We start from the raw sequence: 72,089 nt of genomic DNA on the forward strand, positions 1-72,089 counted from the left end.
AAATCTGATTTGGAGTGGTGAAACAGTGCTACTGTACTTCTGAATACCTTTTCGATTACTTTATAACTGAGCATATTCTTTCAGCTTCATGTACAGTTCTGATGCAGTCTCCCAGTTCTCTGGCTTCTGTAGGTCATTGCGCTCCATAGCAAAGTCCAAGTACTCTTGCATGTTTTGGTCCCCACATGGAGCTATTGACAGGCTTGTCTCAGGAACAGCATCCAATTCTGCCTGTTCAATCTCAAATCCACAGTCCCTGGAGCCAAATCTATGTTAAATAGAAGATATAGTATTTATTTACATTTAAGATAAAAACACAAAGAAGTATCAATCCATCACCAATGTATTACCTGTGTGGCAAGTAGTACAGTTCATTGGGCACTCCTCCTGGACATGATGCTGTTCTGGAAGGGCGAATCCTGTGACTGTTCCACAGTCTCACACACTCATCCAAGTCCTTCTGAATAACATCAACGAAGCAGAATCTCAGAAGGCACTGATGCTCGTGACTCCCGTTGAAGTATCCAGCATCTCGGAGGTCTGCAAATAGCTCCATCCAGAACTGAGACCTATAGAAATTGATATATTTTCAAGTGAATTATTAAGCAATATACAACAATTCTACAAATTACATTAAAAGGTTACCAGTAAAATCAACAACAAATCATTGAGTGTCTATTTCATAATTTATTTGCTTCACAACCTACGTCCCCTCAGGGGCCGCTGTTCAATCCAAAACCCACGCTTAGATGTTCACAGTTTCTAACTTTATTTCTGCCAAAAAGAAGTTCTAAAGAAAGGCCTTGTATAGTCTGGGTCATAGACTACAGGCTATATATTATATCTATTATAATAAAAACTGATACACTTTAGCTAAGCAAATGTTGTTTGTCTGACAGGGTTGGCAAGTAATAGAAAATAATGATAAACACTTACCTTCCCTTTCTTAATATGGACCACCAGGACTCAATGCGCTGATTAGTCATGGATGTGCCATACATGTGGCTGGACGCTCCAGAGTAGTAGTCATGGTGATGGTGACGTAGGGTACACTGAATTGCAGCCATAATTCCGTTCTCCGTGCCACAATCAGTCCGCAGCCTCATGGGGATGACACCGAGGGTTCGCACACATTTGAGGAAATATTGAGCGATAACTCTTGGGTTATTGTTTGTTGGACCACATTCAAGCCATAGTACTTTACGTGAAAATCCATCTATGCATCCTGAAAGGGCCACACCGAATGGCTTAAGTTTGTCATAACCGTCAGCATGCCACATATAGTTCGGTCCCATTGAGTGGTAGGTTCTCCTTATAAACCTTCTGCGAGATCTCCTCTCGCAGCCTCGAGGGTTAAGCTCCCGGAGCAAATTCATAACATCATCTCTCTTCACTCGAAGACTGTACTTTTGTTTTAGTGCCTGCCACATTGTTCGGTATCCAAACAATTGTCCAGGTCCACGAAGTTCCAACCTGATGGCGTTAATTACAGCGATTTGAGAGGAATAACCCTTTCTGCGGTAAAACCCGGCTTGATTCAGTTTGCTTTTAAGAGTCCGCAAACTGATTTTTACACCGTGAAAGGTGGACAAAATGTCCACGATTACAGCATACGAGTGACCTTCATTAAAATATTGCACGCAATGATGCAAGATATCTGGTCCTTCTGTCTGACCCGTGTCCTTTAAACACTCCAGAGATCCTCCACACGAAAGGCAAAACCGTGTCACTTGTTCCAGGTTGTTTCCACAAAACGGACAAAACATGTTTACCGAACGTAAACACACCATAGACTGTATATGAAACACACTCGTACCTTCGGTCTTTCCGCCAAAACAAATTTAAATTTGAGCCAATCACGTCACGTCCTATGGTTACGTCACGTCACGTCACGTCACTTCCGGTTTAATTCTGGTTTGTAAATGTGTTTCGGGAAATGTTAATGTGTTTCGGGAAATGTTAAAGTGTTTCGGGAAATGTTAAAGTGTTTTGCATTTTGTTAATTTGTTTTTGTTAATGTTAAATTGTTTTATCCTTGGTAAAAGTGTTTTTGCTAATGTAATTTTGTTTTATAAAATGTAAATTTGTCTCAAGCTTTGTTAAAGTGTTTCACACTTTGTAATTGTCCATTGCACTTCCCAGCCACCGTATGTATGACCTATTCTCATCCGAGAAATGACATTTTCCTCCCTTCTTTTAAACCCCACCTTCCTTCCATCCCCCACATATATTTGAATTTTATAAAGATGTCTTCCTGTATCACTAAGGTCCCAATGATCTTGCCATGTTGTTTGTGCATATTTCTGTATGAATGTTTTAACCTCCGCTTTGCTGAGTGGAACTTCTATGTCTATGTTCATACTTCTGAGTGTTTGTTTGGCCAGGATATCCACCTGTTCATTACCCTCCACACCAACATGAGCAGCAACCCAGATGAAACGAGTTGCTATGCCTTTGATTTGCATTTTATATAAAAATAGAAATATTTCGTTTATTATGTCCATTCTAGATGAAGATCTGCCTGATCGTATACTCGATAATGCTGAAAAGCTGTCGGATGCAATTACACTATTATGTATTTCTTTCTCCTCCAGCCATTTCAATGACAACACCAATGCCAACAACTCTGTGGTGCATACTGACACATGGTCTGTTATCCTTTTCTTTATATGTGAATTACTCACTGTACTCACAATAAACTGCTACGATACGTGTTTCCAGCTACCATTTTTTATTGACATTTTTTTAAACATACAAAAGCTCGGTGAGGATACCATCAACTTATCAACATAAGTGCAAGCAACACGTTCTCACTCCCAACCCGTCACATGTTGACGGTCGGTCAGGGCCCCTCCCCGTCACTATACGGACAGGGTACCCCTTGAGAGTCACTTTTCAACGGGCAGGGCTTCCCAGACCTTCATAGACCTCCCATAGCGTTGATAATAGATGCCATGAGAACGCTCCCCGACGGTCGGTTGTTATTGTCAATATTAATATAATAATACATTATTTTTTAATAGTCACACTCGATTTCGGCAATTGTCTTGTTGCCCCAGCTGGTCGACACCTCTTTTAGCAGAAACAAAGACTACATTAATGTATTAAATCGATGTTAATCCATGTGTGTGGTTGTGGAATTAATGGATGTGCCGTTGTGCGATTGCATTGGCAACGCAATAATTCTTCAACTACAACCCTAATTATATTTTAAAACATTTTAGAAGGCCTCACAAAATACTTTAATGTAAATGTAAATGTGAAGGGATTTGTGTAATGTGGTGATTAACATTATTCACCCACGGATCTATGGGTTGGGGTATTGTTCCACACGGACATTTTAGTTAACCGGACTTCCTGTTGATGTGAAATCCGAAAATATTTTTTAAAAATAAAATAATACTTTATTCCGAGTTTGCTTGCTTTTCTCTATGGAGGTCATCACATAACGGCATTGTAATACACGTTTCGGCTGCATTAAATATTTCATATCTGCCTAATTTCGCTATTTATAGAGCCCTGATGAGAAGACCTCTAGACAAACAGGAAGAGCTGCCGCTGAAACTGAATTTGTGACGTGGATCATAAATATATCAGCAATTAAACAAAATCTTCAATTTCTCTTTACACAATACGTTTCCCGTGCAGTATCAATACTAATTTGGCTGACTTTTATATTTGATCCAATCGGTATATTGGTAGGCCTATATCAGGGGTCGGCAACAGGCGGACCGCGGTCCGGGTCCGGACCCAGACGCCGACCTATACGGACCCGGACCTATAATCAATACATTAATAGGGGATTTACATTTTTGATGGGGCAATTCTATTTTAACGGCCGCCAGCAGGGGGCGAAAGAGACGAGTGAGCGAAGCAGGGAGATAAACACAGAAGAAGAGATGAGAGTGCGGGAGACAGGGGCCGTTTCTCAATCGCGAGGAAACTGGCTTCCAAGCCAATATTTCAAGGATACTACGTCATCGAGTGCCGTCGAAGGACTGTTTCAATCTCCAGCATACTTGGAATTCCACCGAGGCCGTGTCCTTGGTTTGGGGGTAATTTCGAGGCTGCACATGGGTAGACTTCGCGTCCTTAAAATCCCCACAATGCTTTGCGCACGGACCAATTTCAAAAACCCTTGCGGAGAATGGCTGAACCGACGCAGACAAATGTAAATGTAAATATATAGTGGCGTAGAACATGTGTTGGTAAATATATTACTTTGTTGCATTTGTTATCACCAAAAATGTGTTCCGTGAAAGTAAAGCAAGTTCATAATTAGATAGACATCGTGAGGTATTTATTTTCGGTACAGTTTATGTTGAAACCATTAGAGAGAGTGGCACACTTGTTAGCCTGTTCCATTCTTCTTCGTTTTCCGAAGCCGTGGCTTGGAAGTATACTTGCTTCGTTTCTGAAGGAAGTGACTTGGAAGTACGCGACTACCAAGCCAGCATCCTCGAGATTGAGAAACGGCCAGTGAGTGAAGAGAAGAGTTAGATACAGTGAGAGAAGAGGAAAGTTAGTCAAGAGAAGAGTTAGCGATACAGTGAGACAAGACGGCGGCAGACAGGGAGAGGAGACTGAGTGAAGAGCAGCGATAAAGGGAGAGAAGCGGAGAGGAGAGTGAACAGGTGTGTTAGCGGCAGACAGGGAGAGACACATATTCACACATGGCGCTCTCTAAGAAGAGGAAAGTGGACAGTGAGAACAGAGCTTTTAACCCTGAGTGGACTCATTCATCTTCATCCTGCCCACTGGGAGCACAGAACCAGTGTGTCTCATCTGTTCAGAGACCGTGGCGCTCATTAAAAGTGCCAACGTGAAACGCCACAATGAGACCAAACATAAAGTGTTTGACCAAACATTCCCTCTCAACTCAGAACTGAGGTCACAAAAAATAAGCAGTCTGAGAGCCCAATATGATCAGTCCACCAGGATCCTGACCCATTCATTCACTGCCCAACAACGTGCTAATGAATGTTCCCTCATAGTGGCTTGGATTTTGGGTCAAAACAAAAAACCATTTACTGATGGAGAGGTTGTCAAGGAGTGCATGAGTGCAGTAGCTCAAACCTTGCTTGAAGAAGAGCTTTGTGAACAAATTAAGCAAATACCTTTGTCAGCATCATCAGCCACAAAGAGGAGTGAAGTATTAACCCAGGATGTGCTAACCCAGCTGGATGAAGCCCTTCATAAGGCACCCTGTGTAAGCTTAGCTGTAGATGAGTCCACTGATGTTTCTGACAATGCTCAGCTGTTAATTTATGTAAGGTTCTTCAACAAAGACAAGAAAGTGTTCTGTGAAGACATGTTAGGTGTAACTCCCCTTCAGACCAGTACAAGAGGAGAGGACATCTACCTCGCCATTAAGGAGATGTTAACGAAGCGAGGAATAGAGCCAAAACAAGTGGTTTCAATAACCACAGATGGAGCCCCTGCCATGATAGGGAGAGAGAAAGGAGCTGTGTCAAGAATGAAAGAGGATAATCCTGAGCTCATCTCTTACCATTGCATCATCCATCAATCTGTCCTGTGCTTCTCCCTGTCAGATGAGCGAGCAGAGGTGATGAACACAATGATGACAATTATCAATTTTCTCAGGGCGTCCTCTTCCTATCAGCATCGCATGCTCAGGGAATTCCTCAGAGAAGTTGATGCAAACGCTGATGATCTTTTGCTGCACAACAATGTGAGATGGCTCAGCAAAGGCAGGGTGTTGGAGCACTTTTGGTCCATCAGAAGGGAAGTAGCAGCTTTCTTGGCAGAGATGGGAAGTCAGAAGGCAACACAGTGTTCTCTCTTTTTAGAAGATGTGAAAAAGATGGATAATGTGGCCTTTTTGGTTGACATCACTTCACATCTGAATGAACTGAATTTGAAGCTACAGGGAAAGGACAATTCAATTTGTGAATTGATGACAGCTGTCCGCTCCTTTCAGAGGAAACTTGAAGTGTTCAAGGAAGATCTGCAGGGAGACTGTGAACACTTCCCAGCAGTGCAGGAACAGGTTCAGGGTCAGAGAAATGTGTCTTATTCTGTTGGCTTTGTAGATAAGCTGATTTTAAACTTCAGCAAACGTTTTGACAGCTTCAGCTTTGGACGGCAGCTCACCATGTTAATTCAGAACCCATTTCTTATCACAGATGTCAGGGAGTTCTCAAAGGAAGTCACACAGCACTTCAAGTGGGCAAATGCTGGGCCTCTCCAGATGCAACTGGTTGATCTCCAAGCAGACGTGGCCCTGAAAGAGCAATTTGGAAGAACTGACCCTGTCACTTTCTGGCTCAAAACAGTCTCTGAGACAGCTTTCCCAGGTCTGAGGAAAGTAGCTCTATATATATTCACCATGTTTGGCTCCACATACAGCTGCGAGGCAGCTTTCTCCACAATGAACATTATTAAAACAAAATATCGTTCCAGGCTAACCAATGAGAACCTGCATGTGTGTATGAGAACGGCGCTGACTCCCGTTCAAATCCAGTTTAGGACAGTCTGCCGTGGTTCCATCCCATTTCAAGTGCTGTTCGACGCTCGGCGTAACCCTCGGGGCACACTCAAACATCCAATCACAGAGCTTGAGGACTATCACGGGGTTTGTCAAGCGAAGCGGAGAGAATACTTACTTCCGGGTGTAATATTCTCTAAAGCAAATGAGCTGCTCCGACCCTCGGTCCTGACGGAAAGGTTGATAAACGCTGTGAGAATGGATCTGCGGAGAGCATTTCGCCTCGATCCCAACTTGCCTATTACCAACGTTCAGGGAGCTCAATGCAAGTCAATGGGACGCCCTGCCCGTTGAAAACTGACTCCTAAGTGTGAGTGTGACAGTTGTGCAATCTTACCTTAAAGCAGGAGAGGAGAGCGCAGATTTATTTTTAAGTTATCCCATTCCAAAAGGGTGGGATGATTTTATTAGAAGAAAATGGTCCACACTTTTACAGGGTTTTTACCTTCTCTCGTTAAAATATGACAATCATACAAAACATATCATGCTGTGGTTGATTACTAATATGAATCCTCAATTCAAAGTTTTACATTTCTTATTCTATTTTGTAAATCTCTCTTCAACTGTCCCTCTAAAGTTGTGACATTAAATTCAAACTTCAAATGGCCCACTTCAGTTGGTTTTAGTTGTCAAAACAAAACCAATTTGAGAGAACTTATCAGGGAAAATTCCGCTCCGGAATGCTTTTATGATCCACACAGGGACCAAAAACCAAAGACACCTTCTTCATACCCGAATATGTGGGAGAAGGTCATGACCTCTGGTGTGTAAGACGGGACATGTGCAGACATATTCTCCTATGGTATGGCCTAAACACATTTTAGGGCTCCAGTACTTTTCCATGAAATATGATGCATTTTCATTGTGGGTTGTACAAGAATATATTCGATTATATTAACCTTCGTTTTAATTATTCAACTTAATATGGAAACCTCAGCGGTGTGTACAGACAGAGTGATCGAAATACAGTTTCCCACAAATACAAAAACATGAAATCAAATATCCTTTAATAAGATTTTGAAATACACAGGAAAAAACTCCAAGATTTATGGATAATTCATGAGAAAAGCACTCGGATAGAAAGTCCGAAACATTTGAAATATTTGTAAAAGAAAATGTAAATAAAATGTCCAAAGAAAGTCATTCTTATTACAGGTTTTATAGTTTCATTTTTATATTCCACAAAGTATCTGCTTTGACCGTAGTCAGAGAAACTACTGAATACAGCAGGGCTATACTGGCCCATTGAGTTAGCCGGGTTGGATATCAAAATGTCTCTTTCTAAGTTAAAACGTTTTTTTGTCTTGTGTAACCATTAACCAATCAGCAACCAAGGTACAGTAGCAACCAGCTTGCAGGCCTGGCTCCAGGAGTTCTTGGAGAGAAGGACCGCTTCCTGCCGCAGGACTCAGAGTTCCTGAACATGGAGAAACAGCTTCAGTTATTATGCTCCAAATATCTGGATCAAAGTCACAGAAAGAATGTGTCTGCAGCTCAGAGAGTCCTGCTGGGAACCCAGAGATGTGGAGGACCCCAAAGTTTGATGATAGAAATGTAGAGTACGGGTCCCCAGCACATAGAAGCTGCCGGATGCTAACCTGCATATGTTGGGAGAGCTTTACAGATCAGGAGAGGAACTAAGTACATTTACTCAAGCACTGTACTTAAGTACCATTTTTTACTTGAGTATTTCCATGTTATGCTACTGTGTACTTCTACTCCACTCCAGTTCAGAGGTCAATGGTGTACTTTGACTCCACTACATGTCTTTAATCCCTTTAGTTACTTCTCAGATGTGGATGAATGATGTGAAATCTAATCAAGTGTTAAATCAGACTTTAGTTCCACCTGGAGTAAATCCACCAGCTACCCTGCAGTATACAAAGTCATTCAAACTAGCTGCACCTTTACCAGCTTTGAGAACACTTTCATGATCAATCATTATAAAACATATATCTATTATTCTGAAATGGACCAATCTGCACAACGACTACTTTTACTGTTTCTACTTTCACTATATTTTGATGAGAATACTTTTCTACTTTTACTTTCACCATAACCAATAAATACATTTATTCTGTGGTGAAACCTCAATAAACAAACTTCACACGGTACGACCTCTCACCTTTCTGTGTGTCTTCACTTCCTGTCACCTGAGAGGAGAAGGAGAGAGAGAGAGAATAATGATGATGATAAAACATGAAGAGAAACATCCAGAATGATGAAGAGAGAAAAACAAGAGTGTTGTTTTCCTCTGAGGTCATGCTCCATGAAAGAGTTTCATATCTTGATGAATGGAGCAGTGGCGGATTTAGGATTGTAGAAGATCCGGGGCTTAGCCCAGGAGTTGTTGGGGAAACGAATGTGCGTAGAGTTTTAAAGGATGCGGATAGTCTCACCTTGATTCTGGCGCATTGCTTATCGTTTTATAGATCTATTCTCATCCACCATCTTTGTTTGTGACGTAAAGAGTGTGAGAGTCACGTTTCTGAATCGGACACTCTGAGTGGCAGTCACAGCCAATCGGAGTCTGATTCAGAGGGTTGCCTGTCAGTTCCGTTGCCTGTCAGTTCCGTTGCTATGGTTCCGTTGCTATGGTTCCGTTGTTAAGTGTACTGAAACGAGAGCCGGTATAATTCCAAAACAATATAAAAATTGGAATACGTTATTTTAGTGTCTTAAAGGTAGACCGAGGTGTGAAGGGTTAACGTTACATCTTAGGATAATTTTTAGTCATGTTCTGTATACATACTAACATATAAGGGTATACTTAGTGTGGTTACTCCATGTTTACTAGCTATAACATTAACATTACATCACTGTTTTTCACTTCTTACTCAGTCAGCCAGACTGCAGATATCACCATTAGATTCACAAACCTGAAACATCATCCATTTCTTCACTGCTGGGGATGACATTGTTGTCAGCTGCTGATACTACTGCTGCTGCTGCAGCTTGTGGAGCCTTTTTCAATGAAAATAACTTTCTAATATCCATAACTTTATAGGCTATTAGCTTAAAACTCGTCAGGCACTAGCAGAGCCATATGGCGATGGGCACTAGGAAGGATCACTTCTTCTTCAGGGCCGGGAAGGTTACGCAGTATGCAGGCTACTGTCCCTCTGGTGGACTCTGGTACTGCACATTACTCCCGAGACGTTTTAAAAATATATATATATATATATTTTTTTTTTTGTATAAGTCAGAAAACATCCGGGGCTTGAGCCCAAATAGCCACCCCCTAGCGTCGCCACTGGAATGGAGGATATTCAGTACTCACAGGTCTTCTGGATCTTGGCTCTGATCGTCTCATTCTCTCTGATCCTGTAGGGATGAACACAACCCAACAGTTTTAGATCCAGTTTAAAATAAGTGTTTGTTCTTTGAGTCAGCTTCAGAGTCCTGACTGATCTCATGCTTTCCATCCCATCATATCTTCTCTGCAAACACTACGACTGACTGCTCTCAGCTGCATTACAGGAAGGAACCAGTCATTAGTCTAGAAACTAAAAACATCCCATCAAAACAGACTACCTTTTCCACTCTTCAGTCAAACCCCATTTGTCTGTGAGAGAGTTGATTACTAAATGTGGCTTTGCATTTCCAGCTGGCCTTCTATAGTTGATGAAAGAATGAGAGAGCCTGCAGTCAGTGGGTAACATCACTGATCTGTTGAGATTCCCAGAGAGAGAAACACCTCCCTGTGTTTAATACAATACTGCTGAACCAGCAGAGACCCCTTACTGACCTGAGGGTCTCCAGTCTGCAGTCTGGACTCTTCAGAAGATCTCTCAGCAGCTTCTCTCCTGAATCCTTCAGAGCGTTGTAACTCAGGTCCAGAACTCTCAGATGGATGTTGGACTTCAGAGCTGAGGCCAGAGCAGAACAGCTGGTCTTTGACAACCAGCAGTACCTCAGTCTGAATAAAGAAAACATGATGAGGATAAAAATCAGTTTATAATCCAGTCAGATGTTCAGGTCTGAAATGTGCAGCTCATCTTTACTGCGTCCTAATCAATGATCTTTCCCTGAATAACAGTGACCGTCATTCTGTTATTGAGGATCATCTTTATATCAGCCTTCTGTTTATTATCTGTGAAAACACATCTAAATGATTGGGAACTAGGGCTGCACGATTAATCGAATCGAAATCGCGATATCAGCTTGTGCGATTACATAACCGCAACAGGCTGTGATTTAACTACCGTATTTTCCGGACTATAAGTCGCACTTTTTTTCCTAGTTTGGCTGGTCCTGCGACTTATAGTCAGGAGCGACGTATATATGTTTTAAATGTCAATTCATGCTGACTGACATGAACCGTCTACAGCCACCAGAGGGCGCTCTAGGCTTGTGACAACTATATGCTGCCCCTGTACCACCGAAAAAAATAACATTAACATTAAAAGAAAAGAAAGACTGAACAAAATCGAAATGCCTCCAAAAAGAAAATCGTATGCTGCAGATTACAAACTGCAGGTTGTGAAATATGCATCCGAAAACGGCAATAGAGCAGCAGAGAGAAAGTTTGGAGTCAACGAGAAACTTGTGAGAGACTGGAGAAAAGCAGAGGTTGCTCTTGCCGCCATGAAAAAAACAAAAAAAGCGAATCGCGGGCTGAGGGCGAGATGGCCAGAGCTGGAGGAACGACTATATAGATGGGTTTTAGAGCAACGTGCTGCCGGGAGAGGCATGTCAACGGTGCATGTACGTCTCCACGCCCTGGCAGTTGCCAAAGACATGAATATAAACGACTTCAGAGGCGGGCCGTCCTGGTGTTACCGTTTCATGCAACGGAACCGGCTCTCTATCAGAGCACGGACAACTGTATGTCAGAAACTGCCAGCAGATTTTCAGGCCAAGATCGACAGTTTCCGTGAGTTTGTTGCAAAGCAGGTGACTGAACACAACGTGTCACCGGATCACATTATAAACATGGATGAAGTCCCCCTCACGTTTGACATCCCCATGGGCCGAAGTGTCGCAGAGAAAGGGCAGAAAAGTGTGAATATAGTGACAACTGGTCATGAGAAATCACACTTCACCGTGGTGCTTGCATGTTGTGGAGACGGATCGAAATTACCACCGATGGTCATTTTCAAGCGCAAAACCATGCCAAAAGACGACTTCCCCCCCACAATTGCCGTGGCCGTGAATGAGAAAGGATGGATGGATACAGAAATGATGAATGTTTGGCTTACAAAGTGCTACACTAAGCGTCCCGACGGCTTCTTTAAAACACGCAAAGCCCTGCTTGTGATGGACAGTATGCGAGCGCACATAACGCAACTGTTCAAAGATAAAATAAAAGCTTGCAACTCCATACCTGTCATCATCCCTGGAGGCTTAACAAAAGTACTCCAGCCACTCGACATCTCCGTGAACCGGAGCTTCAAGGCTGTCTTGCGTCGCCTGTGGGAGGAGTGGATGGTGGATGGAGAGCACAGCTTCACGGCAACGGGAAGGATGCGCCATGCAACTTTCCAGCAAGTCCTTGGATGGATCGACAAAGCATGGACTTCTGTGACAACCGAAACCATACTGTCCGGATTCAGAAAGGCTGGGATAACGGGAAATAATGCTGCGTCTGACGACAGCCCCGCAGAAGAGGAGACAGTGCTTCGTCTTCCTCCGGAGTTGGCGGAGTTGTTCCGCAGCGACACCGAGAATGAAGAATTCAATGGATTCAGTGAAGTGGAATGAGATCGGGAGCTTCGTTAACTTGCTTACCGAGACTTGGCTCGTCGTGTTAATTTAGCCTCTTTTTTTCAGCCTCCCAGCGATGTTCCTTATGCTATTGTGTAGCTGAATAACTGTACATATGTTACGTTAACATACCGGACATTCAGCCTGTTCTGTGTTAAATTAACTGAATAACTGTTTGTGTTAAATTACCGGTAACATACCGGACATTCAGCCTGTTCTGTGTTAAATTAACTGAATAACCGTTTGTGTTAAATTGTTAAGTGTGAAATAAATGTCTGAATAAATGCGAATTCATACTTTTTGACAAGAACTGTCTACAGCCGTGAGAGTGCGCTCTCGGCTTGTGACAACTATATGCTGCTCCTGTACCACTGAAAAAAACGAAGAAGAGAGCGGACGGTTCTTCCGGGTTAGCTGCTTGTTAGCCATCTGTTGTTAGCCGTCTTGTTAGCTTGTTAGCCGTCTGTTGTTAGCCCGCCGTCTTGTGTCCGGTGCGGCGCAGGGTCCACCCCTACCAGCCCAGCGGCCGAATGCTCAGTGGGTGCGTCCGAGATGCCCCGTCTGTCCCAGCAGTCCTCCGTCGGAGCGCGTCAAGGGGTAGAAGCATGCCACCCTAGCCCGACTCGCAGAGCCAGCCTCCAGGTAGAAGGTATGTGTTGCGTTAACATACCGGACCTGTGTAGTTAATAACTTCCCTTTCCAGTTTACCGTAAATGTCTGTTATTGGCTTGGATTTGAAAATAAATATCTGAATAAATACGACTTATAGTCCGGTGCGACCTATATACGTTTTTTTCCTCTTCACGACGCATTTATTGGCTGATGCGACTTATACTCAGGAGCGACTTATAGTCCGGAAAATACGGTAAATAATCAAATGTGCGTGGTGTAGAGCCGATGAATGGGAGTCGGAGGCGGTGTGTTTAATATGGAACTCCACACTTTATTTTCCATTTAACTACAAACACAAGAACGTGCTAGCTGCATGCTACTGTGAAGCTGGAATGCTAACAACAGGAAACCGGAACACCAAGTGTAGCACATCCCTCCCAAAGATGGTCGTACACTTGACTGATGATTTCTCATTTATTGAAACTCCAAAAATCAACGTAAGAGCTACACAAAGACACAAAACAACAAATACAGTTAAGCTTCATCCATATTAGCATCACTTTAGCAAACCATTAAACAAGTGAACCGCAAAGTTATAAGACAATATAAACGAATCAGGACACATGTTTATATCAGTTAACACTAACCTTGTGCCTCTTGCTAATACTTTAATGTAAACTCTTTATTTTGATATCGCCGTATTTAAATGTAGATATCTCCTTTAATGTCTGTACTTTATCTCCGTTCATCTCCGTCAAGTTTTTTTCTTTGGGAATAGTAGCTTCCTGTTAATAGCGCAAAGTCGCCTTCAAAATAAAAGCATATCTAAATAAAACAGGAAGTTGAGTTAAATTACACTTAAGAAATGTATACAATAGCAATGAAAGTAACAAAAACAATGCAATATCCTTTTCAGGTTCATTTGTTTGGGCATCCAGATGTCTTATTTAATGAACATGTGCATGTGTTCTTATATTTACTGGATAGTAGTGCAGAGAGTATGCAGAGAAAACCTTTATATTCAAAGAAGATATATTTTGGTATTTCTTTTATTTAGTCAATTTCTAAGTTATTTTCAAACAGTAGCCTACTACTCAGATATTGTTGTTGTTGTATTTGTTTACGATTCTTTGAGAAATACAGATCTCAAAATGATCATTTGTCTGTGCTCTTTCCTTTCCCTGACCAAGCACATATTACACTTTGTTCATTCAATCACAAATCACAATATTGTCCACAATAATCTCAATATGACTTTTTCACCAAATCGTGAAGCCCTATTGGGAACATAAACATTTCTATGTCACAAAGTCAACTTTATGTAAAACTAATATTAGTTCAGAGGACCTTCTTTATTCAGACCATTTACTAAAGAAAACATACATTTACTTTAACAACTAACAGTGGAAGAATAATAGTTTCTTTAGGAAACAATCAACTGTTATGACTGCAGACTACATTTAGAGAAATACAAATGTGATCAAACAACATTTACAAACGTATGGATGTTATATATATGTAGAAGAATAAGTTGAATAACTAATGAAACATGAGAGACCTCCAGCAGTAACAGAGAGTCAGTGAACTGACCTGAGAGTCTTCAGTCTGCAGTCTGGACTCTCCAGAAGATCTCTCAGCAGCTCCACTCCTGAATCCTGCAGAGCGTTCTGACTCAGGTCCAGATCTCTCAGATGGATGTTGGACTTCAGAGCTGAGGCCAGAACAGAACAGCTGATCTCTGACAAACTGCAGTCTCTCAGTCTGAATAAAGAAAACATGATGAGGATAAAAATCAGTTTATAATCCAGTCAGATGTTCAGGTCTGAAATGTGCAGCTCATCATTACTGCGTCCTAATCAATGATCTTTCCCTGAATAACAGTGACCGTCATTCTGTTATTGAGGATCATCTTTATATCAGCCTTCTGTTTATTATCTGTGAAAACACATCTAAATGATTGGGAACTAGGGCTGCACGATTAATCGAATCGAAATCGCGATATCAGCTTGTGCGATTACATAACCGCAACAAGCTGTGATTTAATTAAATAATGAAATGTGCGTGGTGTAGAGCCGATGAATGGGAGTCGGAGGCGGTGTGTTTAATATGGAACTCCACACTTTATTTTCCACTTAACTACACACACAAGAACGTGCTAGCTGCATGCTACTGTGAAGCTGGAATGCTAACAACAGGAAACCGGAACACCAAGTGTAGCACATCCCTCCCAAAGATGGTCGTACACTTGACTGATGATTTCTCATTTATTGAAAACTCCAACAATCAACGTAAGAGCTACACAAAGACACAAAACAACAAATACAGTTAAGCTTCATCCATATTAGCATCACTTTAGAAAACCATTAAACAAGTGAACCGTGAAGTTATAAAACAGTATAAACGAATCAGGACACATGTTTATATCAGTTAACACTAACCTTGTGCCTCTTGCTAATACTTTAATGTAAACTCTTTCTTTTGATATCGCCGTATTTAAATGTAGATATCTCCGTTAATGTCTGTACTTTATCTCCGTTCATCTCCGTCAAGTGTTTTTCTTTTGGAACAGTAGCTTCCTGTTAATAGGCAAAGTCGCCTTCAAAATAAAAGCATGTCTAAATAAAACAGGAAGTTGAGTTAAATTACACTTAAGAAATGTATACAATAGCAATGAAAGTAACAAAACAATGCAATATCCTTTTCAGGTTCATTGGTGGCCAAAAATAATGTTCCATCTGTAATATGCCGTTACTTTGGGTATCACTTTTATTTAACATATATGTTGTTCCAGTTGTAGAGGTTACACTAAATATGCCACATGTTGTTACTTGCTCTTTTCTCTGTTACATCCTCATTTCTTTGGGCATCCAGATGTTTTATTTAATGAACATGTGCATGTGTTCTTATATTTACTGGATAGTAGTGCAGAAAGTATGCAGAGAAAACCTTTATTTTCAAAGAACATATATTTTGGTATTTATTTTATTTTGTCAAATTCTAAGTTATTTTCAAACAGTAGCCTACTATGAAGGTAGATATGGTGCAAAATGCGAGAGCGTGTAAAACCTGATGTGAGCACTTGCAGAAAAAAATCTGAGTTTGATACATTTACACTTCTATAAAATATCCACGTAACTGGGAACCAAATTTGAAGTCACAGAAGAAAAAATAAAGTTTTGTAGCTTGTAGAAAAAAAATTAACTTAGTGATGAAATGTTCACTTGCAGAAAAATAAATATTTGTAAAATATATTTTCCATTACAACTGCAACTTGGTTATTACAACCTCTCAAATCAGTCATTAAAACTTGACGAATCTGCTCTGTGGCAGTATAAATCGACGAATCTGCGGTCTTGACTTTTGCTACACTTCTTGCGATGAATGTGTCGCAAAAGTAATTTTCACCTGTAGATGTGGGGGGAGGGAGGGGGGTTGGAGTGAAGGGGAGGAGCTATCAGAACGACGAGGCACGGGTCAGTCACACAGTCACAGCCATAGTCACATCGAACCGGATGACTGCGGGGCTAACGGTTCGTGTCGCTACCAGTCCGCTGACATGGCGCGTCAATCAACAGTAAGTTTTGCCCGTTACTTGCCCAGTATTACTTTGAATATTATTATTGTGATTGAGGATTAAATCCGCTTTGAAGTCCACCGTTTTATATCGTGCAGTTTAGCGGCAAAATAACGTCAGTTAGCCAGCTAACGCTAGCTTTGTTGAGTTTATGCTAGCTAAACAAGTAGTGGTTGTAATCTACAGCAGTAATTAATATATTATAGCCTACTGCTTTGGCACTAACGGTTGATAACCGTTTATGAAAATAAAACCAATTGAACTGTACTGAAATAATGAGAAGTTTTATAATTGTCTTGGGCTCCTGCTGTTTTTAAAGCCTTTGTAAATTATCCAACGCAACTCCGGTTCAAGCTCCGTGCTAGAGCTTTTCAGGTTCAGAACCGGTTCTTCGGTTTAGCTCCGGCTCTTTTCACACTGCCCAGATTCCGACTGGTGCTGCGTCATTGCGTCATCGTTTGCGTCATGACGTAACCGTTTGCGTGACTGCTTCATAAAGCCAAACGCGCGGAAACCCCTCACAGCTCACACTGACAAGAACAACAATGGCCGATTGTGCTCCAGCTTCCTCTGTACCTCTTCAGAAGACCAGATTCCCAGTAGGTAGCTGGTCTCTTCAGTGGACCACTGCTGCTTGTTAAGTTTCTCCATCGTTGTGTACAAACTGGATAAAACGTCGGCTTTTTGTTGTTGTTCAGGAGTTGACTCTCGTCAAGTTGTAATGACTGATTTGAGAGGTTGTAATAACCAAGTTGCAGTTGTAATGGAAAATATATTTTACAAATATGTATTTTTCTGCAAGTGAACATTTCATCACTAAGTTCATTTTTTTTCTACAAGCTACAAAACTTAATTTTTTTCTTCTGTGACTTCAAATTTGGTTCCCAGTTACGTGGATATTTTACACAAGTGTAAATGTATGCACACAAGGTCAGATTTCTTTTCTGCAAGTGCTCACATCTGGTTTTACACGCTCTCGCGTTTTTTGCACCATATCTACCTTCATACCTACTACTCAGATATTGTTATTGTTGTATTTGTTTATTATTCTTTGAGAAACACAGATTTCAAAATGATCATGTGTCTGTGCTCTTTCCTTTCCCTGACCAAGCACATATTACACTTTGTTCATTCAATCACAAATCACAATATTGTCCACAATAATCTCAATATGACTTTTTCACCAAATCGTGAAGCCCTATTGGGAACATAAACATTTCTATGTCACAAAGTCAACTTTATGTAAAACTAATATTAGTTCAGAGGACCTTCTTTATTCAGACCATTTACTAAAGAAAACATACATTTACTTTAACAACTAACAGTGGAAGAATAATAGTTTCTTTAGGAAACAATAAACTGTTATGACTGCAGACTACATCTAGAGAAATACAAATGTGAACAAAACAACATTTACAAACGTATGGATGTTATATATATGTAGAAGAATAAGTTGAATAACTAATGAAACATGTGAGACCTCCAGCAGTAACAGAGAGTCAGTGAACTGACCTGAGAGTCTCCAGTCTGCAGTCTGGACTCTCCAGAAGATCTCTCAGCAGCTCCACTCCTGAATCCTTCAGATCGTTCTGACTCAGGTCCAGATCTCTCAGATGGATGTTGGACTTCAGAGCTGAGGCCAGAGCAGAACAGCTGATCTCTGACAACCTGCAGCCCCACAAACTGAATAAAGAAAACATGATGTGACTTTAGAAAACAAAGTTCCTGTTTGAAATAACTCCAGGTTTAATAATCTGTTCAGAGTTAAACAGGGTTTTAATGTCAGAGATGATTTAGAAACAATCCACTGATAATCTGGATCTTTCACTTTGATCAGATGTTTAACAACTCCTTCATCTCCCTCACAGCTCATCAGTACTGACAGCATCTCCACTGACTCATGGAGCACAGGGTGAGTCTGTGGAAGCTCAAACTCTCTCCCTCACACATTCACCTTCTCTCTGTTACTCTGATCAATATTCAGTCATTAGCAAACATGGAAGAAATAACAATTAAAATGTATTTGTTCAAATTCAGAAAATCATAAACACAAACAGATCTGTATGAACTGCAGTCAGTGAACTGACCTGAGAGCCTCCAGTCTGCAGTTTGGACTCTTTAGTCCAGAACTCAGCAGCTCCACTCCTGAATCCTTCAGAGTGTTGAGAGCCAGGTCCAGATCTCTCAGATGGGAGGGGTCCGACTTCAGAGCTGAGGCCACGACTTCACATTCAGTCTCTGAGAGTCCACAGCCAGTAAGTCTATAATAACACATATATTACAACATGTGTTAAAACAAGAGGAAACATTATATTAACTTGAAGCATTTGATGAAAACATATTTGAAATGTTCTGATTGAGATTTGCTGTCAGTCCATTTTATATAATATATCATAATATATTATAGTAGAGTTGAATGAGCTCTCAGTCTGATCTGATCACATGTCTGTGCTCTTGCTGTCACTGACTGTTACCAAAATAAACAGAAATTAAAAGGTCCCCTAGTATACTGTTTTTCATCAATATATTATACACTGTAAAAAAAAGTCAGTTAAATTAACAGGGAAAAGCTGTAAAATCACGACATCAAAAAACTGTAAATAGAGAAACAATGAAGCAGTGTTTAATTTACAGTAATATTTCGTAAAGTACCTAACCAAACAAAAGTTTTAAATTCACATTAAGAATATGTTAAAATAATTATATTTAATTGTATAATTTACAGATTACTGTGGTTTGAACACAGAAAAACTGTAATACATAAAATAATACAATACAGTTAAAATTACAACATAACAGTGTTAAAATCATGTTTTTGTTTTGTCAGGTTTTTTTTTTTTATACGGAAAGAAACTGTATTACATTTTACAAATTCATACTTTACAAATAAGAATATGTACAATTACAGTACAATTATGTTAATATAAAGGGTGATTGCAGTTAACATTAATTATATTACTTCTGAGGTCTGGTGGCATTTTCAAAATGTGTACACATCATCTTAATTTAACCTTTTAAAAGTACTTCCATATAACATGATACCCATATTTTTCATAATAAACATTGCAGAAACATCTCACTCTCTCTATCCTAGAGCACTGTGTGAAGAGGTAATTTGGCCCTAAAGCTGAAAAGCTGAAGTCTACTTTTTGAGTCTTGTATTATTGTAATATCATATTTTATTATAATGTTATGCTTGCTGTGAAGCACTTCGGTAAACCCTCTGTTTTTAATATGTGCTATATAAATAAAGTGGATTGGATTGCCTTTTAAAATAAAATTGGGACAGCCTTCTCTCTCTCTTGTCTCTGTTGGCCTAGTAGAACAATAAGCAGCAGACTTGTACTTCTTTATAATTTCTACTGGATCTTAGATCTGCGCATGCGCAATACGGGTCGGGGATTGACCAACCGGCTCCCACTGCTCTGCTGTCTGTTAACGTTGTTAAGAGTGGTGGGGGCGGATCGACAGCTTGAGCAGCTGTCAACTCAACATTGTAAATAACCAACCAAAAACGATCGCTGGTCAGGGGCGGATCTAGACAAATATTCATTGGGTGGCAAGAGGGTGGCAGGAGAATTTGAGGGGTGGCATCCCCTGGCAGAAGTATATACTGATTTATTCGCAGTCAGATCCATCAATATTAACTTGGAAAGCCACAATATTAATATGTTAGCTCAATAACATTAGGTGACATTATTGTGGCACATCAGTAAAGCCTTAAATATAGATATATAGGGTGGCAGACATAATTTAATTAATTTTAACTGAACAATAACTGAATGAGTTTGTTTCACTCTTAGACCAGCAGGGGTACCAAATCTATGCAGACTGCTGCAATAAGTACATTAATTAACTGTCTCATCGATGTTTGTCTGAATGAATATGATACTATTAACAATCATATAATTCCTATCAGTTGTCAATCACTGTTATGATTCACATATTCATTTATTATTGAATAAATTATATATTTTGGAGGAGTTAATGATGAATGTTCCTCAAGATGCTTGCTCACCCTCCTTCAAATTTGAAAGACAAGTAATTATATCATGTATCAAAATTCAAAAGATTCAAAGGAACAGTTCAGCGCCCCACGACTTTACTGCAAACAGTCACAACCTTGACTTTACATCGGAAAGAACAAACATTAAAGAAGTGACTAACTGCATCAGTTAGGGTTAAAAAATGTGTATTCAGCTAAAACATATAAATTGTTGCAGTTATTATCCAGTGGAAATTCCTTACCTACTGGCCTAGTTAAATCAAAGTGGTTACTTTTTTTTGGCCGGGCAGTGAAGTTTTACACACCGTCTTATTTGACTTTCTCAGGACTTAAAACTGTTTTTTGGGGGCAGACCCCCACAAAGAAAAAAATATATTTACACACATACAAGGTCATTATCTTAACAGTTGTTTATGCTCATCGAGTCCGTGAGCATAGCATCAAGTTGGCATGCCTATAACGCCCCGTCTACAAAGCAGCTTTAAAAAAAAAAATGAAAATCTTGGAGCTGGGATTTTTTGCGAGCAACGCGACCAACAACCAATCACATGAATCTCCCGCCCCCGACATACAAAGCAAAAAACCCCGGTTCTTCTCCACTCAGAAAGGAGTATGACATTGTGTGCATTAATGTGATGCATATAGTCTATGATGTGGCAGAGGTAAAGTGTCAGCGGGAAGGGCTATGATGAACATGTATGAGATGAATGTCTATGGTGCTATTTTATGCTACATTCCATGCTGGCTAAAGATACTGTCTATGCTTGCTAGCAATGTTTAAACGAAGTAAACTGGATATAAAATCCCCAAACAGTCGAAAACCTACCAGTTTGACCCACTGTCTCTGCCCCCTCCCTCCATGCCTGGTTCCTCCGGTTTGTATCCCGGTAAATAGTTCTGGTCATAAAGAACCGGGTGATTTGCTACCGTGATTTCTCGTTTGGAATATGAGGAAATGAACTGCGGTCTGGCTCTCCCAGCTTACACGCGGTTTGATTGGCTAGCGCTTGAACTGTCAGATTTGCATAAACAGGATTTGATTGGCTGACGCTTCCAGCTCAGCTTCAAAAGTTGAACATTGCTCAACTTTTGAATCCTGGAAATCCTGAAAATCCTGGAAATCTTCGCTTTGCTTCCCCACAATGCAGTTCGGCGAAAAGCGAGGCAAAGTGACGTCACCCCCATTCAAAGTGAATGGGCAGAGAAACGTTGGAAGATTTTAAGCTGCTGTGACGTAATAATAATAACATAATAATAATAATAATAATAATAAATAATAATAATAAATATAAAATAATAATAAACTCCAACATATCTGTGAGGGAATAATTCTGTCTTTACTCCTAAATATTTAACCTTTCTGTGTGTTGACGTTTACGACCAACCCTAAGTCTGTTACAGTATCTGTCTTAAGGAATGGGAAGTCTCAGCTATTGTTGATATTACCAGTTTTTATGACCGGTCAAATCTCGGTCACAGAGCCTAAGAGTCAGATAAGTGATTCAGTGTCTCCAGGTGTTAACTCCCCAATATGTTGTTTACTCTCTGTAAAATAGTTAAAAGGTCTATCGAGAGAGAGGCTGATCAGAATTGACATGACAACCCACCCGTGCAGTGAGAACCTTTTGCTGCTGTGACTTGTGATATGAATTCTCCGGCCGTTGTCTTGTAATAAACATCATTGTTTGTAATCAAAGTTCCAACTCTCCTCGTGTCTCTCTGAGTCCTGACTCTCCATTGTTGCAGAGGTTTCCCTTACAATATCCAGAACTCTGCTGCTCGCCTCCTCACCCACACCCGCTCCCGAGACCACATCACTCCCATCCTCCAGAACCTCCACTGGCTCCCCGTCCGTCAAAGAATCGACTTCAAAGTCCTCCTCATAACTTACAAAGCCCTCAACAATCAGGCTCCCCCCCCCTACCTCACAGACCTGCTGCACCACCACACCCCTTCCCGCTGCCTCCGCTCATCAGAAGCCAACCTCCTATCCATCCCCACCCGCACCAATCACCGGACCTGGGGGGACAGAGCCTTCTCCGTCGCTGCCCCCTCCCTCTGGAACTCACTCCCACAACCCATCAGAGCCTGCACCGACCTCACCACCTTCAAAAAACGTACACAAACTCACCTCTTCAATCTGTCTTTTAATGTGTGATTGTTTTTGTATTATTTGAATTTAACTTTAACTATATATTTATTTGTTGTTCCTTTATTTTATTTTCTCTTCACTATATATGTAAAGCGTATTTGAGCACCTGTAAAAGCGCTAACAAATTAAATCTATTATTATTATTATTATTTACACCATAAAGGTGCACAGCTGATAGAAAGGGACACCTGGTGGTTAAAGCATGTTATTGAATTTCATTATTTTTATTATTAGATATTAATAGGATCCCTATAAAGTATATTCATTACTCGTTATTCTCTACTAATAGTTAATTAAAGACTGTATATAATGACTATTTTGCACATCCCTTTCAAGATTTCAAGATTTTCTAAGGTTTATTGACATATATACACAAACGGTGTAGTTATGCAATGAATGAAAAACTTGGGTCGCAGGTTCCTTAATAGTGCATTACAAGACCTCTCTCAGTGTGTATACCTCCAGCAATGTTAACTATGTTGAAGCACTTATTTTAACTGATATTATACATATGTATTATACTCTTATAGGATGTATATAGATATTTCATCTCCGGCCTTGTCAGGTATTGAACAATCAATAAATAAAGAACACATAATTATTAAATATAAAACACAGAATTTGTGTGATTATACTAAATGATTTACAAATAAACACCACTGCATATTTACAACTGTTACACATGCTGATGTAACGCAAATGTTTCCAACTTGGGATCAATAAAGTATATCTTATCTTAAGATGATCGATGGCTACTGCCATATTTGCTAAATGTGCCTCTGAACCTTGACAAGTGCATGTTTCAGGCTTATCAATGAACAACAGGAGGGGTCACAGACATAAGAGCAGCTGTTAAATAAAGCTCTTCTGACCTTAGCTGGCATGTGGGTATATATTAATGCTGCCCATTATGGGCACAAGCAATTTTCACCCATATATTAATTATATGTTTTAAATTTGAGTGTTTCCTATCCACGAAACCTCCAGGGATGTACACAGTTTAATACTGGCAACTTCTTATTATGGGAAATACAAAAACGTCTTTTTAAACTACAATTCCCAGTAGAGACATGACATAGAGAGTATATTGCAAAACACACAATAGCCAGCATGTGTAGTTCTGGGGACGGGGTGGGGGAGGGGGGGACGGGGTGGACCCGTTCAAATCCAGTTTTGGACAGTCTGCCGCGGTTCCATCCCATTTCAAGTGCTGTTCGACGCTCGGCGTAACCCTCGGGGCACACTCAAACATCCAATCACAGAGCTTGAGGACTATCACAGGGTTTGTCAAGCGAAGCGGAGAGAATACTTACTTCTGTTAGGAATTAAAATCAATGTTTTGATAGCATAATGTAGCTTAAACATACCGTCAGTTTAAATGCTATTTTATTCTGGAAAAAAACAGAAGTTCTCAATACCAAGCTTTTATTCTGAAAATCCTTCATCTCCGGTTAGCATTTAGCATGTGGCTAATATACCATTTCTTATAGAGGTGAATTTAGCAGCGAAAGGACATGGAGTGATGCACACCGAAACCTACTGATTTAACACTACAACTAATTGAACCAAGTATTTTTTAGAGTGTTTATTTCAGCGTTTGAAATGTATTTAGATGAAAAGTCATGAAAGAGTTTAGGAGGAGAAGAGGCGTGTCTAGTTATACAATGAATGTAAAATGTCGGAATCCTCCGTTTAACGCAATATCGGACACAGAAGAACGAGGGGGGAAGTCCCCTACGTCACTACAGCTCCCAGAGAGGAGGAGCGAACAGCCAGCAAGCGGGAAGGATGAATGCTTGTGGACTCTCTTGAACTCGGCCGAGCACTGCGAGAGGAAGCTGCAGCCTTTCTCTCCTCTCTGAACAATATTCTGCTTATAACATTACCGCGCTACTTTTAATTAAAGTACCCATTTGAACCTTCTCAGAGACTCAATTAATCTCCTTTTTAAAGCTTCTCTCCTGTACGCGAGAATAACGAACACAGTTAACACTTCCGGGTGTAATATTCTGGAAAGCAAATGAGCTGCTCCGACCCTCGGTTCTGACGGACTCCAACTTGTGTTTATTAATCAAACAAATAAATAAACACAAGGATAATTATGTGTTATTGTTGAGCAGTGGTTGCGTTTCGTCATTTTGACGGACAGGATCGTAACATTTCCGTCATAATCCATTATTACCCGTCATTTTATTTTTCATGTTTTAATGATGAGATGAGACATATTTAATTTGTATGTTTGGGTACTGAGCAGCAAATGTTTATTCATTCATTTTTTTTAATGATTCATACAGAACTTTTAAGGGCATGGAGAAGAAAAAAAGATGAACAGAGACACCGAACATGAATGATTTATTTTTTCCTGCACTGACAGCACAGCAGAGGGGGGCAGAGGCTGCTAAAAACACTGCGACCATTGGGCCTAAACAGGCAAATATGAACAATGCCATCGTTTTAAATGAGACAATTACAATCAAAATATGAACAAAACATTTACAAGAACAACTCAATTAACCTGCTGTAGCCTGAATGCTGATTTCTGCATCGTCGTGCACCCTCGGACAAATCCGTTACTCATCTTAGCTTTTCTACAGATGTTGCAGAACATTTTGCCATCTTCCCTCCTCAGCCACTTAAACTCTTGCTCCCACTGAACTTGGTGCTCCCGCTTGAACTCCTTGCCACTCGCTTGCCCCTCTGCCGCTGGCTTAACGTTGTCAGTTTTAGTCTCACTGGCTTGTCCTTCATCCTCCACCGCATCAATCCCTCTTTTTTCACATCGTTTATCCACACCATCACAATTACTGGGCTTATTAAAAAAGCTTCGGACGATCAGATGCCGTGACATTTTGTGATTGCTAAAGCCGGTTAAACAACAAGGTAATCAACGAGGTCAAAAACAAGACTAGACAATAGATACTTAATATACACACACTCGCCACCAACTGGACAGGGGTGTGAATGACTACATAATAGTTACAGACTACAGTAGAGTACAGTAGAGCGCCCTCAGTCGACCTGGCCACTAAGGATGTAATATAATGTGGGCCGCTGGTGGAGATTTTGTGTGTGGTTTAGAAAAGAATACAACATTAGAAGGAAAAAACGATGAAACAATACAGATTTCAGTATTCTGAGCACCTACTCTCCACATAACTGATGGCAACAAAAGTCCTACATTATTCAATTAAAATAAAGAAGTAAACACAATAAGTGTGGCTTGATATTGAGTAAGAAAAAGGTTGATAAACGCTGTGAGAATGGATCTGCGGAGAGCATTCGCTCGCGATCTCAAGTTGTCTATTGCCAACGTTCAGGGAGCTCTATGCAAGTCTATGGGACGCCCTGCCCATTGAAAACTGACTCTCGAGGGGTACCCTGACCGTAATAGAGTGACGGGGAGGGGCCCTGAACGACCGTCAACATGTGACGGTTGGGAATGTGAGAACGTGTTGCTTGGAGAGACCGAAGAGAGCCAGCAGGAGAAAAAGGAAAAACTGAGGGTGATGTCTGCACCTGTCCGCCGTAACCTTCGTTCCCTCTCCCCCTCTACCTTTGCCTCATCGGTGCTCTCAGCCCTCCCTTCCTCTGACTCGTTCCAACTCCTGCCTCCAAACACTGCTGCAGAAACTCTCGTCTCTACTCTCTCATCCTCTCTGGACTCTCTCTGTCCTCTCACATCTCGGCAGGCTCGTCAGTCCCCTCCTGCTCCCTGGCTAAATGACGCACTGCGTGCTAAAAGAACCATCCTTCGGGCAGTAGAGCGGAAATGGTGGAAATCCAAACACCATGACGACCTCCTAACCTATCAGGCTCTCCTCTCCTCCACCTTTACTCACCGCTGGGTCACCAGACCCCCCGTCCACCCACACACTGACCTCCTTCTCCCCTCTCTCTCCAAGTGAGTTTCTTACCCTCATTACCTCTGCCCGTCCTACCACCTGTCCTCTGGACCCTATCCCCTCAAACCTCCTTCAAACTATCGCTCCTGATATTCTACCGTTTCTCACCCATTTCATCAGCACTTCTCTAACTTCTGGTCACTTTCCAAACAGTCTCAAGGAGGCAAAAGTAAACCCTCTCCTAAAGAAACCCACTCTCAACCCGTCTGATGTTATAAACTACAGGGCTGTCTCTCTCCTCCCGTTCCTGTCTAAAACACTTGAACGTGCTGTCTTTAAACAACTCTCCTGTTATCTCAATCAGAACAACCTTCTGGATCCGCACCAGTCTGGTTTCAAGGCAGGTCACTCAACAGAAACTGCCCTCCTTGCTGTCACTGAGGAACTGCACACTGCTAAAGCAGCCTCCCTCTCCTCTGTCATCATCCTTCTTGACCTGTCTGCTGCATTCGACACGGTGAACCATCAGATCCTCCTTCGCACTCTAAAAAAACTTGGAGTTTCAGGCTCTGCACTTTCCCTCCTCATCTCATACCTCAAAGACCATGCCTACAGGGTAACTTGGAGAGGGTCTGAGTCCGACCCTTGTCAATTAACTACAGGGGTCCCTCAGGTCTCTGTTCTTGGTCCCCTCCTCTTCTCCTTGTACACAACTCTCTCGGATCAGTCATTAGCCCGCATGGTTTTTTATATCACTACTACGCTGACGACACCCAAATAATTCTGTCCTTTCCCCGCTCAGAGACACAGGTCGTCGCACGCATCTCTGCTTGTCTAGCTGACATCTCTCGGTGGATGTCTGCTCACCACCTCAAGCTCAACCTTGACAAGACTGAACTGCTTTTCCTTCCAGGAAAAGATTGTCCCACTCTTGACCTAACAATCAACATCGGCACCTCTGTTGTTTCCCCGACTCAGACTGCAAGGAATCTGGGAAACTGTCCTTCACTGCAAACATCGCTGCAACAACCCGCTGCTGCAGAGACACTCTTTACAACATCAGGAGGATACGTCCCCAGCTGACCCAGAAAGCCAGGCAGGTTCTGGTCCAGGCTTTCGTCATCTCACGCCTAGACTACTGCAACTCCCTCCTGGCTGGCCTACCTGCATGTGCCATCCGATCTCTGCAGCTCATCCAGAATGCAGCGGCTCGTCTGGTCTTCAACCTTCCTAAATGTTCCCACACCACGCCGCTCCTCCGCTCCCTTCACTGGCTTCCAGTAACTGCTAGAATCCACTTCAAAACAATGGTACTTGCGTACCATGCAGAGAATGGATCTGGCCCTTCCTACATCCAGGACATGGTTAAACCGTACACCCCAGCATGTGCACTCCGCTTTGCATCAGCCAAACAGCTCGCTGCACCCGCACTGCGAGGGGGACCCAAGTTCCCATCAGCAAAAACTCGTGGGTTTGCTGTTCTGGCTCCAAAATGGTGGAATGAGCTCCCCATTGAAATCAGGACAGCAGAAAGCTTACACATCTTCTTCAGACTGAAAACTCATCTCTTTGGACTCCACTTCCAGAGATAGAATTACTAACAAAGCACTTATATACTAATAAAGGGCTGGCTTATCTAAAGCCAGTTGAGTAGCACTTGAAATGTTTTAGCTCTATGAAACCTGATGTACTTATATGATTCTGTTTTCTTCAAGTTTGTATTTTGTCAGATGAACGCACTTATTGTAAGTCGCTTTGGATAAAAGCGTCAGTTAAATGCAATGTAATGTAATGTCTAAGCAAACTGATGCAAATCCAGAGGAGGTCAAACTTATAATGAAGTCAACGTTCTACACGCAGCGTAAACAAGTCAACCAGGGGGAAAATATAAAATCCCTCCCTCCTGTTCAGTGTCAGTTCGTCTTGTCTGTTGTCACGTAAGGTCTATGCTCTTGGAACTCTTTGGTTTTTGATTCCTCACTGCGTGAGCGTTTTCATTTTTGTTGATGTTTTGGAAAATAAAGTATCCAACAAATACTTTACCTCTGTCTCCCGGGTCTTGCATTTGGGTCCTACATACTACGTGCCTGAGATCGTAACAGAACGAACTGACCAAAAATGGACCCAGCAAGGCCAGGGTTCCGCACCCAACAGCCATGGTTCCGGCTCCAGCGCCGGACCCAGCAGCCATGGTACCGTGCTCCAGTACCATCCCACACAGCCATGGACCCGTGTTCCGGTTCCTTGCCCAGCAGTCATGGTTCCGGCCCCAGCAGCCATGGTCCCTGCTCCAGAACCGGCCCACAAGGCCATGGATCCGTGGACCAGTACCGGCCCACGCATCCATGCTTCCATACTCCATTACCTGGCTTACACAGCCAGGGTCCAGGCTTCCGCTCCGCGTCCAGCAGCTATGGTTCCGGCTCCAGTGCCGGCCCCAGCAGCCATGGTCCCTGCTTCAGCTCCGGACCTTACAGCCATGTTTCCGGCTCCAGAACCGGACCATACAGCCATGTTTCCGGCTCCAGTGCCGGCCCCAGCAGTCATGTTTCCAGCTCCAGAACTGGACCTTACAGCCATGGTCCCGGCTCCAGTGCCGGCCCCAGCAATCATGTTTCCGGCTCCAGAACTGGACCTTACAGCCATGTTTCCGGCTCCAGAACCGGACCTTACAGCCATGGTTCTGGCTTCAGTACCGGCCCCAGTACCCATGGTTCCGACTCCAGTTTCGGCTCCAGGACTGGCTTACCGGCCAACGCCAGCTCCCCGAGTCCTGTCGGCGTACCGACCAACGCCAGCTCCCCGAGTCCTGTCGACATACCGGCCGACTCCAGCACCTCGTCTCATGTTGGCTGTTCTGCCGACGCCAGCTCCCCGAGTCCTGTCGGCGTACCGGCCGACTCCAGCACCTCGTGTTCTGTTGGCGAACCAACCGTCTCAAGTCTCTTCTCAAGTACCCTCCCAAATCACCTCTCGAGTCCCCATTCAAGACACTTCTCAAGTATCCTCTCGAGTTCCCTCTCAAGTCACCTCTCAAGTCACCTATTGAGTCTCCTCTCGAGTTCCCTCTCGAGTCACCTCTCGAGTCCCCTCTCAAATCTCTTCTGAAGTCCCCTCTCGAGTCAACTCTTGAGTTCCCTCTCGAGTTCCCTCTCGAGTTCCCTCTCCAGTCACCTCTCAAGTTCTCTCTCAAGTCACCTCTCGAGTCTCCTCTCGAGTTCCCTCTCGAGTCCCCTCTCGAGTCACCTCTCGAGTCCCCTCTCAAGTCTCTTCTCCAGTCCCCTCTCGAGTCACCTCTCGAGTTCCCATTCAAGACACTTCTCAAGTCACCTCTCGAGTTCCCATTCAAGACACTTCTCAAGTCACCTCTCGAGTCCCCTCTTGAGTCACCTCCCGAGTCTCCTCTCGAGTTCCCCATCGAGTTTCCTCTCAAGTCTCCGTTCAAGTTCCCGCTCAAGATCCCTCTCAAGCCATCTCTCAAGTCAACTCTCAAGTTTCCTCTCGAGTCTCCACTCAAGTCCCTACTCTTGTGCCGTTGGAGGTTCTGCTGGGGGTCCTGCCAACCTTATTCCTTGTGCCGTTGGAGGCCCCGCCGACTACTCTTCTGCCGGGGGTCCTGCCAACCCTATGTCGTGTGCCATTGGAGGCCCCGCCGACTACTCTCCTGCCGGGGGTCCTGCCAGTCCTTTGTCCTGTGCCACTGGAGGGCCCGCTGACTACTATTCTGCCAGGGGTCCTGCCAACCTTATGTCTTGTGCCATTGGAGGCCACGCCGACTACTCTTCTGCCGGGGGTCCTGCCAACTCTATGTCCTGTTTCGTTGGAGGTCTCGACATCCCCTGTATTGCCGGGGGTCCTGCCAACTCCTTGTCCTCTTCCGTGGAGAATCTTGCCAACACCCGTTCCAACGGCTCCGGTTCCTGTCCGGTCAACACCGGCTCCTGCCCGGTCCCCTGAGAGCTGTGGTCTCCGCCCCTCCTCGAACTCTGCCTTGCCCACGGTCCGTCCGCCCGAGACCCCCTTTTTGAACTCTGGCTTGCCCCCGGGCCGTCCGCCCGAGTTCCCCTTTTTGAACTCTGCCTTGCCCCCGGGCCGTCCGCCCGAGAATCCATCCATGGTCTCTGCCTTGCCCCCGGGCCGTCCGCCCGAGACCCGTCCTCCGGACCCCCTCCACCCACCCTGCTGGACTTTGTTTTTTGGGACGTCTGGAATCCGTCCCTTGAGGGGGGGGTTCTGTCACACCCCCAGGTTTATGTCACGGGTTTTAGTGTTGTCTGTCTAGGTTTGGGTGTTTGCTGTCATATTTTTCCTCATGGTTTATTGTCTGGTCCTTTTCCCTGTGTTTTTCATGTCTGTCGTTAGTCTCCCTGGTGTGTCTAATTCCCTGATTGTTTTCACCTGTTACTCCTCGTGTGTCTCCTGTACCCATCAGTGTCAGCCCCGCCCCTGATTGTTCCCACCTGTGCCTTGTTACCCTGTGTTTAAATTCCCCTGTCTCCCAGTGTTCAGTGTCAGTTCGTCTTGTCTGTTGTCACGTAAGGTCTATGCTCTTGGTACTCTTTGGTTTTTGATTCCTCACTGCGTGAGCGTTTTCATTTTTGTTGATGTTTTGGAAAATAAAGTATCCAACAAATACTTTACCTCTGTCTCTCGGGTCTTCCATTTGGGTCCTACATACTACGTGCCTGAGATCGTAACATCGGAACCAGGTGAGGTTGCAGGCTAAGAGCTCAACTCAGTGAAAGCACTGCCTGCTGACCAATCAGAGCTCAGTGTGCGGAGTTTAAAGCGATCAAGTCCTATTACAGGAGAAAGGAAATACAGAAAAGCTGCTGTTGCAGGAAAGACGGCCGGCAAAAATCACCGACTGTGTGAACGTGAACATTAATGGAATATCACCTCCCATCTTCAGAGCAATCTGACTATTAGAACATTAGCCTTAAGAAAGCTTACTTAAATATCTGCCACAACATAAGTAACGGATCAGAGTAACATTAAGTACAGTCCGCGGCATATCACATCATAATGTATCATATATTTCCTTATCTGAGTCAGCTGAGCCGTATCTGGCCGTGCAACACTTACAGTGTCACATACTGTATGCAGAAGTATTATTTTAAGCAACACATTAAGTTGAGGAAACACTCGAGACAAATGTAATTAAAGTCAGATCGTGTCTTAGACGGGGCAGTGATATCATAAACCTGTTAATGTACCCATTCAAACACTTTTTCTTTTACCAGCTGTATTCACCTTGCAGGTGCAGCTATGTGGCTTTGATCATGGACACAGTGTTTAAGTCATGGATGTTTAAAGTTTAAGTTCTTCATATGTCTAATAGTAAAGTTGACTTTTCATTCAGGAAGTATGACGCTGCGCTGTTCGAATGCTCCAAATACCACCCCTTTCATGTGAACATTCCTTTTTAACACTGTTCTTTCAGATGTTCGAGTTGGTATTTTACTGTGTGCGCGGCATTTCACGGAGCATAGCTTCACAAAACATGGAGCGATTCATACCGGATATGTACAGCGTAGGTTACTGAAGGACGATGCTGTTCCTACTTTGTTTGGACCAGCGGGAGATTCGGGTACACAACCTGTAAGTATTCATTGTTGTTTGTGTATTTTTGATGTTTAAAACAAACAAGGTATATCTACCACGACTGTGTAAATGGGTAAACGTTTTTCTGGCTGCTAAGCCATTGACACAGTGCTAACAGGGCGAACTAAGTTGCTAGCGTTTCCATATATCAACTCCAATGTCAGCAGATGGCCTTACATGTATCTCATAGCAGGAGAATGTCTGCATTCACACACAACATACTCACAGACATATACTCCGGGTGATTTACCGTACTGTCAGTCGCGAAACGTAATTACATTATAGCTGGCGTTCCTAGCGTGTATGCTACCGAGCTAAACAACGGAGCTAGACATGAGTTTGAACAACTGAATTTCCCCACAGGGATTAATAAAGGTCCATCTTATCTTATACAGTGTGTATGTATGTATATTTACACATGATCATTTTGTACATTTATAAAAAATAAAGTTTGATGGAACTACTTGATAGCCTTTCTTCCCTGAATTATTTGCTCCTAGATAGCATATCATTCATATATAGCAAACCACTGTGTTAGACATTGGCGCAGCCTCTCTGGTGGTTGACTAATCAGGACAGAGGGGCCGAGCTGACCAATCGGAGCACACTGGGCTCACAGGGAGGGGGGGGGGTGGAGAGCTGCAACGAGCCGTTTAGTGGAGAAAATGAATACTGCTGAATACACATACTTTACAGAGATGCTGTATGCGAAACCAATGTGAGTTTGGAAAATTGCACAGTATTTTTCTATTCTAGTAGACCTCAACAATGGAATTATGATCAGTGGAAATGGCCATGACATGTGACCTTCAAGGAGAAAAAACATTTGCCCTCTCTCTATTTTTCTTTCTTTCTCTCGTCTTGGTTCCTTTCCCTCTCTTTCTCTAAATATTTTCTCTTTCAATTCCATTACAATGATCACATATGTCACATGTTGTCTATTCTACTGTTTGTAAAGTAGATATTACCAATATGTATGTTGAGAAATGACAGATGTTTTTGATCACTGCTTTGAGTACTAATACATTCTTGGAAAGGCAAGTTCTTGTTGGAATTTTTTCAACTTTAAATACAGTGGCTCTTTAGGTTTATCTAGCTTTGCATTTTCAATTTTAAGTGCTTAATATTCGTACCCTGGATTACATTCTTCACATTTCTGGTAATAGTCAAACATATATATGAAGGCAGTGTAGTTTAAATGAAATCTTTCAATCGGACTAATGTATAGGAAAAACATTTTTTTTTTCCACTGAGCAATAATCCTTACAGGCGGCTTTACACTATATATTTGAGATTGATATTCATAGAACAGTTTTTTGTGCATTTTAATTGTAATAAATACATTTAAATTGCAGTATTTAGATGTTGCTTTCACCGTAAAACTCGTCATTACTACGGCAAAATACACTAAATGATACACAACTTTTTATTACAATTTGCGGGAAAATTCAGTTAAATTACAGCATTATACTGATGCTTTTACAGTTATTTGTTTGGTATTTTTCTGTAAAATTAAATGGTATTCAATGTACAATAGACAACAACTGCATGTACATCTTACTGAAATAATCAGTTTAATAGCAACGTGATCATGCTAATTCAGCAGAAAAGGGCTGTTTAAATTAAAGTTTTAAACTGTAAAATGTACACGTTGTTTTGTAAAGTTGTTTACAGTTTACTGTATTTTTTACATCATTATTCTGGCAACCAAGCTGCCATGTTTTTACCGTAAAAACAAACCACGTTTTTTTTTTACAGTGTAGGTCTCAGATATACACAGAACCTGTCTCTGATTGGCTGAAACACCAAACAGATCATTGCAGCATTACCCATAATCCCCTCTGTTTCAGCCCTGTTTCCAAAGTGCTGATTCTTCTTACTTTTGATGAAAATAAGGAGCCCCTCCCCACGCCCCTCTGAGAGACATTTGGTTACAAAGAACTCAATGGTGCTCTCGGAGGAGATTCAGGTGATAAGGGGGGGAGGGGGGGGGGTACCTTGGTTGCTGATTGGCTAATGGTTACACAAGACAACACATCGTTATGACATCATAAAGTGGCCAAAATCTGATCAGCTCATTTTCAGACAGGTTTTTATAGAAAAAGAGACATGGAGAAGAGGGGACAAATGTTGATGTGGAAGAGACATTAAGAAGAGGGGACACATGTTGATGTAGAAGAGACATGGAGAAGAGGGGACACATGTTGATGTAGAAGAGACATGAAGAAGAGGGGACACATGTTGATGTAGAAGAGACATGGAGAAGAGGGGACACATGTTGATGTAGAAGAGACATGAAGAAGAGGGGACACATGTTGATAAAGAATAGACATGAAGAAGAGGGGACACATGTTGATGTAGAAGAGACATGAAGAAGAGGGGACACATGTTGATGTAGAAGAGACATGGAGAAGAGGGGACACATGTTGATGTAGAAGAGACATGAAGAAGAGGGGACACATGTTGATGTAGAAGAGACATGGAGAAGAGGGGACACATGTTGATGTAGAAGAGACATGAAGAAGAGGGGACACATGTTGATAAAGAATAGACATGAAGAAGAGGGGACACATGTTGATGTAGAAGAGACATGAAGAAGAGGGGACACATGTTGATGTAGAAGAGACATGGAGAAGAGGGGACACATGTTGATGTAGAAGAGACATGAAGAAGAGGGGACACATGTTGATGTAGAAGAGACATGGAGAAGAGGGGACACATGTTGATGTGGAAGAGACATGGAGAAGAGGGGACACATGTTGATGTAGAAGAGACATGAAGAAGAGGGGACACATGTTGATGTAGAAGAGACATGAAGAAGAGGGGACACATGTTGATGTAGAAGAGACATGGAGAAGAGGGGACAAATGTTGATGTGGAAGAGACATGAAGAAGAGGGGACACATGTTGATGTAGAAGAGACATGGAGAAGAGGGGACACATGTTGATGTAGAAGAGACATGAAGAAGAGGGGACACATGTTGATGTAGAAGAGACATGGAGAAGAGGGGACACATGTTGATGTAGAAGAGACATGAAGAAGAGGGGACACATGTTGATGTGGAAGAGACATGGAGAAGAGGGGACACGTGTTGATGTAGAAGAGACATGAAGAAGAGGGGACACATGTTGATGTAGAAGAGATGTGAAGAAGAGGATTTTGCACAAGAGGTGACCTTTAAATAAATCACGTGACAATATTAGAGATGTACATATTTAAATGTTAATTAATATTTGGATGTGAACCATGAATGTTTAATAATAATAATAATAACTAGAGAATGCAATTCCTGAAGAAATTGCTAGTGGGAATGCTTTATGCTGAAAAGCTGACGCTAAACTGCTATGCTGAAATGTAATGTGTAAGAAGAAAGTGAATCATTCAGATTAAAATGAAATGTGTAAGAAGAAAGTGAATAATTTAGATTTAAATGAAATGTGTAAGAAGAAAGTGAATAATTTAGATTGAAATGGTACATACAACACTGGGGTTTGAATGTGTGATGAGAGAAGAAAAGAAAGTGAAAAGGCTTGGAAAAGCAGCAGAATATTTGAACCACAAACTTCTGAACTAACTTGAGGGCGAAGGATCTGTCGCCATGGCAACGGCATTTGATGACACCTCACGCTTAGATGCGTTGATGGCTGCATTGTTACCAAGTCTGTGAAGTTTTGGGCTGTTTGGAGTATTTTCACTGAAGTTATGAGAAAACTGTGTTTCAAGGCGAGCATTGTGTTGCCATGGCAACGGCATTTGAAGAAATCTCAAAACTGTCCCGTAGATGTCTTCACGGCTGGACTGTTAGCACACTTGTGAAATTTGAGCACTTTTTGAACATTTGCATAGGAGTTATAGCGACATCATGTTTTATGGCGAGGGATGCGTTTCCGTGGAAACGGCATATGGTGAGATCTCAAATTTGGCGTAGAGCTATTGAGGCATGGACCGGTGATTTACAAGTGAAGATTGGGGGACGATTGGACCGTGTCCATTGGACTTATAGCGACATCATGTTTTATGGCGAGGGATACGTTTCCATGGAAACGGCATAGTGTGAGATCTCAGATTTGGCGTAGAGCTGTTGAGGCATGGACCGGTGATATACAAGTGAAGATTGGGGGACGATTGGACCGTGTCGATGGGACTTACAGCCACATCGTGTTTCATGGCGAGTGGTCCGTCGCCATGGCAACGGCATTTTGATGACACCCCATACTACGTTTAGATGCGTTGAAGGCTGCATCGTTACCAAACTTGTGAAGTTCTGGGCTGTTTGGAGTATTTTCACTGAAGTTATGAGAAAACCGTGTTTCAAGGCGAGCATTGTGTTGCCATGGCAACGACATTTGAAGAAATCTCAAACCTGTCCTGTAGATGTCTTCACGGCTGGACTGTTAGCACACTGCTATCTGAAGTCTGCTGCTCTGAGCATGTCAGTTGGAGTGATGACATCATCGTGTTCCATTGCACAGGTGTTTATAGTTGAGCTAACGAGGTGCCTAGACTTCAAAGGCTTCATTGTTCTGAATGAGAGGAATCTCTTACATGTAAGCGTTTTGTGGAAGAACTGTAACAGATATCTGTGAAATCTGAAAACGTGAAGCATGTCAAGGAAGTTGAGTATCTGAAGTGTAATTTTTGTGTACTTTCGGGTTAATAATATGGCCTTTTTGGCAGTTTAACTAAAGGTGTGCGGCTACTGCCGTGAGGAAATATCTGCCTGAAATTACAATGGGCTTTAATGGAGGAATGTTGAACGTTTTTGTCACTTCATGCCCTCAAAAGGCCTTTTGTTTGTGATGAATTATGGGATGTATCTCTGGAATTATGAAAGTTATGAATGAGAAAAGTAATAGCCATCGATTCCCGACCGAGCTGAACGTTTTGATGTTCGAACTGAGTTTCTGCGATGTTCAATGCGGGAAGAGAAGCGCGGCCAAATAAGTCGGCGGGATAATAAAAATTCATCCGTAGAAGAACAGTTAGTGGGAGTGCTGTTAACAGCATTCCCATTAAATTAATTACATTTTTATTGTAGCGCTTTTCCAGGTCCTCAAAAGCGCTTTACAAATACACATTACACATATCAGACATGTAACAGTCATTACTGTGGACAATACCCAGAGAAAAGTGTTTAGGCTTCTCTGAGCATCTGAACATGTGTTGCGAACACAAACACAATTAAATCTGCGAGCAGCGTTGAGCGGGTCTTCGACGCTCCGCAAGCTGTTGTCCGCACGTCGACGTCAGGCAGATGTCTCGAGGACTCGGCCGTTGGCAAACGTGGGAAGTTTCAGGCCGATCGGACAACGTACACAGGAGTTACAGCAGTATCACAAACATTGTGTTTGATGGGGAGTGATCTGTCGCCATGGCAACAGAATTTGATGACACCCCATAATACGCCTAGATGTGTTGAGGGCTGCATCGTTATCAAACCTGTGAGGTTTTGGGCCGTTTGGAGCAAGTTAACTGGAGTTATGAGAGAACCATGTTTCACGGCGACCATTTAGTTACCATAGCAACGACATTTGACGAAATATCAAAACTGACACATATATGTCTCGAGGGGTTGACCGTTAGCACACATGTGACATTTGAACACTTTTTGAACATTTAAACAGGAGTTTTAGCAATATCGTGCTTAACGGCGAGGGATGCGTTGCCATGGCAACAGCTTTTGAGGAAAACTCACTATTGTCACATTGAGGTGTTGAGGGCCGGACCATTAACTGTGATCTGAAGTCTGGTGCCGTTTGGACCATTTTCCATTGAGTTAAGACAACATTGGGTTTTATGCAGGGGGATGTGTTGCCATGGAAACGGCAAATGATGACATCCCATAATTGGCATAGAGCTGTTTAGGGCCTGACCATCACCCATCATATGAAGTCTGGTGGCATTTGGACAATTTTCCATTGAATTACGACAACATAGAGTTGTATGGCGAGGGATGCGTTGCCATGGAAACCGCATACGATGACATCCCATAATTGTCATAGAGCTGTTTAGGGCCTGAACATCACCCATCATATGAAGTCTGGTGGCATTTGGACGATTTTCCATTGAATTACGACAACATAGAGTTGTATGGCGAGGGATGCGTTGCCATGGAAACGGCATACGATGACATCCCATAATTGGCATAGAGCTGTTTAGGGCCTGACCATCACCCATCATATGAAGTCTGGTGCCGTTTGGACGATTTTCCATTGACTTAACAGAACATCGTGTTTTTTGGCGAGGGATTCGTTGCCATGGAAACGGCATACGATGAGATCTCAGATTTCATGTAGAGCTGTTGAGGCATTCACCGGTGATATAAAAGTGAAGATTGGGGGACGATGGGACCGTGTCCATTGGAGTTACAGCGACACCGTGTGTTATGGCGAGGGATCCGTTGCCATGGTAACGCCATATTAAGTAACATCGGATTTGACGTAGAGCTGTTCAGGGCCGCAGTGTTAATCATCATGTGAATTTTGGTGGCGTTCTGAGCATGTCAGTTTGAATTATGACATCATCGTGTTCCATGGCGAGGGATGGCCTAGCATCGAGCGAACGCGAACTTTGGCGCCAAATCACGGCTGCGCCGTGCGAAAGAAAAGAAGTTCCGTGATAACTTTAGATCGCCCATTTGTCGAGAAGCTACCCGACGAATTTGGAGTCGTACGGATAAAGTCCCTAGGAGGAGTTGGTTAAAGTGCGGAGGACGAAAAACGCGATAAATCGCGTTTTTCCAACGCCAAATTCAAAATGGCCGACTTGCTGTACGTTATTTTATACCCCTCCAAGATGCTTTTTTGCTCGTCTCCGCACCCTAGATATGCTTAGCGAGTTTCGTTGGTTTACGTGAAAGTTAAAGTAGGGGGAGTTAACGTTAAAAACGGAAGTGGGCGTGGTCTACGCAATTTTTTACGCAAAGTTCCGGTACCAATTACACATCGCTATTTTCACGACTTCTGATGCGCATGCGAAATTTGGTGAGTTTTCACATATGTTGCAGGGGTCAAAAGTGCGCGCAATGTATTCAAATAATAATCAGAAGAAGAATAATAATAATTAAAGCTGCGAGCAGCGTTGAGCGGGTCTTTGACGCTCCGCAGGCTGTTGTCCGCACGTCGACGTCAGGCAGATGTCTCGAGGACTCGGCCGTTGGCAAACGTGGGAAGTTTCAGGCCGATCGGACAACGTACACAGGAGTTACAGCAGTATCACAAACATTGTGTTTGATGGGGAGTGATCTGTCGCCATGGCAACGGAATTTGATGACACCCCATAATACGCCTAGATGTGTTGAGGGCTGCATCGTTATCAAACCTGTGAAGTTTTGGGCCGTTTGGAGCAAGTTAACTGGAGTTATGAGAGAACCGTGTTTCACGGCGACCATTTAGTTACCATAGCAACGACATTTGACGAAATCTCAAAACTGACACATATATGTCTCGAGGGGTTGACCGTTAGCACACATGTGAAATTTGAACACTTTTTGAACATTTAAACAGGAGTTTTAGCAATATCGTGCTTAACGGCGAGGGATGCATTGCCATGGCAACAGCTTTTGAGGAAAACTCACTATTGTCATATTCAGGTGTTGAGGGCCTGACCATCACCCATCATATGAAGTCTGGTGGCGTTTGGACGATTTTCCATGGAATTAAGAGAACATTGTGTTTTATGGCGAGGGATGCGTTGCCATGGCAACGGCATATGATGACATCCCCTAATTGACATAGAGCTGTTGAGGGCCTGACCATTAATGATAGTCTGAAGTCTGGTGCCGTTTGGACGATTTTCCATGGAGTTATGACAATACCGGGTATTTTGGCGAGGGATGCGTTGCCATGGCAACAGCTTTTGAGGAAAACTCACTATTTTCACAGTGAGGTGTTGAGGGCCGGACCATTAACTGTGATCTGAAGTCTGGTGCCGTTTGGACGATTTTCCATTGAATTAAGACAACATTGTGTTTTTTGGCGAGGGATGCGTTGCCATGGAAACCGCATATGATGACATCGCATAATTGGCGTAGAGCTGTTGAGGGCCGGACCATTAGCCATCATCTGAAGTCTGTTGCCGTTTGGACGATTTTCCATTGAGTTAAAACAACACCGTGTTTCATGGCGAGGGATCTGTCACCATGGCAACGGCATATGATGACACCCCATAATGGAGTTAGAGCTGTTCAGGGCCTGACCGTCACCCATCATATGAAGTCTGGTGCCGTTTGGACGATTTTCCATTGAGTTAACAGAACATCGGGTATTTTGGTGAGGGATGCGTTGCCATGGCAACAGCTTTTGAGGAAAAGTCACTATTGTCACATTGAGGTGTTGAGGGCCGGACCATTAACTGTGATCTGAAGTCTGGTGCCGTTTAGACCATTTTCCATTGAGTTAACACAACATCGTGTTTTTTGGCGAGGGATGCGTTGCCATAGAAACGGCATATGATGACATCGCATAATTGGCGTAGAGCTGTTGAGGGCCGGACCATTAGCCATCATCTGAAGTCTGTTGCCGTTTGGACGATTTTCCATTGAGTTAACACGCCAACGCCAAATTCAAAATGGCCGACTTGCTGTACGTTATTTTATACCCCTCCAAGAGGCTTTTTTGCTCGTTCCGGTACCAATTACACATCGCTATTTTCACGACTTGTGATGCGCATGCGAAATTTGGTGAGTTTTCACATATGTTGCGGGGGTCAAAAGTGCGCGCAATGTATTCAAATAATAATCAGAAGAAGAATAATAATAATAATTAAAGCTGCAAGCAGCGTTGAGCGGGTCTTCGACGTTCCGCAGGCTGTTGTCCGCACGTCGACGTGTCTAGGTGTCTGAAGGACTCGGCCGTTGGCAAACGTGGGAAGTTTCAGGCCGATCGGACAATGTATTTAGGAGTTACAGCAGTATCAGATACATTGTGTTTGATGGCGAGGGATCTGTCGCCATGGCAACGGAATTTGATGAAACCCCATAATACGCCTAGATGTGTTGAGCGCTGCATCGTTATCAGATCTGTGAAGTTTTGGGCCGTTTGGAGCATGTTAACTGGAGTTATGAGAAAACCGTGTTTCACGGAGACCATTTTCATAGCAACGAAATTTGACAAAATGTCAAAACTGACACATATATGTGTCGAGGGCTTGACAGTTAGCACACATGTAAAGTTTGAACAGTTTTCGACCATATACACAGGACTTATAGCAATATCGTGGTTAACGGCGAGGGGTGTGTTGCCATGGCAACAGCTTTTGGGGGAAACTCACTATTGTCATATTGAGGTGTTGAGGGACAAACCATTAGCCATCATCTAAAGTCTGGTGCCGTTTGGATGATTTTCCATTGAGTTAGGACAACACCATGTTTCATGGCGAGGGAAGTGTTGCCATGGAAACGGCATATGGTGAGATCTCAGATTTCACGTAGAGCTGTTGAGGCATTGACCGGTGATATAAAAGTTAAGACTGGGGGACGATGGGACCTTGTCCATTGGAGTTACGACAACACCAGGTTTATTGGCGGGGGACGCATTGCCATGGCAACGGCATATGAGGACATCCCATAATTGACATAGAGCTGTTGAGGGCCGGACCATTAATGATAGTCTGAAGTCTGGTGCCGTTTGGACGATTTTCCATTGAATTAGGACAACACCGTGTTTCATGGCGAGGGATCTGTTGCCATGGCAACGGCATATGATGACATCCCATAATTGGCATAGAGCTGTTGAGGGCCGGACCATTAATGATAGTCTGAAGTCTGGTGCAGTTTGGATGATTTTCCATTGAGTTACGTCAATACCGGGTTTTTTGGCGAGGGAAGTGTTGCCATGGAAACGGCATATGGTGAGATCTCGGATTTCACGTAGAGTTGTTGAGGCATTGACCGGTGATATAAAAGTTAAGTCTGGGGGACGATGGGACCTTGTCCATTGGAGTTACGACAACACCAGGTTTATTGGCGGGGGACGCATTGCCATGGCAACGGCATATGAGGACATCCCATAATTGACATAGAGCTGTTGAGGGCCGGACCATTAATGATAGTCTGAAGTCTGGTGCAGTTTGGACCATTGTCCATTGAGTTAGGACAACACCGTGTTTCATGGCGAGGGAACTGTCGCCATGGCAACGGCATATGAGGACATTCCATAATTGACATAGAGCTGTTGAGGGCCGGACCATTAATGATAGTCTGAAGTCTGGTGCCGTTTGGACGATTTTCCATTGACTTACAACAACATGGTATTTTATGGCGAAGGAAGCGTTGCCATGGAAACGGCATATGTTGACATCCCCTAATTGAGAGAGAGCTGTTGAGGGCCGGACCATTAATGATAGTCTGAAGTCTGGTGCCGTTTGGACGATTTTCCATTGAATTACAAAAAGACCAGGTATTTTGGCGAGGGAAGCGTTGCCATGCAAACGACAAATGGTGAGATTTCATATTTAACGTAGAGCTGTTGAGGCATGGACAGGTGATATAAAAGTGAAGATTGGGGGACGATGGGACCGTGTCCATTGGAGTTACAGCGACAACGTGTTTAATGGCGAAGGATCCGTTGCCATGGTAATGGCAAATGAAGTAACATCAGATTTGACCTAGAGCTGTTCAAGGCCGCAGTGTTAACCATCATGTGAAGTTTGGTGGCGTTCTGAGTATTTCAGTTGGCGTTATGCCATCATCGTGTTCCATGGCAAGGGACCGCCTAGCATCGAGCGAACGCGAACTTTGGCGCCAAATCACGGTCATGCCGTGCGAAAAACCAAAAAACTGCATGATAACAATTTGCCGCCCATGTCTCGCGATAATACCTGACGAATTTCGAGTGGTTCGGATAAAGTCCCGAACGCGATACAAAATTCGTACGGAGGACGAAAAACGCGATAAATCGCGTTTTTCCGACACCAAATTCAAAATGGCCGACTTCCTGTACGCCGACGCTCCGCAGGCTGTTGTCCGCACGTCGACGTGTCGCGAAAGGCGTCTCGAGGACTCGGCCGTAGGCAAACGTGGGAAGTTTCAGGCCGATCGGACGACGTACATAGGAGTCACAGCAGTATCACAAACATTGTGTTTGATGGCGAGTGATCTGTCGCCATGGCAACGGAATTTGATGACACCCCATAATACGCCTAAATGTGTTGAGGGCTGCATCGTTATCAAACCTGTGAAGTTTTGGGCCGTTTGGACCATTTTCCATTGAGTTAACACAACATTGGGTTTTATGGCGAGTGATCTGTCGCCATGGCAACGGAATTTGATCACACCCCATAATACGCCTAGATGTGTTGAGGGCCGGACCAGTAGCCATCATCTGAAGTCTGGTGCCGTTTGGACGATTTTCCATTGAGTTAACACAACATCGTGTTTTTTGGCGAGGGATGCGTTGCCATGGCAACGGCATATGATGACACCCCATAATTGACATAGAGCTGTTGAGGCATGAACCGGTGATATAAAAGTGAAGATTGGGGGACGATGGGACCCTGTCCATTGGAGTTACAGCGACACCGTGTTTGATGGCGAGGGATGCATTGCCATGGAAACGGCATATGATGACATCCCATAATGGACTTAGAGCTGTTGAGGGCCGGACCATTAATGATAGTCTGAAGTCTGGTGCCGTTTGGACGATTTTCCGTTGAGTTACGACAACACCGGGTTTTATGGCGAGGAATCTGTCGCCATGGAAACGGCATATGATGACATCCCATAATTGGCATAGAGCTGTTCAGGGCCGGACCATTAGCCATCATCTGAAGTCTGGTGCCGTTTGGACGATTTTCCATTGAGTTAACACAACATGGTGTTTTTTGGCGAGGGATGCGTTGCCATGGCAACGGCATATGATGACATCCCATAATTGGCATAGAGCTGTTGAGGGCCGGACCATTAATGATAGTCTGAAGTCTGGTGCCGTTTGGACGATTTTCCATTGAGTTAACACAACACCGGGTTTTATGGCGAGGGATCTGTCGCCATGGCAACGGCATATGATGACATCCCCTAATTGACTTAGAGCTGTTTAGGGCCTGACCATCACCCATCATATGAAGTCTGGTGCCGTTTGGACGATTTTCCATTGAGTTAACACAACATCGTGTTTTTTGGCGAGCGATGCGTTGCCATGGAAACGGCATACGGTGAGATCTGAGATTTCACGTAGAGCTGTTGAGGCATGAACCGGTGATATAAAAGTGAAGATTGGGGGACGATGGGACCGTGTCCATTGGAGTTACAGCGACACCGTGTTTTATGGCGAGGGATGCGTTGCCATGGTAACGCCATATTAAGTAACATGGGATTTGACGTAGAGCTGTTCAGGGCCGCAGTGTTAACCATCACGTGAAGTTTGGTGGCGTTCTGAGCATGTCAGTTTGAGTTATGACATCATGGTGTTCCATGGCGAGGGATGGCCTAGCATCGAGCGAACGCGAACTTTGGCGCCAAATCACGGCTACGCCGTGCGAAAGAAAAAAAGTTCCGTGATAACTTTAGATGGCCCATTTGTGGAGACGCTACCCGACGAATTTGGAGTTGTACGGATAAAGTCCCTAGGAGGAGTTCGTTAAAGTGCGGAGGACGAAAAACGCGATAAATCGCGTTTTTCCGACGCCAAATTATGGCGAGGGATCCGTTGCCATGGTAACGCCACATTAAGTAACATCGGATTTTACGTAGAGCTGTTCAGGGCCGCAGTGTTAACCATCACGTGAAGTTTGGTGGCGTTCTGAGCATGTCAGTTTGAGTTATGACATCATCGTGTTCCATGTTGAGGGATGGCCTAGCATCGAGCGAACGCGAACTTTGGCGCCAAATCACGGCTACGCCGTGCGAAAGAAAAAAATTTCCGTGATAACTTTAGATCGCCCATTTGTGGAGAAGCTACCCGAGGAATTTGGAGTGGTACGGATAAAGTCCCTAGGAGGAGTTCGTTAAAGTGCGAGGGACGAAAAACGCGATAAATCGCGTTTTTCCAACGCCAAATTCAAAATGGCGGACTTCCTGTACGTTATTTTATACCCCTCCAAGAGGCTTTTTTGCTCGTCTCCGCACCCTAGATATGCGTAGCGAGTTTCGTTCGTTTACGTGAAAGTTAAAGTGGGGGGAGTTAACGTTAAAAACGGAAGTGGGCGTGGCCTACGCAATTTTTGACGCAAAGTTCCGGAACCAATTACACATCGCAATTTTCACGACTTCTGACGCGCGTGCGAAATTTGGTGAGTTTTCACATATGTTGCGGGGGTCAAAAGTGCGCGCAATGTATTAAAATAATAATCAGAATAATAATAATCGCACCGATATCAATAATGTTCGGCCTAGGGTGGCCGAGGTCACATGGGCGCGAGCGTGTGTCTGTTTGATGATAAAGAAACTACTAGAAAGTAATAATAACATCTTTCTGTGATAACTGTAAGTCCTGCTGTGTGGTGTGATCACATGCTGAGGAACTTCTAGAGTCCTTCATGTGTTTGACATGTCTCCTCCATCACTCAATATGAAGAGAGGAACGCTTCAATTTAACTATTATTATAAATAAATAGAAGAACAGTGTTGGTTTATTTTGCTCTCAGTATTTAAACAGCAGAAATGTTATAGTGTTTATTTGAATAATTAAACTCCTGATTAGTTTATAAAGTGAATCACATCTGGACTTACTTGGCCTTCCTGCAGTTCCTCACAGCTGGAATCAGTCTTCGTTTCCCCTCCCGTGATGTTTTGAACTGATCCAGGTCCAACTCACCCAGAACCTCCTCTGACATCTGCAGCATGTAGGCCAGAGCAGAGCAGTGGATCACAGAGAGTTTTTTCCCTGATCTGTTCTCTGACTTCAGGAACTTTGTGATCTCCTGATGTACTGAGAGGTCCTTCATCTCTGTCAGACAGTGGAAGATGTTGATGCTCCTGTCAGGAGACATTTCATCACTGCTCATCTTCTTCAGGTTGTTGATGGCTCTCTGGATGTCTGTGCGACCCAGCGGGCCTTTGAAGAGTCTCTGGAAGGTTTCTGGACGCTTGTCTGTGCGACCCAGCAGGCCTCCTAACAGTCTCCGGTTGGACTCCAGAGAGAGGCCATGGAGAAAGCGGACAAACAGGTCCAGGTGGCCATTTTTACGACTGAGGGATTTCTTCATGGCTCCCTTTAGGAAGACATCCAGGGATGGGTAATCTTGATCTCTGTTTTTAATGTTCTCATAGGGCCAGTCTCCCTGCAGGAAGTCCTTCAGTACCTCTGTGTCTCTGTTGGTGTAACAGTGGAACATGTAGAATGCAGCCAGAAACTCCTGAATGCTCAGATGAACAAAGCAGTAGACGGTTTTCTGGAACATCACACTCTCTCTTTTGAAGATCTCTGTACAAAGTCCTGAGTGCACCGAGGCCTCGGTGACACCAAGACCACAGCGCTGCAGGTCTTCTTGGTAGAACATGATGTCTCCTTTCTCCAGATGTTCAAACGCCAGCCTCCCCAGCTTCAGAAGAACCTCCCTGTCAGCCTCCGTCAGCTGCTGTGAACTCGTCTCATGTCCCTCTTCATACTTCTGCTTCTTCCTCTTGGTCTGGACCAGCAGGAAGTGTGAGTACATGTCAGTGAGGGTCTGGGGTAGCTCTCCTCTCTGGTCTGTAGTCAACATGTGGTCCAGAACTGCAGCAGTGATCCAGCAGAAGACTGGGATCAGACACATGATGTGGAGGCTCCTGGAGCTCTTGATGTGAGAGATGATTCTGCTGGACAGGTCTTCATCACTCCATCTCCTCCTGAAGTACTCCTCCTTCTGGGCGTCAGTGAAGCCTCGTACTTCTGTCACCCTGTCCACACACTCAGGAGGGATCTGATTGGCCGCTGCAGGTCTGGAAGTTATCCAGACGAGAGCCGAGGGAAGCAGCTTCCCCCTGATGAGGTTTGTCAGCAGCACGTTGGCTGAGGACTGCTGAGAGACATCAGACACAACCTCATTGTTTCTGAAGTCCAGAGAAAGTCTGCTTTCATCCAGGCCGTCAAAGATGAGCAGCACTTTGCAGACAGCCAGCTGCTCTGCTGTGAGCTTCTGTAAGGTTGGATGGAAAACATGGAGCAGCCTGAGAAGACTGTACTGCTCACCTTTGATCAGGTTCAGCTCCCTGAAGGAGAGCGGGATCACCAGACTGACATCTTGGTTTCCCAAACCCTCGGCCCAGTCCAGAGTGAACTTCTGCACTGAGAAGCTTTTTCCAACTCCAGCGACTCCGTTGGTCAGGACCGCTCTGATGAGAGTCTGTTGGTCAGGTGAGGCTTTAAAGATGTCCTGGCACTTGATTGGAGTGTCATGGAGGGTCTCCTTCTTGGAAGCTGTCTCCAGCTGCCTCACCTCATGTTGGGTATTAACCTCTTCACTCAGGCCTTGTGTGATGTAGAGCTCAGTGAAGATGCTGTTGAGGAGGGTTTCACTTTGATCAGTTCCTTCAGTCACACGTTCACATCTCCTCCTCAGACTGAGCCTATGTTCATCTAGAACCTCCTGCAGACCACTATCTGCTGGAAGAGAAGGGAACAGGAGAGAATCAGGAAATGCTTTTGAGAATCTAACAATCAAACTAATAAAAACAGACTGAGTTGAAATGTTTTGGAAAGAGCTTAATGTCTCTGCTCTACAACAGAATACCTCATCCAGACCAAAGGAACCAGGAAGAGGAATAAGACGCTGCATGAGTTCGGCCTCTTACCTCGTACAGAGCTGCTCTGACTGGCTGTCTGCAGGCCAGCTCTGGTTCTGGATCTTTCTCCACACTGGGGACAGGAGGGGTCTCCTGATGGAGGTCTCTGCTCCCAGTATGAGGTGATGCACTGTCTGCAGAACCAGTGTCCACAGCTGGTAGAGACTGGATCCTTCAGGACGTCCTGACACAGAGCACAGCTGGACAGCTGCTCCTCCACAGGAACACCACTCTTCCTCTTCCCTCTGTGGAGATGAGCACATCCTTTATAGCACTTTAGGGGAGCTGATTATCACCAAAGGTACAACAAGGGGGAACATTCTAGTTTGATATTTAAAAAAAGGTCTAAACAATATACCTTTGTGATCAGGTAGATAGCTTACAATTCACATGTATTTGAGTACCCCTGGTGTAGAGTGTGAGGATGATTTCACTGGTAGATCATTTACTATTGTTGTAAAGTCAAACAGAGCCTGAGGCTCTAATAATGATAAAATAAATACAGATTACAATTAGTCAAAAAATAATATATATAAATACATATCAATAACAAAATAGATTAATTTTAAAGATAAATTAAATCATTAGCGTTACAAATATGTTCATTTAAATACAAATGACCCATTAATAGGGATAGAAATCGAGTGTGTAATGATCGCAGGCGGTCCTCCTCTGGCAAGCTGGGTGTAATCACACTAATCAGAAAGCCCCGGTGCCGCTACCTGAAGGAGTTAAATAGTTGGTGCGTGCGAGTCGGTGACACACTGAAGCGTGCAGACGGGAGGCATTCTACCAAGTCAGGACAGGCAGCCGGTAACACACTGAAGCGTGCAGACGGGAGGCATTCTACCAAGTCAGGACAGGCAGCCGGTAACACACTGAAGCGTGCAGACGGGAGGCATTCTACCAAGTCAGGACAGGCAGCCGGTAACACACTGAAGAGTGCAGACCATGGATGTATAATAACAACTATAGGTTACTTACGTAACCCCAGTTCTCAGAGTAACATAAAGTGAGATATCTCACTATGGGATGCGCCTCAGCGCGGAGCAAACAGAAGCCTCAATCTCATTACGCCAATCCTGACAGACCATGGATGTATAATAAGAACTGAATACAGCGTGGGAGGCGGGGCCTCATTCATTCCTATGAGAGTTGCTCAATGGCACATGGATGACAAAATGGCCCAACTTTTGAGAGAGTGAAACATCACAGATTACCCAGCAGGCCTGAGAAGTACCCGTATGTGCGCTCATAGAGCATGCACAACTTTAACCACGCCCCCCAAAAGGCTCGTTCACTAGTGCTGGGGGGAAACGATTCTGTTGAAAACGATTAATCGGGCGATTATTTTATCGATTAGTAGGCTACTCTAACGATTATTTTTCTGTCGTTCGATTAATAAAAAACATAATGTATCTCAAATAAATACCAAAAAATTCTTAATAATAGTTTTTTTTTTATTGCACAGCAAAATAAGAAATATAGAATACAATTATACAAAATAAAAAGGCCAGCCTCTTTACTCTTACAGTCTAACAAAAAATGTCTTCTGTACAAAATTACAAAAGATAACAAATGTAGTGCAAAAAACCAAATACTGTGCCGTGCACAGTACAGAAATTCATGACAACTGCGCACCAGCTGACGTGCAGCCCTGGCCTGGACATTGCTTGGCTCCGTTAGTTGACATACATTGATACTATAAGCTGACTAACGTTAGTCTAATGTTATGTTTGACTCGTAAACGACCACAACATGAGTTAGCTCTCTGTGCAGTTTGTTCGTTCCGGGTTAGTAGCGGCTAGATAGCGGTGTTCTGCAGACGTAAACTAGCTACCATTCCAGCCAACATTAAATGCTGACAAACATTACATTAAATTAAATTTAGCTGACGCTTTTATCCAAAGCAACTTACAATAAGTGCATTCGACCAGGAAGATACAACCTTGAAGAAAACAGAATCATATAAGTACATCAGGTTTCATAGAGCCAAACATTTCAAGTGTTACTCAACTGGCTTTAGATAAACCAGCCCTTTATTAGTGTATAAGTGCTTTGTTAGTAATTCTATCTCTGGAAGTGGAGTCTAAAGAGATGAGTTTTCAGTCTGAAGAAGATGTGTAAGCTTTCTGCTGTCCTGATTTCAATGGGGAGCTCATTCCACCATTTTGGAGCCAGGATAGCAAACCCACGTGTTTTTGCTGATGGGAACTTGGGTCCCCCTCGCAGTGCAGGTGCAGCGAGCTGTTTGGCCGATGCAGAGCGGAGTGCACGTGCTGGGGTGTACGGTTTAACCATGTCCTGGATGTAGGAAGGGCCAGATCCATTCGCAGCATGGTACGTAAGTACCAGTGTCTTGAAGTGGATTCTAGCAGTTACTGGAAGCCAGTGAATTGAGCGGAGGAGCGGCGTGGTGTGGGAGAATTTAGGAAGGTTGAAGACCAGACGAGCCGCTGCATTCTGGATGAGCTGCAGAGGTCGGATGGCACATGCAGGTAGACCAGCCAGGAGGGAGTTGCAGTAGTCTAGGCGTGAGATGACGAGGGCCTGGACCAGAACCTGCGCTGATTTCTGGGTCAGCTGGGGACGAACGTTAACTAACGCACAGCTGGCGCCGCTAGCTAGGTAGCTAACATTAACTATTAACCAACCAAGCACGAACAAACCGCACGGAGAGCTATAAGATAGTTAGCACTGCCGAAGTGCACAGAACTCAAGCTGCACAACACACTACACAAACGTGGAATTAATTTAGCCAAAGTTAGTACTTACTTATCATTGTTCCCTCCACGAGAGACAAGGGGGTGCCTCTGCTTTAAATGCTCCAACATCGCTGTTGTGCTAGTGTGGTATGCCAACTCCATTTATCAGAGCAAAGACTGCAAATAACAATGCCTTTGCGTTTTGGACTACATTTAAAGTATTCCATGCTTTTGAAGACCTAGGGCGAGATGTTTTTGTTTGGGGGCTTTTTGCAGGGCTTCGTGCGCAATCCTGTGAGGAGGAGGTGGTAGCCGTTTCAGTCTCCATAGTGTTTAAAGTGCGATTGCGAACTGCTTGTTGTTGTTTTGGGTGACCCACGTGTGTGTAGCGATTGTGGCGATGCGTCCACGAGGAAAATATGTCGTCGACGATACTTTGAAGTCGTTGCTACAGCACTATCGTTCACACATCAAGCACGTCAATTTGCGTACACGTAACAGCACCGCACGTTCTGGATTGTTATGATGGATTTGATATTAGCTAATAACGAGGCAGCCGCGGCAGTTAGCCGCAGCAGTTAGCCGCTAGCAGCTAGCGAGGCATTAGTAATTATGCTAATGTACACATCAATCGTTATGTACTTTTATATTACGCTGGTGTAACACGATCTAGTGATGGTTTTGTTCAGCATTCTCCTGTGCTCTGAAATAAAAATGTGGATAAGCATAAAACAACACTAAAATAAACACTACAATACAACTTGTTATTTGACACACACAAGCATGTTCATTTGTGTGTATAAATATACAACGCAGGCTATATACATATATAAGTATAATTAATACAACTGTTAATTTGATTAGAGCTTTGACACATATATCTTTATTTATATATGTATAAGTATGACGACTTCCTCGGGCGATATCATATGGTATAGCTAATTCATCGGTCAAAACGTGTTGTGCCCACATGCAAAGGTTGTAAACTCTGGCTTATCCCTGCGTGGTATTATAGTAAGAGCAAACAGCAACGTTCAACTCCTTTAATGGTATATTGCAAGTGCAGTAAGAAGCTATGGGACGTTAATCTACGTCAGTAATATTAACTTTAATGAATAAAAGACTTACATCATACAGCCCATGTAGTATAATATTTTACAAATAATGAATTACAGCAAACATGTGCAATATCTCCATTATTACAGCTCCGTGGGCTGGCAGTAAGGCGATATGGGTCCGTTCTTATTGTGTATCCATGGGTAAAGGTAAAACCATAGTAGTACTGAACACGTAACATGAACGTGCCGGGCGGCGCGGTCCCGTAGGTTAGATGCACGTTCCTAATGCAGAGGGAAATAACTCTCAGAATAACGTTATTAGCACATTTGTACAACTTGAGGAACAAATGTTTTTAATAAGGGCTATACAAGTGTTCACACTGGGTAGTTTATTTAGTTAAAAAAAAATTATTCAACGATTTACAGACCATTCTTTCCCCATGTAAGTCAATGGGAAAAAGTGTTTCCGGGACTGGCAACCAAACGGAAGTGTAGTACCGTCGTTTGGCCACCACGAATATTTTCATCTGAGTCCGGCGCACTTCCTGGGGGCTTGGTACAGACGGGAGGCATTCTACCAAGTCAGGACGGGCAGCCGGTAACACACTGAAGCGTACAGATGGGAGGCATTCTATCAAGTCAGGACAGGCAGCCGGTAACACACTGAAGCGTGCAGACGGGAGGCATTCTACCAAGTCAGGACAGGCAGCCGGTAACACACTGAAGCGTGCAGACGGGAGGCATTCTACCAAGTCAGGACAGGCAGCCGGTAACACACTGAAGCGTGCAGACGGGAGGCATTCTATCAAGTCAGGACAGGCAGCCGGTAACACACTGAAGAGTGCAGACGGGAGGCATTCTACCAAGTCAGGACAGGCAGCCGGTAACACACTGAAGCATGCAGACGGGAGGCATTCTACCAAGTCAGGACAGGCAGCCGGTAACACACTGAAGCATGCAGACGGGAGGCATTCTACCAAGTCAGGACAGGCAGCCGGTCAGACACTCAGATCCTTAGTGTTGTGTGAGGGGTCCGCAGAGCCACGGTGCGCTAAGATGTTTTATGTTCTGGTAAATTGTTTGCGTGTGTGCCACGTGTCCTTTTATAACTCTGCGCGTCATTGTTTATATATTAAGCATCAATTTGGTGTGCTAATTTTGCAGAGCATTCTGAGCTTAGACTCTCTGTTAGTTATTGTTAAAAGGATAGGTAAAAGAAGGACCTTAATTGTATTTAATTTAACATCCTGCAATTAGCCTACTCTGATAGGTGTTAAAAGGATATACGATTTTAGGAGGTTAAATACATTGAATTTAAGAAGAACAATAAATAAATACAATACAATATTTATTGTTAAAAAGTATTCATTTCAATTTACTAAAAGCCTTTCTAATAAAATCCTGCTAATTTAGTTCACTGAATATTCCTGCTAAAATAGAGGAAAAAATCTTTCTTGTTATAAAGAATTCATTTGATTTATTAAAAACCTTGCTAATAAAATCCAGTTAATTAAATCTGCGGAGATTTTAAAAGAGCTTGGGTTTAGAGAATTTATGTCGAAAATGACATTCCCAGAACAAATGACCATAACTACACTTCTAAAAGGGTTAAATTAATAATATTTTTTCTCAAAGTAATGATAAACCTGTCAGTTGGATGTAGAAAAGACAGATTCAAAATAGATGTTTTTTATTTTAAAGAAAATTCAGATTGAGCATGGTAAAAAACTGTAAATTATAGTGTCCGTCCAAAACATAAGTTGTACTTATAGTGAAAACTAAACTTGAATGATGGGTTAGTAGACTAAAAGCTTTAGCAATCCAAAGTACAACATATAATAAGTACCCTGTATCAAGATTGATGCAAAACAAGTGATATTTGACCTTTTTAGAGAGATTTAGCAAAGAAAACCTCTTCTGGGGCCATTTGGGTGGATTTTTCATATCTCTGGCTCCCCCTGCTGGATTTTGACATGTGACATCTCTTTCTAACCGTCAGAGCCAATGGAATCGAGGGGAATTCCCACATAGTTCTTATTTGGTCATGTGTGTGTGTTAGACTGCTGCATTGCCAAGACCGGAAGCAGCAGCCACTCTGGTGGCTACCATTAGCAGCTAACTTTTGCTCTGCGATTTTTACATAAAAATGGAATTATGGATTATAAATAATTCAAATTATTGCCCAGAAACTTTATCAACCTATGGATTAACCGATTCAGCCGCGTTTTTTCTCGTTTTAATGCCAATGAACACGTCTTTTGATCAGATTAACAGCTACGGTGAGACGATCTCCCTAGAAGCTACGTAAAGGTACGTGTTGTGATGTCTGTCTTTGCTTCCCCTGTCGCGAGTTCGGATCACTCAGTGATGATACTATATACCTAAATAATCTGTGGAACCTCAGCTTTAATCGGATATCTTGTATGTGCAGCTACGATAAGTAATAAGGGTACTTTTATCTTGAGTTCTGTGCCAATGTCCGTTAGCATTTTTCGCTAAGGGGTCATTTAGATGCTTCTTATGAGACTTGTGTTTTGTTTTGGTAAAAATTGTTTATATCGTCAGTTAGCTGAGATTATTTCCGTTAATCTGGTATAACACATTAATAGGTTCTTAAATATTAACATCCCCTGAGACAGTGTCCTGAAAGAACCTGTTAACCTGTGTTAACCTGTTAAGCCCCAGGGTCCCCGCCGGCGGGGACCCTGGGGCTTAACAGGTTAAAATGAATATTTCTGTGCTTAGTCTGCCCAGTTTATTTGCCCAGTTTATTTGTAAATTATTCACCTTTAAGGCAGCAGTGTCAGTGTATTGTTTGCATGCTTTGTTTATTTTAATAACTTGCTAGTTGTCTAAATACATCTTTCTTGTTTCAAAGGTTTTTCCCCTGCACTAAATGACCCATTCAGCAAGTAAATGGACTTCTGTTTGAAGTAAACTGCTGAAATAAAAGACTGAAAAGTAAAGCTGTGTCATTGGAGAGGAACCCTGTTCAAAGTCAGTAGATGCCTCAAGTCCTTTTCAAGTGGGGAAACTGCACCAAAATCAGAGGAGACTTGACTATTGCTGATGATGACAAGGAGCAAGAGTTCAACTTTGTTAATGTACTAAAAACAGAATCCTCTTCAGGTCAGGTTACAGTAGAAACAGACTCTTACTTTGTGTCTGAGGGTCCAGGTTCATCACTGAAGTATATAGGTTTCCCCATAGACCGGTCACTCTTCAGAGACAGACAGCTGGGGACTGGAGACTCTGCTCTCTGTCTGTGGAAACAACACATGTTTTAAACATCATTAATTTATTTAAAAAGCAGATTTTGATCCATGACTGTTCACCTGATTAAAGATGTTTAGAGTTTTTGAGTCTTGATTGTGGGTTTCTGTTGTTAAAATTCATTTGAGTGTGAAACGTTTTACATATTTGTATTTTATTTGCTTAATTTAACACAAAGTCCAACATGTAGAGTGTGAGGATGATTTCACTGGGAGATCAATTACTATTGCTGATGATGACAAGGAGCAAGAGTTCAACTTTGTTAATGTACTCTACTGGGTTTCATTAAACAGTTTAGATTAACAGATTACATAAAATCAGAATCCTCTTCAGGTCAGGTTACAGTAGAAACTCTTACTTTGTGTCTGAGGGTCCAGGGTCATCACTGAAGTTTAGAGGGTGATCCATAGACCGGTCACTCTTCAGAGACAGACAGCTGGAGACTGAAGGTGTGTCCTCTTCCTCATCTTTTAAATCACTCATCTTCTCCAGTCTGAGAGACAAACCAGCAACACTGGAGACACACACACACACACACACACACACACACACACACACACACACACACACACAGTTAAAATACATGAAATCAGTCAGACTTCAAGCCGCTCTCCATTTTAACTGCGTCACATGTTCTGTAACTCTGATGAAACAGGAAACAGGAAATAATAAAAGTTTACAACACTTGCAGAAGTCTCATTGGACTCTAGGACGCAGATTTTTAACCAATAAGTTATTTTCTGAGATCCAGTTTGACAGAGTAAATAATGAATGTGTTAGAAAGCAGATCCTGGTGTTAACACTCACCCTGTTGTCCTCCTGCTCCGTCAAGCTGTAACATGGCGTCTGGCAGTCTGACAAGTCTGACTTCATACTTTCACTTTCAACTTCCCTCCCCGTCTGCAGCCCCTCCCTTTGTTTCATAACCAGCCTTACCAGCTGAAGCAGTGCACATACAGGGACTATGTTCAGTTAGACAGAAGTGACATGCAGCTAAAAACAAGCTCAACAAAGTTATCAAAAGACACACAACATCCACACATCAGCATCCAGAGGCTCGGCCACCAGGTGGAGGGACTATATCTCTTCCCTGGCCTGGGAGCGCCTTGGGACCCCCCAGTCAGAGCTAGTTGATCTGGCCAGGGAAAGGAAGGTTTGGGGCTCTCTGCTGGAACTGCTACCTCCGTGACCCGACCACGGATAAGCGGGGGAAGATGGATGGATGGATGGCACAGGATCATCTGCCAATACAAGCACTTTTGTTCATGTTTAATCCATAATATAAAATTATAGTAGGATATGTTTGTCTTGTTATTGTTAGCAGAGAAAATGTAATGTTTGTACAACTATATAGGCTACAATTTATTCTACCAATCTCTGTGGGAACCGGATTAGGGGGGACTCGAAAATATTTCCAATTACACAAGGGGGGCCTGACTGAAAAAGGTTGGGAACCACTGCATTAGCTAGTTAGAATTAGCCAACATGTATAGAAAGCTTTCTGGGGAAGACTTCCAGAATAAAATAAAATATATAAACAGTCATGTCAGCATTTCATCACTTCCTGTCCCCTGGTCTGGAGGTCAATGGTTTTCTGAATGTGTTTTTTGATTGTTATCCTGAAATAAGGTCTGTTATTAACACAAGCTGAAGAGATTTTAATGTGTTGTTCTACGACAAAAAAGATGTCAGTAAATACCCCACTGGTGAATTTAGAAACGGCAGTTGCTAACAAGTGTCTAAATGAGACGACTAAACGTTATCACTACCAACATAAGTCACCTTTAGCTTAGCGGTGGTGACGTGAAGTCATGTGACCGTGCTGTAGTTCCTTTATAGCCCAACATTAGCCTCCTTTAGCTTAGCGGTGGTGACGTGAAGTCATGTGACCGTGCTGTAGTTCCTTTATAGCCCAACATTAGCCTCCTTTAGCTTAGCGGTGGTGACGTGAAATCATGTGACAGTGCTGTAGTTCCTTTATAGCCCAACATTAGCCTCCTTTAGCTTAGCGGTGGTGATGTGAAGTCATGTGACCGTGCTGTAGTTCCTTTATAGCCCAACATTAGCCACCTTTAGCTTAGCGGTGGTGACGTGAAGTTATGTGACCGTGCTGTAGTTCCTTTATAGCCCAACATTAGCCTCCTTTAGCTTAGCGGTGGTGAGGTGAAGTCATGTGACAAAAGTCAAATGTCTCCTTAATTATGGAAGATCACCACACACACACACACACACACACACACACACACACACACACACACACACACACACACACACACAGTGATGTGGTCAGAAGAACAATTTATTGTCTCTTATGTCATTATTCTGTTGAATATTCAAATATGAAGTGTGAAGTCAATGAACTCACTGCTTGATGGTTTTGTTACTCCTTTGAGGATGAGTTTAAAATGTTCACAGTATTGCTTCAAGTGTTTTGTCTGTTTTTCTGGTCCAGAAGTCCATGTGTTCCAGTTCCAGGTAGAAGAGATGAAGATGTGAAGATAGAGGTGAGACAGCTCACGAGTCCCAAATGTTTAATGCCCTTTAACCAAAGCATTTAACATTTAAAAATTACAATTTTAATAATTATTCAAAGCAATGACCATAATAACAATTAAAACCTTATAAATCAGTGTATTAAACTAAAACAGAGCATTTTCTGTCAGAAATTGTCTGTGTTGTACGTTCTGCTTTTCAAAAATATGTTTCGAGCACCTTGAGATGACAGATAACATTTATTACTATCATTGCTGTCAAAGCACAAGTCGATAATCAAGTCATATTTGTGACTCCGTGAACCCATCCATCCTGTTGGCTTTTCTCTTTCTTTATCCTAGTGAAAGAAAAATAAAAAGACACATTTTAAATATCTAAATATAAACCCCAAAATATCCGTATCACAGTTACAGGTACTAGATAAAATAACGGAAGTAACGGAGTTACTAGATTTTTGGGAAAATATGCATGTCTCACATTTTTATTAGGGCTGTCAGTCGATTAAAATATTTAATGGCGATTAATCGCATGATGTCCATAGTTAATCTCGATTAACCGCAAATTAATCTCACATTTTTTATCTGTTCTAAAGGCACCTTAGAGGAATATTTTTCAAGTTTGTAATACTCTTATCAACATACTGTATGAGTGGACACATATGCATTATGCAAATGTTTGTTTATTATCATTGGAACAATGGCAAATATTCTCCTGTATATGTTCAACACAACAACCTGGTACCTCTCTCTCTCTCTCTCTTATGGCGCATTTCCACTGCATGACCTCGCTCGGCCTCGCTCGGTATGGCTAGGCCTCGTTAGGACTGGCTCACTTAATGGCGCATTTCCATTACAGTTTAGGAACTGGGGTAGTATAGTAACGCAGTGTAGGCGGAGCCGTGACGTCATCTTCAATGAGAGCCCCAGAAAAACCACACAGCCGTTAGCTGTTAGCACTCAGAGCTCACAGCTCCTCATATCTGTTCAGAAACTAGACAACAGTTAAACAAGTACAAACCACAGACTGTCTGTGTCATGGAGAATACAGTAGCTGGTTTATTTATGTCTGTAGGCCGTTGTTGTGAGTGTGGACGGTCGGAGCATATACTACGTTAGCATAGCCGATCTCCATTCAGAAAACACACATTTTAAAAGGTTGTTCGCCTGCCGTCTGTCTGCAGACTTGTCAAAGCATTAATTCATGGTTTTTACTAACCGGTATCAGTATGTTGTTACTTCTGCATCATTTTGAAAAGTGTATTACAATTAAATCATGGTCAAATATGTTCATCTTGTTGTAGTTGTAGCCCCCTTGCCAGCGATTCTCTCTCTAGTTTAGCATACTCAGCCCGACTCAGCCTGGTTGTCCCTGGCCCTAGAACCACGATTTTATGGGGCCAGAAAAACTGTGAATTAGGACCCGCTAGCCGGTACTAGGCCAAGTGGAAACGCAACCAAAAACGGGCCCCGCACGGCTCGGCATGCTTAAAGCGAGCTCCGCGCTGCAATATGGAAAGCCCAATGTGCCACTATTCGCCCGTTTATTTCGCCCGTTTGTTTGTAAAAGCGCCGAAAAAAACGGGCGTTTTTTAATATGATAATGAGCCCCACCTTCCGTTTTGCATAGCCAGTCAATTTAAAGTGTGCGCAAACAATCAGTGAAGAGTTAAGCCAGACTAAAGCAATCTGTTGATGAAAAGTTCCTGTAAGTTCATTGTGAGATTTATATAGATAGATAGATAGATAGATAGATAGATAGATAGATAGATAGATAGATAGATAGATAGATAGATAGATAGATAGATAGATAGATAAATAGAATAAAGAATAATCATAATAATTAAATCTAAATTAAACATTTACAGTAATAATAAAAAGTATAAACATATCTACAGTCACAACTTCATTATTGTTATTCATACTTTCTGTTATGTAGTTTATGAATGTTCCCGTGCTTTCAGTTTCCATCCAGTATCATAATCACAATGCTATTTTTAAGGTGTGTTCAAAACAATCTATGTAATGCAACTTGCTGTACGTACTGCTACACCTACTATTGGGGAATCTGATGTATGTTGAAATGTTTGTGCTGGAGCCGCTTCATCCAAAACAGTACTCCGGTTAGAGAGATGACACCTGACGGGAAATACAGTCTCAATTTGTACACACTGTGAATATGAGAGGGGCAGAAATGTGTAATAAATGCTTTTTATACAATTAGAAATATAAAGTGAACTCAAATATAAAGTTAACTAAAGTTGCTCAGTATTTTTTTATTGTCAATACTATTACTGCATAACTAATATCTCACATCTGAATGTTTAAAGAAAAGGCACCTTAAAATAAAGATTGGTCTTTCAATACATTTAGTTTATTTTGTCTTTTGAATTGTTTATCTAAAATCAAGTATAACTGGTACTTATCGTTTTAAGATACAGTCCGGTTATAATGCTGTTTGAAGGAGGCACACAGGTAAGAACACTAACTAGCTAATGTATCTTAGCTTGAATTAAAAAAAAATGTCCCTTTAAACTGTGGGTTTTCTCCGGACGTTTTTCCTTGTACGATGTGAGGGTCTAAGGACAGAGGGTGTCATCTTTTCTCATACTGATATTCTGAACAATCTGTGCTGTTGTATTTGCTGTAAAGTGTCTCTACTGTAGGCTATTTTTATTATATGCACAGCACTTTGGCTCGACCAAAAATCGTTTTAAATGTGCTATATAAATAAAACTTGATTTGATTTGAAATGTATTTAACGTATAATAAGTGACTGCAAAAGACAAATAACTAATGTCATGCAAGAATATTAATCTTCGCTTGATTCCAGTGTTGAATTTATATATATTACATATACTGATTTATATATACAGTCCATGGTAAAAACCCATATATATTATATATAGGAGCCAAGTGCAGTACAGAGACAGGGAGGCAGATATCCAGGTCCAAACAAAAAGCAAGCTTTATTCTCACAGCAGGCGAGGTAGTAGGACAAAAGTAAAATTAACTAACACTGACAAGGGGACACAAGGAACAGGAGCAGAGGCACCTGCTCCTTGGCTGCTGGGCTCTCAGTGTTTTGTCTCCCTGTTCCTGCCTGTTGGCGTCAGCTGATAGAGGTGTTATTGTACTTTATCTTGTTATGCACAATGTTGATTATTCTCTCAGAATAGCTAAATACATGGGTCTGGGGTAAAGATCTTCAGCACATTTCTTGTGAATTCTCCGGCCGACGCACCAAATAAACCATCAGTGTTGCCATCAAAGTTCCTCTCCCCGTGTCTCTCTGAGTCTCCATTGATTCAGAAGTTTCCATCACACTTTTCAAATACCTATTTTTAATTTGAATTAATCATTGTACTTTTCAAAGTGCAGTATCAAAACCTCAGACCCAGAGTTAGCTCCATGTGTGTTCTGCTTATGGACATTTGATTAGCTCAAATTGATCTGTTATTAGCATGACATAGGCTACCTTTGCACAAGGCTTTCCCCGTCCTGTTGAGGATTTTGACGTTCTTTAGAATGGTCCAAAATGTGGTCCAAGTTCTGGTTCATCCTTTGTTGCAGTTCTAAAAGTCTTCTCCGCATTCTGCCTTCGATTCAGAACGTTCTGGTAGAGTGGTCAGTAACTAAGCCGTGCGTCAGTACAGTTATAGCAAATTATTGTATTATACTCAGTGGCGGCTGGCCCATATATATAGGCTTACTTAAATATCTGCCACAACATAAGTAACCGGATTAAAGTAACATGAAGTACAGTCCGCGGCATATCACATCATAATGTATCATATATTTCCTTATCTGAGTCAGCTGAGCCGTATCTGGCCGTGCAGCACTCACAGTGTCACATACTGTATGCAGAAGTATTATTTTAAGCAACACATTAAGTTGAGGAAACACTCGAGGCAAATGTAATTAAAGTCAGATGGTGTCTTAGACGGGGCAGTGATATCATAAACCTGTTAATGTACGCATTCAAACACTTGTTCTGTTACCAGCTGTATTCACCTTGCAGGTGCAGCTATGTGGCTTTGATCCTGGATAAAGTGTTTAAGTCATGGATGTTTAAAGTTTAACTTCTTCATATGTCTAATATTATAGTTGACTTTTCCTTCAGGAAGTATGACGCTGTGCTGTCAGTGCGCTTCTCCATGTTTGTGATTGGTCGAATGCTCCAGATACCACCCCTTTCATGTGAACGCGCACCTAACTAGATAGGACACGGCTGGCTTGAGCGATCCACTTGATAACCCGCGTCGTAGGACCGTTTAGCGATAGCCCGTATGTTTTGGATTAGGCCAACCGGCTAACTCAAAGGCCTCTGGACTCCTCAGTCCTTCAAAAGGTTAAGATGTTAACAAGCAACATTACTTATTTGTCAACTTTCACATTTCAATGTATTCCTGGCAAAGATTAGTCATCATTGTGAGAATTGCTTGCCACACATGGTGATTTAAAGAGAGGTCTACATATCGAGAAAATATCCATTTATCTCTCGCTAGAATCTGCCACCATCCAACCAACAACAACAACGTCAAGCCTTTTCCGCTCTGAAACTACGGGGCGGCCGAGGACAAATACACATGCGTTAATCGCACGTTAAAATAATTAGTGGCGTTAAAAAAAAATTGCACCGCGTTAACTTGACAGCCCTAATTTTTGTAATATCTTAATTCAAACATAAATCACATTCCTTAAAAACTGAAACCACATTCAAACACTGGAATATTCTTCCAGCTGGGATTAAAACCTGGTGCAACATTTTTTACATTTATTCAACATTAATTACACTGTAATCTGAGTTTTTCAATTTTCATTGTATTGTTATATTATATTTTAACTTTACTATGTACTATTTTATTGACCTGTACTTCACTCTTTTTTTTATAATTGTTCATGTGATAGAGATATGCAATGTTTTTACTGTTTGTTGATTGTTGTACCTGCCTCAGATGGAAATGAGCTATGAGCTGAAATCTGGCATAAATCGTCTCTTCTCTTTTCTGAGATCCTTGCTTAAATACATACATAAATAAATATTCAAAAAGCACCAATATTCTATTTAATACATTTCTTTTTAAAATAATAGTCATTATTATTCATTCGCAGCATTTTCTGTCCTTCTGAATAAACAGAAACAACGTTGACGTAATTGTTTACGTCATAAAACAACTCAGTAGAAAACTGTTATGCATCGGGGAGAAGATGATCACAATGAATAATCCAACACCAACATTTAAAGTCTGTAAAGATCCAACTGAGTTTGTTTCTGAATGTTTTCTAAAATGCTACATGTGTTGTCAAGTTGCTGAAGATGTGTCTTCATGTGTTTTGGCACATTTGTGATTTCATATTTGCATCGTTTTTGGAGCTGCAGTGTGTTCTGGGTCTTGTAACCTGTTTGCACCTGTCCTGTCAGCCATCTTATCTTTCCCCTCTGCGTCTCGTCTCAGCAGTGAAACTTGAAGACGATCATCACGATCCTCTTGTACTCCTTCCTGAAGTTGTGGTTCAGGGCTCCGTAGACGACAGCGTTTAAGCAGCTGTTAAAGTACGCCATGAAGTAGCTCGCCGTGAACAGCCACTCCGGTATGGCTTCGCCCAAACGGGAGTCCAACGCCACCGCTAATCCGATGAAATTGAGCGGCGCCCAGCAAACGGCGAAGAGCACGAACACTACGAACATCGTGAGGAAGTTGCGTAAGTCGTGCGGTTTGATCTTCAGTCGCGTGTCCGGCTTCACCCTCCGCCTCACCTGGATGACGAGGATCCAGATGCGCAGGTAGCAGTAGCTCACGATGCTAATGGGCAGAATGAAGTGCACCACCACAACCGTAATGGTGTAAAAAGAGCTTACGGATTGGGCGAAAGTACAGGAGTAAACGCGCGGGTCGTATTTCAGCGATTCCACAAACCAGTTGGGCGCGATGGCGATAATGGTGAGCGCCCAAACTAGCACCACGTAGCACATGGTGTTCCTGTTGGAGAAGATCCTGTCGTACTTGAGGCTGTGGCAGATGTAGCAGTAGCGGTTGATGGCGATTCCCGTGATGTTGAAGATGGATCCGATGACGCTGAGGCCCATCAGGAAGCCGCTGATCTGACAGTGGATGTTTCCCGCGGTCCAGCCGTCGTTAAAGATGGCAAAGAGGACGAGCGGGTACGGGTAGATGGCGACGACCAGGTCAGCGAAAGCTAGACTCACCACGAAGGCGTTTCCTGCAAGACAAGAAACAGGATGTGAGTGACGGGAAACATCGAATTGATTGATTGGTTGCTTTGGACATTTCTAAGGTTGTTAAGTCTCGCCAACAGTCAGGATGGAGGATCAGGGGACTAACTTACTAAGTAACCATTAGCCAATCACCAACCAAGGTAACCCCCCCCCCCCCCCCCCCCCCCCCCCCCTTATCACCTGAATCTCCTCCTAGAGCACCATTGAGTTCTTTGTAACCAAATGTCTCTCAGAGGGACGTGGGGAGGGGCTCCTTATTTTCATCTAAAGTAACAGAAAGAGAATCAGCACTTTGGAAACAGGGCTGAAACAGAGGGGATTATGGGTAATGCTGCAATGATCTATTTGGTGTTTCAGCCAATCAGAGACGGGCTCTGGATATATCTGAGACCTGTGATATATTGATGAAAAACAGTATGATAGGGGACCTTCAATCGGTTAAATGACGAGTGTGCCATGTGAAACAATGCCTCACCTGCAAGCTTATATGTACTGATGACTGAAGTCTAATGACCTTTAAATAAATCATACGTTGTTAATGTGTGCTTTTCAGATTAATTGCAAGCAGGATATTTTATGTTTTTATAGTTTAATGCAAGTCGAAGAATGTAAAGGAGTATTTATGCACCGAGCCGACGCAGCCACGTTGCAGTGAAGTGTTTCTGTATTTTCAGAACAAATACAGTTCAAATCATCTGCTTCTGAATGTGGCCAAGACCAGAGAGATGGTCATTGATGTCCTCCGCCCCTGTGCATTCTGGGAGAGGATGTGGCTCTTGTGGAGGACTTCAAGTACCTGGGAGTGCACTTAGACAACAGACTGAACTGGAGGATCAACACTGACGACGCTGTATACAAGAAGGGGATGAGCCCACTCTATTTTCTGAGGAAGCTGAGCTCGTTCCACGTGTGCAGCAAGATGCTGGAGATCTTCTACCAGTCTGTGGTTGCCAGTGCTTTCTTCTTTGCTGCTGGGTTTGTTTATGTTTACATTTTAGAATTGTTTATTTATACTCTTTTAATTTATCTTATATGCAATGCCTTGTCTTTAATGCTGCTGCAACACAAACATTTCCCAATAAAGTACATGTTATCTTATCTTATCTTAAAGCTCACGTATTATGCTATATTTGAACTATATATTATAGGGCCATATCTATACAAAACATGTCAATCATTCAATCAATCATTCAATCAATCAATGTTTATTTATATAGCCCAATATCACAAATGTTACATTTGTCTCAGTGGACTTCACAGTTTGTACTGAATATCAGTATGACAACACGACACCCTCTGTCCTTAGACCCTCTGTCCTTAGACCCTCTGTCCTTAGCCCCTCTGTCCTTAGCCCCTCACATCGTACAAGGAAACACTTCCAGAGAAACCCCACAGTTTAAAGGGGAACATGGGAGAAACCTCAGGGAGAGCAACAGAGGAGGGATCCCTCTCCCAGGACGGACAGACGTGCAATAAATGCCGTGTGTAAATTGAAGAGATAATACATTTTACCGCGTAGGTAGACCAAATGTTTGGAAATGCATGTGTCTATAATAAGAAGATGAATCCATGAGGATGTCAGCAATCCTGTGGGAGCCATCAGGGAAGTAGTATGATGAGAGTCAGGCAGGACCGCAGAGACAGGTTCAGCCACGACTCGAAGTTCAGGACTCAGGACTCAGATCAAGGACTCAGGACTCAGGACTCAGGACTAAGGATCCAGGACTCAGGACTCAGGATCCAGGACCACAGCAACAGGATCAAACATGTCTTGTGTTTTGCTCCAAATACTCAGCCAAACGCTGCTGTGATGAAACGCCATATTAGGTTCCAAACCACATCAAGCATTATTTCTGAAACAGTATGACTGAAATGCTTTTTCTCTCACGGTTTTCCACAAGGGGAATGCTTTTTTGTATCCTGCTTCTTTGCACATAATCAAAAAGAGCATTTTGCAGAATAGGTGACCTTTAAGTCCCTTCTGTGTCCATGTGAGCAACGTATGTGTAACAACATTCAGAGCTAATGAATTCAGATCTCAGCAACAGTCTGACTCTCAGAGCTGCCGGTCTACACCCTCCCTTCTCCTGCAGCTGCTGTAATGAATGCGTCTTGGTGGAAAGCGTTTATTAAATGACATCTTCACACCCAGAGGAGTGTGTGATGGCAGCGTTATGAACACCTTGTTGTGCTAAACTATGCAGCAGCATTCAGTATTTATCGGCCCCTGAATCCATCTTCATTATGAACGAGCCTTATCGTTCTTTATTCTGCACGGCAACTAATTCATCTTTTTGATGTCTTATAAAGAAAAGGCCTCGGAGCAAAGAGGCTCGTTAACCGGGAGTCGATTTGTGTTAGAACGTGCTTTTGTCCTGATTACTTTTGTGTCCTTTGTGACGACTCCTAACAAGGTAGATGTGCTTTATGTTAATCAGTGAGGACCCGAAAGGCTGCCAGGGTAAGAAGGTACACTTTCTGTGTAGTTCAGGGGATACATTACTCACCTGCTGCTTCACCTGCTCCAGGGTTATCACACATTGCCTCATTTTGTGTTGGTATTACATTTAGAAACACCAATCACCAATATGTGATTAGTTTATCCTAATAATGTATTTGGGGGATTGTATGGCAGTGTTAGGAGACGTGGGAAGCTGCTGGTTGGTTTAAAAAACACACATATTTATAATTTCTCTCTGCCTGAACGTAGGCACAGATCCTCGCTGCAGGTTTGAAACATTTGGCGTTTAATACTTATTCTAATTTAAACTTTGAGAGCCTCCAAATGACCGACAGCTAGAACATTAGCTGACTACCTGTTAGACGTTAGCCTTCCTATCCATCCATCTCTTCTCCCCTCGCTTCCCCTACAGGTTAATAAAATATATTTTCCAGAGTAATACTGATGTGATGGGATCACAGCTGTGTGTTTAAAGAGTACGAGAGTTCATGGTCTACTGTATACGTTGTACTTTTAATGCGGTTTTAATTCTACTTTGACTTCTACTCTTTAATTTCTACTGATGTGCAATGCCTTGTTTTGTTGTTTTTGATGCTGCTGCAACGCAAACATTTCCACATTTGGAATCAATAAAGTAACTCTTATTATCTTATCTTATTTTCCCCCTTTTTTATAATCAATTTAGACTCGTGCCTCCTATTTCTATTACCATAGTAAAGAGAGTAAATCATCATCATCATCATCATCATCATCATCAGCTTTATTTAAAGAGACTCTAGGTCCATTTTTCAAAGACAAATAACACCCAAATATAAATTAAAAAGGCAGTTACCAATGTTTCCAGAGAGGTGACTGGTGTCGTACAGCACTGAGACACGGATTTGAAAGCAGCATAATGACAGAGTTATGAGAAACATTCAATCGACAGATGAATTTGTACGTCAGATTTCTCAAGAGAGCATGGAACGTGTTGACTCGTGCATTACAGAACATTTCACTGCACCACCTTGGTTCTCTAAGCAGTATACGAAGACAGTCATTATAAGCAACCTGGAGCTTCTGGAGGCTCGCCTTCTTAAACTTGAGCTACAAGGGGGCAACTAAACTTCACGGCTCCGTGTGGACTTCTTCCACCTCAACATGGAGCTGCTTTTCTGCACTATAATGTCACATTTCCACTGCAGCGGGGTAGCCCCGTTTAAGCGTTCCTAAGCGTCCTCGCTCAGGCCTCGGGCTGCCTCGCTGGCCGACCGAGGCCGTGGCGCATTTCCATTACAGTTTAGGACCTGGGGTAGCAACGCAGTGTAGGCGGGGCGATCGGCTTTTTTTGGCCAATGAGATGTAGGAACGTCGTCACCCCCTCGGTCGACCACGGTGTGCTTTTCTTTGACGTTGCCATTTTTGTAGCCCCTCCGTTTACAAAAATGCTGCAAGCTTGCTTCTAGATATATATGCGACGCTCGGGATGATCTCGCGCACGATCTTGTGACAATTCTCTCTGACCAATCAGCAGTCGAGAGTGTTGACGTCACTAGTTCAGCCCTGGCCTGATAGAACCACCATTTTATGGGGCCGGAAAAAGAGGGAAAAAGTACCCGCTAGCCGCCGCTACGCTACATGGAAAGGCCACCAAAAACTGGCCTGGCCGCTTGAGGACGATTAAGGACGCTTAAACGGGGCTACCCGCTGCAGTGGAAATGCGCCATAAGTTGCTGATACCTTGTGAAATATATGCACCAACAAGGGAAGGAAGCTAATTAGGATTTAAACAATGTTGTATTACAAAAACGTTTCTTGCTGGAACAATACATTTGAGTGATGCCTACTGAACGTACATTTTGTTTGTTTCTTTATGGCTCCACACGGCTAATTTAATCCTAAATGAACGGGGTAAATAATGTAGAGAACTATGAAGAGATCATACATGTAGCAATATCAGCTATTAAGTCATAATTACCACAGAGCAAATCGGGTTATTATGAAGTAAAGATGCTTAAAACCAAACAAATATGGATTTCTCAAATCAGGAGATGTCCTATATTTTAATTGCTAAGTGTTTTAAAAGAAAAGGTATAGCTGTATTTAGCCGTCTGATGATCTTACGTTCAGTCTCCCAATATGACTTTCACTTGTTCTTAACACCGTCAGACTCCAAGAAGCTCCTAATGAAACATTAAACACAACCGTTGTGCTAATTAGTCTTTTCATTAAGACACGTTATGAATGAATGGGCAGAGATTTATATCAGCCTGGTGTGAGCTTTACTGTAGTTTGGAGTTTTTTCCACATTGAAAATGCAAATGTATGCAGCAAGTCGCACGGAAATCTAATCAGCTGTTCGCCTGCGTGGAGGAAACACGTTGTGAACTTTCCTCTGGAGTCACTGTGTTTGAAACATCCTGTTTTCCCACACAGAAAGGCAGACGAGGCCGAGCGTCTGTAAACACAAAGAGACTTTCCTTCGCTCCTCTCGTCTTTCGTTCTTTCCTGTGAGTGTCTTCAAGGCTGCGAGCATTTTGTTCGAGTACAACAGCGAGCACGGCACACTGAGCTGCAGCTCGTAGGAAATAAAACACTCAACCTTCAAGTGACATTTCTGGATCGTACTACGGTGTTGGAAAGATATAGAAGTTTGAGTTTTGCAATAATTAGAGGGGTCATATTCAGGGCTGTGTTCAGGATTTGAGAGAAGCTGAGGAGTTCTAATTCCTCCGAGCAGAGCTTTCTACATCCAAACGTTGTTATATTTACTACAAACTTTCTAGATATCAAACTCAAACTTGGCACTTTGCTCCTTTGCTGTTTGCACATATATAAATGGGTCATTTGCATACCTTTGGCGGACATCTTTATACGTATTCTCATATGTGTTTGTATTTTTTGAATTCCTCTGGATTGTGGGAAACAGTATTTCGATCTTTCTGTCTGGACACAAAAACTGAAAGATTGACAATAAAGACTTTTTAAAATGTTTTTTAAATATAATCCTCAAAGCAAGAACAGCCACAAAGCTCAGTTATCTTCATTCACACCACCAGTGACATGTAAAAGCTTCTTGGTAACTGAAGCTTATCTATCAATGCCCAGACTTTCCAGTGATCATGGCGTCATTACATGATAACTCTTCTTTGGTTTATGATGTTTAAAGCATACCTCGGCACCTTGTTGGTACTTGTAAATGTAATTGTTGTTTCTCCTTCATTGCCATTTTCTGCCTACTTCTTGGCTCAAAGGGAACATCCATCCTTTGTCACTTAGATATTTGCTATTACCAGATGCAAGACATGACAAATTGCACTCAGCTGCAAATACTAGGTGCCGTGGGTAAAATACATTTAGTAAATTGTGTCTTGAGAGATAATCAGCCACAATGCATTATTTGTGAATTGTGTTCGTAGGTTTCAAAAAGTTGCTCTGGTGAACCGTACGTGATGCTACAGAGAGTCAGGCCAAGCACTCTTTATCAGAAAGAGCCATTTGTTAGACCCTCCAGAAAAACGTGATTCTGCGATCGCAGAATTTACCGCATTATCAGCAAAATGGCGCAGATTTATCAAAAGGCCGCATAATCCCCGCATTTTTCCACACAAAGTTGAGAAAAAAAAAAGTTAACTCGTCTTGACGTGACGTCATCAGCTCGCACATCACAGAATGTAAACAACACTGTATAGAGTGAACGTGTGGAGCTCACACGATAGAGAAAACACCAAGATGAAAACATCTAATCCATCTCATTTACCGACGAACATTTCTACTAAAGACCGGGCAAAAAGTGGGGGCAAACTATTCTGCACCCCGTGCAACTGTGTGTTGGAGCATAAGAGAAAATCGACGGTGACGACCCACTTTGATTCATTCAAACATTCGAAAATGCTTTCTGCTGCTGCGGACAAGAAAGCCATTCAACTCAGGTTCACCGAGGCATCAACCTCCAAAACCCTTTCGAGGGCTACAAGAAACGAAGTGAGTAGCCTACAAGATTGAAGCTGGTCAGATAACGAACGAGTAAATGAAAACAGAATGAGGCGGAGAAGTGTGTGTGTGTGGGAGGGGGGTGGGGGGTGTGTGTGTGTGTGTGATTAAAATAGCCCAATTGCTTTTACAATAAATAAACATTGAATGTGTTTAATTGAATAGTAAAGGGGTTTAACGTTAGTGGCAGGTTGTGTGTGAGAGAGAATAAATAAGACAGCCCAATATTTTAAAAAATTGTTATTCTTTTTCCCGCATATTTAGCATATTTCGCAACTTCCCGCAATTTCACCGCATAAAATCACATAAAAACCTCGCATGTTTAATAATGATGCATAATCAAGGATTTTAGCCCGCATTTTTCTGGAGGGTCTAATTTGTGGAGGAACATTCTTAAGAGAAACTGATAAATGATTCATGGACACAGTTTGTCTTTTGTTATATTTAATAAAGCAATAAAGAAAGTCAATAAACCAGAGAAATCGATCTCAAATGCAGGAACAGAGCAACTTCATCCTGTGATTTCTTGATGCATTAAAATGTGAAACAAAACGACAATTTTTTGTAAGAGCTGCTCGTGGGGAATGTTGTTATGTATTATAAAAGTAGATTATTACAAAAAAGATGTATAAATTGTATGCATTATTAAATGAATGCATACAATAAGCTATATTTATTTTATATACATAAACCTGGATCTTATGAATTTAAAATGCATAGGCTTTATTTAATACATAAGCTTGGTTTTAATGTATTGGAAACACATTGCATGTATTGATAATAAGATTGTAGACATAGTTATTACTTATTTGCAATGCAGAGAGTTTATTAGTCAATGTATGTAGGAACTATTCAAATGGATGGACATTTTATATGCAATTAAAATACATAAATCCTCCTTATTAGGGTCAAATATTTATGTGAGTGTATCCTCAGAGGAGAGAGAAGTTCTGCTGACAGTCTCTCGATATATTCATGAGAGGAAACAGCTGCTCCTACATCCCATCATCAAACCATTAAACCCCTCATTATTTAAACATCTGCACGTCCACCTTTTACTTCCTTTGCCTCCTGACATGTAAAATCTGTCTCTGTTAAACACATACAAGACTACAAATACAATTTAACGGAGTGAAAGGCAATCAGAGTATAATACTATATGTTTTAAATGATTATACGATCATTTGACATTTTGAGACCTGATACTCCGGAACTTTTCAAATGAAAGCAGAATGAATGGATCTGCGTGACATTTAGAGTTCATCAGCAGCCTGGTGTTCAGCGGATTACTTCTTCTGCCTCTGAAGCAAGCTGGGGAAGCGCTGATCTATATTCGTTACTCATTGACCTCTTAAGGCAAATTCGTTTCAAACAGGAAGTGGTTTTTCTATTAGCTAAATTGGGTGAGTTTCATGTTGGAGCGATTCCACCTGGAAATGAGAGGTCCGATCGACGAAGAACGACCCTTCCTCTCTTGATATTAGCTGTTAATAATCACAGATAGCTTCATAGAAATGTCCAGAACGCAGAGGTCTCTAGAGCTGTTTTTTCTACACTGAGGTTTAATGAATGAAGGGAACGTGCAGGGTTTTTCCGGTTGATGTTATCAACTGTGACAGGTCTTGACTAATGATCCGATAATGTGATCCAGACAGGGAAGAGGAGAGACTAATGGATAGAGGGGGAGGACAAGAGATGGTAGAAGAAGATATAAGAAGGGAGATAAAGGGGGGGGGCAGACAACCAATGAGATGAGAGACCTGACAGAGCAGGAGGAAGCAGAAGAGTAACTACAAAGGAGAGGAGAGATTGAAAACCCTGAGGAAACAGGAGGAATAAGAAGGTCTTAAGGAAGACCCAGGCAGGTGGGAGAAGGGGGATTGGAAAGGAAGTCATTGAATTGGGGGTTTGGGAGGGAGACAAGAGAAGAGAGGAGGGGAGATGAAGGGAATCAGGAGGCGATGGGGAAGAATGAATGAGAAAGGTGGATATCTATTTCCTGCCTCCAAACACTTCCTTTCCACTCGGGGATTCTCCCATCCTACCTCCAGGTTGATGGAAAAGCGGGAGGAACTTTTCCCCGAGGTGTGAAGGACAGCTTCGATTACTGGATGATCATCTGTTGCTTCACGGTGATTCATCGTGGTGTGAAATGAGGAGCTCTGAAGCGTGAATGTTCTTTGAT

The 72,089-nt window shown here is 42.6% G+C and overlaps 3 protein-coding genes across 14 annotated transcripts in view; all 3 read right to left on the reverse strand.

Annotated features, from left to right (window-relative positions):
- Nucleotides 1-2,141, reverse strand: part of LOC307032043 (uncharacterized protein) — a 2,304-nt gene extending 163 nt beyond the window's left edge. The window contains exons 1-3 of the mRNA XM_079669740.1: nucleotides 937-2,141; nucleotides 351-569; nucleotides 1-268 (exon numbers count right to left, since the gene is read on the reverse strand). The exon at nucleotides 1-268 is cut by the window's left edge and continues 163 nt beyond it. Coding sequence (XP_079525866.1) covers nucleotides 61-268; nucleotides 351-569; nucleotides 937-1,790 — 1,281 coding nt within the window. The 5' untranslated portion in view covers nucleotides 1,791-2,141 and the 3' untranslated portion in view covers nucleotides 1-60. The remainder of the gene's footprint in view (nucleotides 269-350; nucleotides 570-936) is intronic.
- A 4,730-nt stretch (nucleotides 2,142-6,871) lies between these two features.
- On the reverse strand, nucleotides 6,872-55,629 carry LOC307031210 (protein NLRC3-like). 10 transcript variants are annotated; one of them, XR_013805884.1, is made up of 12 exons: nucleotides 55,549-55,629; nucleotides 55,100-55,255; nucleotides 54,627-54,731; nucleotides 47,715-47,950; nucleotides 45,672-47,526; nucleotides 18,488-18,661; nucleotides 17,913-18,083; nucleotides 14,417-14,587; nucleotides 10,257-10,427; nucleotides 8,908-9,832; nucleotides 8,634-8,661; nucleotides 6,872-7,925 (listed from the first exon to the last, which is right to left on the reverse strand). XR_013805884.1 is itself a non-coding variant. In XM_079668111.1 (12 exons), exons 2-11 carry the CDS (start codon nucleotides 55,222-55,224, stop codon nucleotides 8,648-8,650), a joined length of 3,063 nt encoding a protein of 1,020 aa, XP_079524237.1. In that variant the 5' UTR covers nucleotides 55,225-55,255; nucleotides 55,549-55,629; the 3' UTR covers nucleotides 6,872-7,925; nucleotides 8,634-8,647. The 10 variants fall into 10 exon arrangements, 7 of the variants coding, with proteins under 7 accessions (XP_079524237.1, XP_079524235.1, XP_079524236.1 ...); XR_013805885.1 differs by having other exon boundaries at nucleotides 8,627-8,661; XM_079668111.1 differs by having other exon boundaries at nucleotides 9,789-9,832; nucleotides 45,672-47,523.
- A 6,831-nt stretch (nucleotides 55,630-62,460) lies between these two features.
- Nucleotides 62,461-72,089, reverse strand: part of mtnr1al (melatonin receptor type 1A like) — a 13,345-nt gene continuing 3,716 nt past the window's right edge. For all 3 annotated transcript variants that reach the window (XM_079671755.1, XM_079671753.1, XM_079671754.1), the window contains exon 3: nucleotides 62,461-63,455. In XM_079671755.1, coding sequence (XP_079527881.1) covers nucleotides 62,686-63,455 — 770 coding nt within the window. In that variant the 3' untranslated portion in view covers nucleotides 62,461-62,685. The remainder of the gene's footprint in view (nucleotides 63,456-72,089) is intronic.

Source organism: Notothenia rossii, assembly GCF_949606895.1.
Source record: "Notothenia rossii genome assembly, chromosome: 3".
In the NCBI taxonomy this organism is placed as follows: domain Eukaryota; kingdom Metazoa; phylum Chordata; class Actinopteri; order Perciformes; family Nototheniidae; genus Notothenia; species Notothenia rossii.

Excerpts from the sequence above, each read along its gene's own strand:
- LOC307031210 (XM_079668109.1), bottom strand. The coding sequence starts at position 55,224 with ATGAGTGATTTAAAAGATGAGGAAGAGGACACACCTTCAGTCTCCAGC. Across the intron at positions 47,527-47,714 it reads TCAGAGCAGCTCTGTACGAG|CAGATAGTGGTCTGCAGGAG; the intron begins GTAAGAGGCCGA and ends CTTCTCTTCCAG. Across the intron at positions 18,084-18,487 it reads TGCAGACTGGAGGCTCTCAG|TTTGTGGGGCTGCAGGTTGT; the intron begins GTCAGTTCACTG and ends TTCTTTATTCAG.